Source organism: Perca flavescens, chromosome 22 (assembly GCF_004354835.1).
Source record: "Perca flavescens isolate YP-PL-M2 chromosome 22, PFLA_1.0, whole genome shotgun sequence".
Lineage (NCBI taxonomy): Eukaryota > Metazoa > Chordata > Actinopteri > Perciformes > Percidae > Perca > Perca flavescens.
In genome coordinates, this window is record NC_041352.1 from 22852975 (window position 1) to 22925063 (window position 72089).

The following is a 72089-nucleotide window of genomic DNA, read 5'->3' on the forward strand; positions in this document are numbered from 1 at the left end:
AACGCTAAACGGTGTGAAGTTTGACTGTTTCACTGTAGAGGATTCCAACACCAAGATATAACCGTTCTCTTAATACATCCATGGATATAACAGTCTGCAGCTGCCGTTGTCGGAAAAACAACACAGACGGTACATTCAATGAAGCAGGGAAACTACAGCCTCGTGTTGCATTGTAGTTGTTGTTAAATGTCCTTTTCCCATCTGGTAGTTGTTTTTGTCGTTCAACAGCAATTTACTAGTGAAATTAGTTATTGTTATAGTTATTACATTATTATGAAATCATTTAATTTTAACCATATGGCCTTAAACAAGCTGTTCTTTAATGTCGCCAACTGTCGTTTAGTTCCCTTCTTTTTTTTTTTTTTTTTTTTTTTAACTTTCTTAAAAAGTATAGCTTCAGGCACTGTTAATTATGTATGCGATTAATTTCGATTAATTAATCACAGAGTATGTAATTAATTTGATTACATTTTTTAATCGATTGACAGCCCTAAAAATATTGCGATACTATGCTGTATCGATTCCCCCCCCCCCCCCCCACACACCCCCCCCCACACACACACACACCCCCCAAAAAATATATATATATACATATACAGTATCTCACAAAAGTGAGTACACCCCTCACATTTTAGTAAATATTTCATTATATCTTTTAATGGGACAACACTGAAGAAATTACACTTAGCTACAATGTAAAGTATTAAGTGTACAGCTTGTATAACTTTAAAAACAAAAAAACACTTTAAACAAGTTTAAATGTGCTAGAGATTGGCATAGTTTCTGTCGGTTAGCCTAATAGCTGGTTTGATTTGCATTGAGAGATGATTTTATGGAAAGTACCCCATGCCAATCTCTAGGTACGGTGAAGGCTATGTGATGATGTGGGGCTATTTTAATTCCAAAGACCAAGGGAACTTTATCAGGATGCATAGTATCCTGGATCCATGAAATAACTGGCCTTTAAGAATAAAAATCTGCCTGCCTCTATGGGAATTTAACATAGGGGTGTACTCACTTTTGTTGCCAGCGTTTTAGGCATTAATGGCTGTGTGTTGAGTTATTTTGAGGGGACAGCACATCTACACTGTTATACAAGCTGTACACTTAATACTTTACATTGTAGCAAAGTGTAATTTCTTCAGTGTTGTCCCATTAAAAGATATAATGAAATATTTACTAAAATGTGAGGGGTGTACTCACTTTTGTGAGATACTGTATATATGTATGTGTGTGTGTAAAGATGTCAGGAAACTGTTAAGGACATTACCGAAATGTCCTAAGAATTTACAGACCCAGCAAATAATCCCTTAATCAAGAATATGATGGGCATATTGATCATGATAAAGATAATTGTTGCCCTAATCTTAACAATATTTTGTAAAATATATGATATTTTGATAAGTTGGCCTGAAGGGCTTTTCTCTTGTGATGGTTAGAAAGTTCCTGTATATGTCTCCCTCTCTAGTGTTTGTACATTATTGATATCTAATTAAAGAACTGCCATTCACCAGTGAGGTCACATCTAGTGATAACAACATTCTTGATAACAGGGAACACGGGCTGAAAATTTGATGAAAATGAAATGAATCATCAAAAACGGTGTGACTTCGAGGAGTATAATTTGGATCTATTTTTAATGCTTTTGACAAGCGTGAGGTATCACTCTGACACGGAAATGTCGGCTCTTTGAATAACACGTCATATCTAAAAATTTCTTTCAATGTGGTTTTAGGGGGGCAAATTATTGAACTGTTCGTAGACCAACCTTGACTAAGAATGTCTCTGGATTTTCAAACAGGACATGCTTTTGAGGTTAGATGAGTGTACACCGATGCAAAACCGTCTCTGCCACCAAGTAGTTCCTTGAAATTATTCGAATCCCACAAATTGTTGAGTTCAATTACACAGATATGGAAACAATTATTAAGCAGAGCAATTTAGGTGGTCATGGCAAGAGACATCAAAAATGAAAATGTTTCCTGTGATTAAGAACTATGTATACGCAGAGATGAAAAACGGAAACACTACACCAGACAATGCATGCCTTGGTGTATTAGAAAAGAACAGATAAAAATAGTCTTGAGGCTGTAATACATTATGATAATTTGGACTAACATATTTCCTCGATGCACTGTCTTGTTTGCAGGAGGTAGGCTCAATATGAAGAGCCCTGTTGGGGTTTGGTTTCCATTGTTCCTCTGTGTTATCTCGTATGCTGTGCATGTTCCCCGTGTCTCCAAAGGACCTTGGTTCCCTTTTCAGTGTTGCCCCAGAGACACATACGGCACTGTCTAAAGTACTGTAAGTGGGACACAGAGGCTCACAGTCCCAATAAAGGAAGATGAAAAAAAACAATACAATAACAGGCTTAAACCCTGAGATGAATATTTTATTGTATGCACATGGCTTGGTGTCCAAACAGCAGTCCAAACCAGTGAGACCATGGCACAAAAAAAGTCATCTCTCTCTCCTGAGGCTTTTTTTGGTCTCATTTCCCTTTCTTACCCTTTCTCTGTCTCACACAATGTCCATGAATACTGAGCAGTAGGTCTGTGTTCAAAAAGAATCGAATGCAGGCATCGTTTGACTGGAGAGGTTTCGATACTACTTGGAACTGGGTTGTTTCGGTCGAGTACTGATACCCAGCTCTACAGAGCAGTAAATCCAGTTGTTGCTGAATTATGAATTGTCAGTTTGAATGTATGTTTCTGCATGTGTGTCAGAATGACACTGCTGTATTAGCCCGCAATGCAGTAGGACTTTCTTTCCAAGCCAGAGTTGCCCACTTCTGAAATGCCATTATATGAATGCTCTTACAAATGTACACATGCCTCTCAACACAGCATTCAGGAGTGATTACACGTGCATGGAGGTTAAGGGCTTCTTAAAGCCAACTGTTCTTAGTGCTCACTATGTTGAGCACTGCTTAACCTTCATACGATTTCTAGCTCTCGTGAAAACTATCATGAAATGATCCTGAGAAGCTTTTAACACAGTACGTCTAACTTTGGTCCAAATTTCCCACCGCATGGGAAGGCAGCCGGGAAAAAGGAAAAGAAAAGAGAGTTGAGTGAAGTTAATTTGAAGCGATTTTGCTTTGTTGTTGCCGGACACACTGACCTGACACAAACTCCTGGCCAGTTCAGTGCTTTTTTTTTTACCTTCATAGTGTTTGAAACATAGTGTGTGATGTTTCCTGTTTACAGACTGTTGCAAACTTTAGTTATGCTTAGTTAACTTTCTAAAGCAGGTGCAATCACTTGTTTGCTAAGAGTCGGGTCGGGACTCCAACATTACACTGGAACACTGCCGTAGGTTCAAACAGGAACCTACGGCAGGATCCTGTTTGTGGACTCCAGCTCTGCCTTCAACACCATCGTCCCTGGCTCCGCTTCAGGAGAAGCTTTCCCAGCTTGGTGTGCCTGACCCCACCTGTAGGTGGATCACTGACTTCCTCTCTGACAGGAATACAACAATAACGAAAGCTTTTCACATATTGACTTTTGCAGGCCAGAGTAGCTGAAGAAATTAGCTGGAGCCTAAACATGAAAAGGAAGGCTAAAGGTGGGGATATTGCCAGCTTTTATGCTAAGAAAATTCAAAGAAGTACACAGGAGGAAGAGAATGAGGGACATGAAGAAAAAGGCAGTAAACTGTAGAGACCACGGAGGGTCAGAGCAGGAGAAGACCACAGAATGAGAAGAGGAAATAAGTGAAGGAGATGAGGAATCAGTGAGGGATGAAGAGGAGGCTCCAGATTCAGAGAGAGGGACAGAGGCAGAGAGTGATCAGGAGGAGGCAGATGAAGATGCCTGCAGTTACCCCTGGACCATATGGTATGTTTTTATTCTTCTTACATATAAATTGCCGTACAGTAGGATAATATGTAATGTCAAATATATGCATTGGCTATGTTCATGTTTAGAATAGGTATATTCATTCCCATCATAGACTCAATGATCAGTGAGGTGGACAGGCACTTTTCAAACTCTAGCAGCAAGATAATGAGAGGTATACAAGCTTTAAACCCATCAAACAATGACTTCTTAAAGGAAGAATTGGGTTTAGTTAGTGGCTGAGGAATATGGCTCTGAAAAGTATTAAAAGTATTTAAAAGTATTTTTGTTTGGTTAAAGCCATTCACGTATAGGGATTCCCACGTACCGTCTACCCATGCCACCCTACCAAGACCTCTTGCCCCCCCCCTTTGCCACCCCATATAAAATGTTCTAGATCCGCCACTGCACCCCAGCCACAAACTCTTTCAGACACTCCCTTCTGGCAGGAGGCTGAGGTCCATCAGGACCAAAACCTCACGCCACAGTTTTTTCCCCTAAGCCACTAGCCTTATTAACAAGGCCCGGAAATCCACACTATCTCTCTCCACACTCCACCCCTGACTCTTCATGCCACTGTACTCTTACTACTTTTTATTCCTATCTTTATTTTTAATTGTATTAATTAATTGTACTTCTACTTATATTGTTTATATCTATACTTATATTATTTAACATTTCATTTAGAGATTGTGTGACGTGTACCAACAACAACACCAAAACAAATCCCTTGTATGTGTTAAAAAATGTACTTGGCAATAAAACCCTTTCTGATTCTGATTCTTCTGATGAACGGTCGTACTATTTTTACCTTTATCAAATGGCCTAAAAACGACACCAGGCTGCTACAGTATAACTAGACGGATGTTGTCATACTCAGATTTTAGTCAGAATATGAGTCTGATATTGCTCCATTGCGCTGTGATTATTGGGCGTGTTTCAACCAAACCAGGAAAAACAGATGTCACAGAAGCTGCAAGTCAAAGGCAGGCTTCGACAGAGCAAAGGCAGAGGCGGCAGTTTCCGTGTCGTGCGGACTGGTGTGGCGATGTGTATACATATGTGATCGCGGTTCTCTGTTCCTCTTTTAAAATGAGCGCGCTGTTGATATCTTCTATAACAGACACAATGGCAGCCATCTTTGTTGTAAACAAATTCAACCCAAGCGCTCTTTGATGACGTGGTTGATTACGTTACTGTTGATCATCTGTCCATCATCATATAAAGCCCGCCCTGACAATTTGATTGGTCCGACCAGCTCTGGTTCGAGCATAGTTGCTCCACAACGCATCAAGTCCGGACCGAACTTCCCGACCTCAAATGTTGTGGGCGGGGCAAAGATTGACTGGCATCCAGGATAACCATATATTCGAATCTCGAAATTTTCACTATAATTAAGTAACACAGTGACAGAATGTATGGCTATTTTGGTCATGGGTTTTAAACACTGTCTTCAATAAAACATCTAAGAGCAAATATCCTACCCAGATGAGGGACCCTGGGACAAAATGTAATCAAAGGGGGATACGTGGTCTAATATGTGACAGTTTAGGGGTTCTTGGCGTGAAAAGGTTTGGTAACCACTGTGATAGGAGATATGTTATTAGCATGAATTTTAAAGAGAGACAACTTACTACCTGCTGATCATGAACTGCGAAGGAAGCGATCCTATACGCAACCTGTTTAGGCTGCGGGCATATTTATGAAATATAATTTAGTAACCATGGTAACATGGATGCGTATTGCAGTAAGTGGGAACAAATATTTATATATATTTATATTTTATAGTTATTTCAGATCAGCGTGTACAGAAATTTTAAAGGCACAATCGTATTTTACATTTGTAGAGGTGTCGCCACAAGACTGGTCGGTAGTAGTCCCATCATGGAGGACGTGGACACATTACATGACAGCTGGGACTCTAAGGCTCTAAGGCTGCTGTATGCCAAACTAGAATTGGGCGCTTCCATGTGAGAGGAGTTGTTGTTTACAGTGGAGAGTGGCTTCTCCAACACATTAGCATTAGTTTTATTCTTGAGAGTATATCTGCAATCTCAGCAATTATTCCACCCAACAGAGACTAATAGTCTTGGGTAAACTCAGTATCCTTGATTGTTTATTTCTTTATTTCATTTCCATGACAACAGTCCAATTTGAGCAAGAGGTATACAGTATTTGGATTCAGCAGGAGCTTTGACTGTGTGTCTGAATTGGCACTCAGAAACCTTGGGGAGGCACTCTTCCACGCTGTCAGACCCTGAATCTCTATCAGGATTCATTCTTATTCAAATTGCACCATGGTAGCTCATAAACATAGCATTAGATTATGGAAATGAGAGGCCTGCATCTATTCTCGTTTAATTCCTTTTGGGAGACATTTAATTTTAACAAATAAATAAATAACGGTGCAGCATCAGGTGTTTACGAAGGGTATTGTGTAAATTTAGCCAGGCAAACTGAATAATAATCACTCCATTTGACTATGCGTTCAATCACCCATCACTGAACACTTCATTAAGGCTTAATAGTCTTTTAAATATGTAGGACACTTGACTTAAGACAGATCTTGGGGGAATTTGCTGCATGTCATTCAGAGTACTGTGTATGTGGCAAAATAAACTGTCTATAACCTGCAGGTTGACTATGTCTGCTTTTAGAACAGAAAAAGAAGTAACCAGTGACCTTTACATCAAAGTCACAATAAAATTGACCGCTTGAGTTATCCAAATTATAAAAGTTTAACAATAATTTGTATATATATATGTCATTATTAGCAGCCAATATTTTTAAGACTCTTTGTCACTATCAAATCTAAGTCTTACTGTATGTCAATCCATTGAGTACTGTTCATATCAGATGTGTTGTCCTGTGAATTAATACGTTTTTGACACTCATAAACGATGCATCATGTCATATACTGTATATATATATATATATATATATATATATATATATATATATATATATATATATATATACATATATATATATATATATATTTTTTCTATATATATATATATATATATACACTACCGGTCAAAAGTTTGGGGTCACTTAGAAATTTCCATTCCAGACAGAATACCAGCAGAGATCAGTTGCATTGTTTTTTTTAATCAGGGCAGCAGTTTCCAGATTACATTATGTGCTTACATAATTGCAAAATGGTTCTCGACTGTTGTAGACAGAAGTGGCTGAAGAAACACTTGAAATTCATGCTTTTTGGTCTAAACGTCATACCCAAATTAAAAGTGGTACAGCTCCCATATACTTTGACACTTAGGGGTGTGCCTGATATCATTGGAAAGGAAACATTCTCAAGTTTTTGTTACAAGTGTCAGGGTGATTCTAGGCCTTACTGACACAGAGTTACAGAGGCTAGAATGGAGATTTTTTATTTCTGTCCAAGTTATAAATCTGTAAAATTATTAAAATACACTGCTGTAAACACATCTGACAGGTGACAGACAACACAGCATTAGCCACGTCTCAGCTTACTACAGAAAAAAATTCAGAAGCTAAAAGACTCAAAAATGGATTTTATATGAATTCTTTTCTACAAATATGTCTGTGCGTTTTTTTATGTCTATTTGAAAAGTGCAAATAAAAAAGCCAAAAAAATACAACACTTCTCAAATACACAAACAAACCCACATCAATCACCTTTCCAATGATATCAGGCACACCCCTGAGTGTCAAAGTATATGGGAGCTGTACCACTTTTAATTTGGGTATGACGTTTAGACCAAAAAGCATGAATTTCAAGCATTTCTTCAGCCACTTCTGTCTACAACAGTCGAGAACCATTTTGCAATTATGTAAGCACATAATGTAATCTGAAAACTGCTGCCCTGATTAAAAAAAACAATACAACTGATCTCAGCAGGTATTGTGTCTGGAATGGAGTGGAATGGAAATTTCTAAGTGACCCCAAACTTTTGACCGGTAGTGTATATACACATTTTATCTTGATAGCCTACAAGCCAAGCACAAACTTTAACTTTGCCTAGCTTTTGCCACAGATGTTTATCACCTTCAGCTCTATTAGCCATTACTTTCTAAGCCTTTCATTAAAAACATATGCTACTTTTAATATGTAATTATTTTTCAAATTAGTGAAGCATCCGCATCAGTGGGGTACATCTACACACTTTTTTGGAGATGTACCAAATCCTCTCTAAGGATGTATTTTTCACAAGTGTTACTGTATGCAAAGTAACCATGGTCATTAAAAGAAAATTCTATCTAAGTGCCACATTATTGAAGCACATTTCCCCAAAACATGCAATTACTTACGTTACTCTCAAATCCGTTAATTTGCTTCTTGAAGCTGATTTCATCCTATCATATAATTACGCTTACTCTGTGATGGAAAGTGATCCATTGTAAGATGAACAAATACAACATTCAGGGACATAGGATGAAGTCAGTGTCACAAAATGTACACATTTTCACTTAAGTTTACATACTCAAAGTCCAACTTTTCAGTAAATCTAAAATCGGTTGCTCTGCCTTTTCTATGTAGAAACAATTTCACACAGAATTTACATGTGTGAAGCCTGCCTTTGATGCTCATTACGTTGAGCTCATTTGGTGTGTACACCTTGGTGTCATGTGGCGCTGCATGTATGACTGTAGGCTTTCTTTGATGTGATTATGACACATCGTCTTATTTTGGTTAATTAAGTTTCTACAGTGAAAGACCATTGCAAATGGAATTTCTTTTTTGTCACATAAATATTCAAACTTGAAGTTAACAATTTAAATTGAATGTCTCTGAAAGTACATGATAGGAGAAATACAATTTTAGAAGTGTATTATTCCTGAATCCTAATGAAGAATAACACTCGTAACAATCTAATTTAAATTAACAAAAAATATGATGATGTCAATCTGTCAAAAGTTGTATTATGGCCTACAGCCATATCATTTTAAAGTTACGTTCACCTGTCTGATGCTACTGTCTCTGAAATATTTACTTTTGGGAAATTAAGTAAGAATTAAATACTTACATTTGTATCCTCCATTATAAACGAGAGACACTGTAGCGTCTTCGTCTTCTGGCTTATGTGAGTGAATAGTATTGGAGGCTGCATGGTGTGTTGGGAATAGGGAGATTTCCGTTAAGCCTAAAGACCAAAAGTAGATTTACATTTTTGTGTCTGATAGCACCTGCCATGCTGTCTCTTTACAAGACACTGTAGCTGGCTCTGAACTCTGGCTTGAAACAGGTGTAAGTGAAAAGAGAATATTATGACCTATTTTAGCATGACATTCCATCACCAAAAGTCTTATGGAGAAAGTCAGGGTGGATGGACAGTGTCTCAGCAGACAGTGGCCCTCATTTATGAAACGTGCGTACGACCTAAAACAGGCGTACGACGGGCATATGCCGATTCCTACGCAAAGCTCGGGATTTATCAATTTGGACGTGAGCGTAGGCTGCAATCAAATCTCACGTCTGGTCTGAACTCGTGTACGCAAGTTTTCGAGTCAGTGTGGACTTGCGGTGCAGCATATAATCAGTTTAACAGGAGAAGGAGAAGTCATCAGTTGATCACGTATCAGCAATGGCAGATCTGGCTCTTTTAGAAGACCTCTATGCGCCGGTCTGCTACATTGTTTTAGCCTGTGGGGTTCTGCACAACATCGCACAGGAAAACACGGTGCCATAAATGTAGCGATGGAGCCAGATGACCCGATGCCCAGAGAGCAGTGTCCAGAACAGCCCCAACTGAGGGCTATACGAAGGAGACAGGATATTATTCCTCACTTTTAAAAGGTAGCCTATAGTGTTATGTTTGGCAATGATATTCAATACAGGAAACATGACAATGCACAACCTTTTTATTCTTCAGGTTTTTGTTTCTCTTTCAAGTGAATGATTTATTTCTGCCATTGACCAAGTTATTTTGGCTTGTTTTTCCAGCCTTCTGCTGTCAGGAGACAGGGTACAGCACGGGGGCGGAGGACACGCGCTCTCCCTCAGCTGTTGCCTCGTTCCGACGAACACGAGTAAAATAAAAGACACTGCATAAACTCCGCTACCGTGTGTTTATTTAATTATAGGTACACCTACATGTAAGCCTAATAGATTGCAATAGAAGCCTGTATATTACTATTAGGACTATAGAAAATGTGTCAAGGATGTGAATTAAATAGGCTAAACTTCAACTGGAGTCCGATTTACTACGGCAACACCGTTGACCGCATCAGTGATCTCTTTTCATCCCGCATTCTTTCTACAGCATTTAATACCAGTTTTCAGGCTGCCAAATAGTACACACGTTAGTGCAAATGAACCGGAGATATCAGGGTTTCAATCTCCACCTCTGAAAAATTCCGCTTCTCAGCCGGATTACGTCTCGCCATGTCGTAAATTGTAGGGGCGAGGCCTCAAAACCCAGAATATATTGGGGCGTGATATTTAAATGACGATCGTTTCCAGCCGCCGCATTTATCAATGTACGACCATTCTTGCGCTCGGATTGGTGTGATACGAACTTTTCATGAATCCCACGTGAAGCCTGTCGTAAGATGATTTCAGCGCTCATATCTGCGCTGGTTTCTACGTTAGGTTGATAAATGAGGGCCAGTGTGTCTAAATCCAACAACTCAAGACTTAAATACACATTTGTTTTATCAACCATGCTCTACTATTATCTTTTTTTCAGACTGACAAGGGTGGGCGCGAACAATTGTTCATGATATCACTTGAGTTCTCGCTTACTGGATGTAAAGTTTTAATACACCATGAAACACAGAGCTTAAATGTAGAGCATGTTTGCCTCCCTTGAAAAACAGAAGACTTTCACCCAGGAAATGTGTGCCGTGTCTCTGGAGTATTTTAATCCATACCATCTTTTTCTATTTGAATTCCAATTTCTGCATTTCTACATAAGTTTAGGGACTATGGTGATTCTAAATCTAGGAAATAATTAAGTTGATCATAATGATAAATTCTTCCAGAAAGAATAGTACTAAACTACGTATGAGAAAAAGTAGGGGCAGATCACAGAGACTTATAAATAAAATAATATCAAACGAATGTGAAAGTGGGGGGGCACAAACTGGATTTTGAAAAGTGTGTGTGTGGGGGTGTCCCCCTTCCCCTTTTCCCCCCCCCTTTTCCCCCCTTTCCCCCTTGTCCCCAATGGAAATTACGCCCTGGCATAAACTTAAAGGTACACTATGAGTTCCTGCATGGTTTCGGCGCGATTTCATTTTTGTCTCAAATCGTAGGCATCTCTCCTTGATCACAATGCTGCTCTACCAAATTTCTTCAAAGGAATGAAATGTTGATAATAAAGAACAGTGATTTAATAGTGATAAGTGCACTAAGGGCTCTGTGCGCTATTTAGTATTCACAAAGAGGAACGGTGCGTACGGCCGCGGTGTGTGTGTGTGTGTGTATGTCAGTGTGATCGCCTGTCCTACCAAAGCAGAGAATTAGCACCACACATAGTTAATTATAGGCTAAGTCTTAAATAAAATATTTAGAATATCCATTGAAATATTCACATTTTACATGAAAAATGTTACTCTCAGATGTGTCCAGTATGGGACGTTGCATAGCATTACTGTATGTGCTGGGGTACATTTTCACATAATTTATATACAAGTGGACACCCGAGTATTACCCCCATATTGAAATACACCCAAAACATGCTTTTAGGGTTATTGTAGTCAAATATAGTGATTGTGATGTCATAATGCAGCAACAAAGTGATCTGTATTTTCTGTCTTTAAAAAACTACTAATCGATTAAAGGTAAAGGCTGGTGATAGTCTGTATTTTTTAATCAGTAAATCCCATTAAAGACACAAACCACAGCCTGATCAATCTTCTTCCTCCAAAAACACATCAATGAGCAACATCTTGTTAAAAACACATCTATGAGCAGAATGTTGTTAGGAAGTGATCAGGGGCGTCGGACTGGGGGTAAAACCGATACTGATTACCAGGGCCCAAGGGGAGAGTGGGCCCCTGAAAAGTCTGTAATATATTTTTATTTCACCTGGATATTTTCATTTCCTAATTAAATTTCATAATGCATGTCAGATGAAATGTAAAGTTAGTGTATTGGCTGAATATAACTTGGTTGATTGACTGACTACATTTTGTATACAGAAAAAGACTAAAAAAATACAGCGACCCTGAATGTACCGTCATGTACTGCAATCACACATGCTCATTCAACATCCTTTCCCCAGACAGGCTTCTACACCGCTGGGGTCAGATTAGTAACATCCACAGCACTTTGTTTACTTTGCACCCCGAGTCGAGTATAAGTGAGCCATCTGTGAACTTCTCAGAGAGTCAGTGAGGAGATCGGTGCCAAATAGGCCTCAGCTGTCTGCCACTGGCTAGTTTTCAGCTGGATTCCACCTTCTACTTCCCTCTTGGACTCTTATTAGTGTCAAAAAGGCCACCTATGTCCAGGTGTGAAGGTGTCTTGCCAGGTGGAAGATATGAAACCAATTTGTTGTCCTCATAATGTCAGTGGTCTGTACTGTTGGGAGCTTCCGTTTCAGAAGTGCAAACCAATTATTCAGTTCTTTAATTTGGTGTGATCCACCTGCCTCTTTCAAAGATGTATTTGACAAATTCACATAAGGACATGAGTTAATGCAATTGGGGATAAAGTATTATAGCATATAGTGTATGGATGCATTATTTATGACTGAAATACTCTGGCCAATTTAAAATGGAACATTCTAAAAATGAGCCTTCTCTAATGGCTTTTATGTCTTGGAAGTGTAATGATACTTTTCTGTGTTGTTCCAGTATCAAAGCAATGCAAATGGCATGCATTGATCTTTAATATGAAAGCAATTTATCCCAATATTTTGAATGGATTGCGCAAGGCAAGCTCTGCATCAAAAATGCAAAAAATGAAGTGCTCAACATGTTCAAACATGACTTGATCAATCCAAATTGCTTTGAACTTTACTTTTGCATCACAAGAAAAGATATCATCAGCGGCAGTACTTTAACATGCAAATGATGTAAGATAGACTAAACTTGTGTTATGTCATACTGAAAGACGACTTAATAATAGCTATGATGATTCCACATTCACTGGATTTAGCATTTACTTGCATCTTATTTAGGTCTGTAATGATTAAAGGCTGAAGTCAGATTACGTGTCCCGATGTGAGCTGTTATTCCTTAGCCAAAGTAAACATGGTGGCTGATTATCCAAAGTATGATTAATGTCCACTGCCAGGACACCTTGTTCGTATCAATACATGCTGTCACTGAAATTGTTTTCCCAGGTATAACATGTGACGCCGAGAGAAGAAACAGCACATGATGTATTTTAAAATAAATACGTCTCATGGAAATAAATTTGAAAATAGCTGCCAGACAAGCTGTCAGCTTCAATACATCCTTTTTGGGCTCCTGTATTACACTACCTGAGATGTTCATTGAAAGAAAAACAACCTGGCTACATGTTTGTGACTAGTTGTGAGTACTTGCTGACAGCAAAGGGCTTTAAGGGCGTATTGGTTGTTATGTGGCATGAGCATACTTTTTTACATTTCCCTGATGGCTTTTAGCCTTCAAGCACTGTTTCTCTTCACTCCCTGTCATTCTGCAGTGACATTGCTGACACATTGTCCGGCATGACAATTATTCATCCAGCAGAAAAACTAACAGGACTGTGTGTAGAAGATGTCCTAAGTCCTGGAATCAATACAACATGATGCATTTCAATTCATTCCAAAGTGATGAATGTTTAATAAGAAAGAGTTGGGTATCCGAGAGATGAGACTGGAATTGCTGCAAAACTCAAACACTGGCCTTTCTCTTGTTATGACAAGAACAGATTGGACGTGGTAATAAAATCAGAAATGTCACTTTTTCTTTTTGGCATGCCTTATGGCATGATTTACAGCCAAGCCAAACTTGTGTGCATGCCTCCCAACATGGAATCGCAACGGCAAGAAAAATGAAGAAACATTTGAATGGGTTTCATATGCAATGGGGTTGATTGATTGGGCCACTATAATCCTAGTTTAAAATGTTTTAATTGGAACAGATGTTGATTAAAGGACATGTATTGATATTTATTTGTTAAATGATAATCATTTCAGCAGTACTAAGATTCCTTGAAACAGTAATGAGCTCAAAAATGGAATTAAACTATCATAAAAAATCAAGAATACTAAAGTCCATCAGGCAAAACATAAGCACAATATAACTATATTAGTTGTATATATATATATATATATATATATATATATATATATATATATATATATATATATATATATATATATATATATATCAGAAGACACGTCTTATTTTTATACATTTCTTTAAAGACAGATGTTAGGACCTGGACACTTCTTTTTTTCTGCATTTACTGCAGTCAGAGGCATTAATTTAAATCCAGTGACATATGAGACTTCAGTCACTCTGTTTTGAGCAAACATCACTATGAAGTAGAGTGGTTGTAAATCATCCCATGTTGAATCATGACGAGAGATGAGGAGTTTTGTTTTGAAACAAAATTTTGAACTGAGCCATGTTGGTTTTTGAAAAAGCGGACTTTTCAGGATGAAATGGATCATTTTATATATATATAAGGGCTGAGCAACGATTAAAAATTTGAATCACAATTAATCGCATGATTTCCCTGATTAATCGCATTGTTATACGCAAAACCCAATAATGAAGTCAAAAGTAGCGTATAGCACAATTTTATTTTAAATGTACCTACCATATGAACGAAAGTGCCATAACAGTTGTTCTGCAAACACTTAACATCTGCATTTTGTTTATACAGAAGCAGATAACTAAAATATTTAGTGTAAACTCAACTTAAACAATGTAATCAAAGCAAATACAGAATTAAAGCTTATTGACACTGCCAGGGCATTCATGTTATCCTGTTATATATATATATATATATATATATTACTAAAAAAACAAAATCTGGAGACACAATCATAACATTAAAACTGTAACTCCGAGGTTATTATGGTTACCCAGTGATGTCCAGTGGTAGGGAGAGTAACAGCGGGTGCACGTTGTAAAGTTGACGCTTTTACAGTCCTCTCCTTTTCATACAACTCGTGTATTCTTCTTGTGATGGTGCGTCTTGAGGGAATCTCATACCTGCCGTCATTTGTTGCGACTCTCAGAATGTTTCTCGGACCGACGTCCTCCACAACACTAATCGGTCTGCAGTCTGTAGCTATCCACTATGCTATGGCATTTGTTAGCTTCTCTTGCCTTTGTTTATCTATACTTCTCCCACACGCTGCATCTAACGTAGTCTGCTGACGCGCCACTGTTTGTTTCGTTGAATGATTTGCTCGCATCAACGGTGTATATTGCACTTAGGTGATATTTCAGACTGGAAGTACTCTGGTGATAAGAAAATTGAACTTTGCAGTGGTTACAAATAACTTTGGTTCTGTCGACAAGCTGTCTGAAAGAACTTTAAAATGAAAATGGTCTTGTAAAAGTTCCGTAACCTTCTCCATGTTTGTTGGTTTGTTTATTCTTTTCTTTTCCATTTCCTGTAAGCGCGGCAGCAGTCTGCAACAGCCTTTTACAAAATAAAATCCTGTGAGCAACAGACTTTTACAATAATAAAAGAAATAATAAAAACTGTGTTAAAGGAGAACTCCGGGCAATTTTTACGTTAATCTTGATTGCTATATGTATATGAGTACTGTCGATAGCAAAAAAAACGAGCCAAATCGGTGCTAGCAACACGGAGCTGCTGCAGCTAATGCCGAGCGCTCCCACTCAGCTAAAACGGCAGTTATGGGGGCATAAGATAAAGAGTGCCTTTGTGCCTCTTAACAGACCCAAAATGCAATTAAAATGTCTGTGCAACATGAACAGGGACCTTACATGACAACAAGATGCATTTAGCAACTTAGCCATTGTTTAAATTCACCTACCCTCTTAGCTGCTAGCTGCCGTCTGGGATGAGTGAGTGTGTTCAGCCAGGCTACGGTAATAATCATCACGCAGCAGTTCCATGTGTAGCATATATATCCATTTTGTGTGCTGTCGTTGGTGAATATGAGTCTCTGCAGTGACGAATTGTGTGGTAGTTTCCTTGGCCAGGCTAGCAGCCCCGACCGGCATCCTTCTACTTCCTCCCCGCATCCCTCGCCTGCCGAGGGCGACAACAATCCTACAAGCGCCCGCTGGTCTGGTGGAGGTCTTCCAGAAGACCGTTCAAGTCTTCGCGGCGAAAAATTGTATTTTATTTCACCCTCACAAATAGGTAATTGAGCACTGTAGTGGTTAGGACCATATTAGTGACTATGTAATGGAAACGGACCAAATTATGTTTATGCCCTGTACAGTAAAATAGTGTTTTAGACTGCTAGCTGTAGTCTCCCACTGAAGTCCCGTGGGAATTCAGTTATAGCGTGAAAAAGGTAAATAGCAGTGTGCAACTAGCCACAACTGCAGAATATCATGGTCATGGAAAGGAAGACGATGAAAGTTTAGGTTCTTGTATTTTCTGTTGCCACAATTCGGCAAGGCACAAACGCGAACCATTTCTTTTCCACAGTAAATCAACCCTTGTTTTTCAAACTCTAAGCTTCTTCCCTTGTGAACACCTCCGATCATCACTTTTCAAACACTACGCTCCTCCAACCTGCCAACCCGGTCTCACGGCAGTTCGTGTAAATGTCCACGTTATTCTTAATCTATTGATACATGTTCACGGTGACGTTTTTCTCATTTTTTACGTGTAAATGTCACATTATTTTTTACGTGAAAGGACGCCGGGAGGCGGCCGAAAAGGTCGCTCCATAAGCCGGGAGGCGCTCGCGAGGCGGCCCGCTGGGGACGCCCCACGGGCTGGTGGAGGTTGGGTTTAGGAAAAAACTGACGGGGAAAGGGTGCCTTAAACGCCGGGGAAAGGGCGCCTTTAACGCCGGGTGACGCGCCACAGTAACACGCGGGACAAAACGCCACACGCAGGGACGCCATCCCCGGGAAACAAAGCGCTGCACGCGGGACGCGATCCGCGCTCGCCCGGGTGAAAGTCCTGTGTTGTTTGACCCATCCACCACCCCAACCAACCTCCCTACGCGGATTTTCGGCTTTTTATATTACTCCCCACAATTTTCGTGCTGTGGCCACAAAATACGCTTCCCATTACTTTACATTTTCGTGTTGTCCACCACGTAAAAACCGACAAAAATGTCTCTGTGAACACGTATCAATAGATTCAAATAACGTCACATTTACACGAACTTCCATGAGACCGGGCTGAACCTGCACACTGCTATTTACCTTTTTCACGCTACAGCTGAATTCCCACGGGACTTCAGCGCGAGACTACAGCTAGCAGTCTAAAACACTATTTTACTGTACAGGGCATAAACATAATTTCCATGTAGTTACATAGTCACTAATATGGTCATAACCACTACAGTGCTCAATTACCTATTTGTGAGGGTGAAATAAAATAAAAATTTTCGCTGCGAAGGCTTGAACGGTCTTCTAGAAGACCTCCACCAGACCAGCGGGCGCTTGTAGGATTGAAGTAGAAGGATGCCGGTCGGGGCTGCTAGCCTGGCTAAGGAAACTACCACACAATTCGCCACTGCAGAGACTCATATTCACCAACGACAGCACACAAAATGGATATATATGCTACAAATACACATGGAACTGCTGCGTGATGATTATTACCGTAGCCTGGCTGAACACACTCACTCATCCCAGACGGCAGCTAGCAGCTAAGAGGGTAGGTGAATTTAAACAATGGCTAAGTTGCTAAATGCATCTTGTTGTCATGTATGGTCCCTGTTCATGTTGCACAGACATTTTAATTGCATTTTGGGTCTGTTAAGAGGCACAAAGGCACTCTTTATCTTATGCCCCCATAACTGCCGTTTTAGCTGAGTGGTAGCGCTCGGCATTAGCTGCAGCAGCTCCGTGTTGCTAGCACCGATTCGGCTCGTTTTTTTTGCTATCGACAGTACTCATATACATATAGCAATCAAGATTAACGTAAAAAAAAAAAAATATATATATATATATATATATATATATATATATATATATATATATGCATATATTTATCTTTTTGTTGTTTCATGTTATGTCTTTCTGTGTGCTTCTGCACAGTGCATGCTCAGATAGGCATAAAGGTAGAAAGAAAGAATGACTGAAAATCCATGGTTTAATGCTGTCTTTTTCCTGCAACAACTGGAACTGAATTGAAGTAGAAATACAACTAGCAACACATTCTGCTCAGTCTTATCTTCACTTAAATAATGTGCTGACTCAGAGATTCCACAATTAAATTCAAATGAAATACTGTAAGGTGTATGTACTATTCATGAACAAAATGCTTTCTAGAGATACAGTACATTGATGTAATATTAAAATATGGAAGTTATGTAAAATATGGGTTTGATAATGAGAAGTATAGGTTTTATAGCAAAGAAGCTTTTGCTGGGTATTCAAATGGTTTCTGGTTATTCGCACAGTAAATTCAACTAGTGTGCGTCTGTGAGGCGTATGTGTGTCTCATATAAATTTCCATTATGTTTTGTGGACAAATTGGTTTAAGGCCAGCACGCTAAAATCATACTGGAAAAACACCGTCATAATTGGTGCTGGCTCACTCTCAAAGCCTGCTGCAAGATACCTTGTCATTACATTCCTCTATCACTATTGCTCTCTCCAGCTAAATACATAACTCTCAGTTGGATGATTACACTTCCAAGCTATTTATGTGCTCATTCATCCCTCGTTTATTCAAAGCAACAAGTTCTCACCCCTTCACAGGCGGTTGTAAAACGTCCGCTGGGAAATGAAGGAAGTCACTGATTCAAGCAGACGTAGACGAGGCAGGTGGAGGTAAAGTGGCTATGGCAAAGAAGCGAGCTGCAGCATCACATAATGATATCTCACGGTTAGAGAGTATCTTAGGGTGGATTTTTCCTTTAAGCCCACTTTGTCGCCAGAAAAGTCAAACAAAACAGAAGGTAAACCTAATTCAAACACTCATGAATCCAGGAACTTGGAATTAATTTGTCTTCCGCCAGGTAGCAACACATGCCTGCCAGCAATTTGAATTGAGGAGAAATGTAAAATGAAATGTAATCTTTCAAAATTAACTGGGATCAGCAAGAGCAGCACATTGAAGGACATTGGTTGGCCCATAAAGGTTACGAAAACAGGAATTTCAAACATAGGCTTTTTTCAGGGATGAACAGAGGAAAATATGCTTTTTTTTTAGCGACTGCTGCACATGCAGAGGTCTGTCAAAAAAAAAAAAAAAAGCCGAGCGAAGGCGCAATTTGTTTGACACTAGCCTTGTAAATACAAAACCTACTGGATAAATAATGTCCTGAAGAGAAGGAAGGCTGCGCTGTCATAGTTCTGAACTACAAGTTTTCTAAGAGTGACCTTGACAAAAGCATACACTGCATGAATGTATCAAAACATAACACAGAATCAGGATTTCTTTGGTTTAACTCCAACAGACAAGTGTCAGGAAATATAGAAATACAGTATTTTGTAGGATTAATGTTAGGACCTTGCTTCAATATTAGAGATCTGTTTGAATATAAATACCAGTTGCTTTAGAACTCAGTGAGAGCTAAACTCTCAACACTTTTGTTAAATTGTCATGTTATTTTTAATCTATTGATTTGTGTATTGATTTTGTGGTGGCCAGCACGAAATGGGAAACATCTATACGGAGGTTGGGTTTAGGAAAAGAATGGGGAAAGCAAATGTCACACCCCGGGACACGATCCGCGGTCTCTGGGGGACACACGCCAACAACAATGGGATGGCGGAGGTTGGGTTTAGGAAAAGAAGAACAGGGAAAGGACGCGTCACACGCCAGGAGATGGTTGTGCAACAATAACGCAACGTTTGTGATTAGGAAAACAACAACGGGTAAACAAAACGCCACACGCGGGCCGCGATCCCCGGTCTCCGGGGTGAAAGTCCTGTGTTGTTTGACCCATCCACCATCCACCCAACCAACCTCCTTACGCGGATTTTTGGCATTTCATACTACTCGCTACCGTAGTCGTGCTGTGATCACGACATAATGCTTCCCATTGAAATACATTAGTTTACATTTTCGTGCTGGCCACCATGAAAAAAACGAGATCAACATGCCCGTGTGCACGAATCAATAGATTATATAATGTGACTATTTCCCGAGCTGCCGTGAGACTGGGTTGTAACTCTTCATGTGTGATACTACGCTGCAACTCAGTCAGGATTAAAACCTCTGCTCTAACACAGAAAACCTTTGCTTTATCAACCAATCCCAAAATGGTATATGTCCTTTTTACTTACTTATTACTTTTTTGTATTATTTGGGACCCCAGCCAGCTTACAGAGTTCCACGCAGGCCGATGTTTGCTAACAATTGGCACCCTGTACTCTTCAGTGTGTAGAGCTAACAAGGAATATTTCTCCTCTTGGAGATTTATGAAGTTCATATTGTCATAAAAATCCTCAGGGCACCAAAATCAGTCGGTGGGCAACATCTTAATCCTTGAGAACATAATGTACATTAGAATTAGCATTTATATTCTCTGCCTCTGAAACATCATTGTGTGTCCAATAGCAGACAGACACATTGTCAATGCTTGAGCAGGCAGTACAATTTCCAGTGGGGAAGTAATAACCCAAATCCTTGTAATTAGCTGAGTCATTTAAATACTTTCTTTTTGAGTTTTTTTTTTTTTTTTTTTTACTCTCATCATCTATACTGATTAGCATATTAGCAAAATAGTCTAAATAAATCATCATAGAAATATTGACCCCAAGGTCCATTGCACTTTAAATAGGCCACCACAAATCAGACACATTTTCTTAATTTAAATCTACCTATTTCACAGCAGACGGCAAACACAACACATGTAATCAAATTCTGACCACTCAAAAGGTGGCCCGAGGCAAAAAATGAATGAGATCTTTTTAAGAGTGTTGTGCTTTGTGGAGTCCATTTTCAGTACTGAAATGAAATTTGTGCCAGGGGGAGGATGTTGCAGTCTAGCAAAAATACTGATAGACATTTGACAATTATTCTTTATTTTTTAGCCATTTGGCTTTAGTGTTATAGGCCTTGAAATTAAAGGGATATCATCAAATGTGTGATTGTATTATTTACACCGGAATACACTTTACTCCAGTATGCACTTAATCGTGTGACTTGTCCTTCCAATAGTCGTCAAAAAATGGCCTGTCAAAGTTTGACCCATAATTGGGAGCACTGCAATTAAGACTCTATAATTATTGGTGCAATGATTTCTTTGCAAGCATGTGATGTGTTTTAGTTTCATATAATGTAACATTTTCTACAAACGGCAACCCAGTGCAAAGAAAAATGTTTTTTTGCCAAGTACTGTCAAATGCTCATGATTGACATACAGCCACTGCTTAATGCATAGTGCTCCAATTCATTGCATGGGGGTGAAACAAATGGTCATGGTTGTCATGGTGACGAATGCAACTGATGTAGTCAGTATTTGAGAAAATGCCAAGACAGCTCTCTGCCACAGCTAGAATTCACAGCATCAAGACACGAATCAGCGATGCCATGCTGATATACACTCTTGGCTAGCAGCACAAACTTTTTTCAGCCAGTAAATACACCCTGATCCCCAGAAAATCTGTCATCCTGGATGCTGTCACAGTCCCCTTTTCTATCTTTCCCCCATTCGGTTTCAACAAATAGATGTATTATACAGCTTTACACTAGCGTGACATACTGTATCTGATCTATACATGAGGCATACCGTTCTCTTTCGTGTATAGATAATGGACAGAGCAGTAAAAATGTTAAGTTAAACACATTTTAAAGCTTAAATACAGTTGAATCAGTATAAAGCCAGTAATTGACCCATTTGTTAAAACATTTGTAAATCTGAAGTGCAAATCTTTCTGCACTGAACTGTCTGTAAAAATATGTCAATAGCAGAATTACCACATTCAATACCAACAGCTCTAGTCACCATATTTCTTTTAGATAGATGTAAACTGTATGCTGTCATGTAGAGCTGAATCAAGTAGTTGGTTAATGGATTGGTGGATTGACAGACACTTAATCAAATCTGTAATTTTTCAAGCAATAACTACATTCATGCTGTGGTTCCAGCATTGGTGTTGCTTGCAACAAACAAGACATTTATGAATGTCACTTTGGACTGTGGGAAATTAAAACCTTAAAGTAACATTTTATAATATTCTGCCATTTTATATACAAACTGAAAACATTCAGCAGGTGAATCCATAATTAAAAATAACCGTTAGTTCCAGAGATTTGTTATATAGTATAGTTGTCACTTTGGATGAATCGGAGATTTCGCAGCAGCTTTTCCTACCGTAGAATAGAATACTAAGTAATCATATACTGCATTGCTAAACAAGATCAACCACAGTAAAGCAAGCCCCACTCGGATTGTAGTGAACGATTAACAGCCATGCTTAAACATGTCGTCATCCTCTTCTGCTTAAACATTTGCAGAAATGTTTCAAGATCATAATCACCTCCAGCCAAAAAAATATCAGTCCTTTTTCTATGTATTCCTTACACAGGCAAACTAGACGAGAATGTAGTTTATGTGAGTGTGCAAGCTGTGTGTCCGTCTAGCCCTTGAAAAAAACTGATTGTAGCAATCAGGAGTCAAGACTCGACCACGAGGCAGGAGTCAGGTTTTGCGGAATTGGCTTTGCGGAAACACACACACACACACACACACACACACACACACACACACAGATTGACATACACAAACACACAAGTGCAACGTGCTTATGAGCTGTTCACGTGGAGTTGCACAGGGGGCACTGCTGTTGAATCAAGCACTTTAATGAAGTGAATGCCTGTGTTCATAAACCTGCCCCCCTGCAGCTCTTACCTCTGGCTGATTCCAAACATAAGAAAGTGTTGTTGGTCAATTCAACCAGATGAATCAGGGTTAAAGTCCTTGTATCACCCAACACGTTCAATACCCTGCCTACTGCACACACACTCCAGGTGCCTTTTGATTGCTAACTTGCTGATTAGGCCTCAGATGTCCATTTCTGACCTTAGCTGGAACCATGGAAACTCTTTAGGAAGTCATGTACTTCCCCTGAATTTTCATGGCAGGAACCTATTTCCAATATTTCTTCCTGGATGTTAAATGGACTGCATTTCTATAGCGCTTTTCTAGTCTTAATGACAAATGCTTTACATACTCCAGGCAACATTTACACACACATTCATACACTGGTGGCCATACAAGGTGCCACCTGCTCATCAGATAAACACTCACGCACTGATGGCGCAGCATCAGGAGTAATTCGGGGTTCAGTGTCTTGCCAAAGGACCCTTTGATATGTGGACTGCAGGGGCCATGGATTGACCCACCGATTGATGGACGACCGCTCTACCACTTGAGCCAAAGCCGCCTAGAAATGGTAGTTCCTGGCCCCCGAAAAAAGTCCCTAGTCCTGAAGTAGGCTATAACTTTCTGTTGACCCAGGAACCAAATGAGTTCAGCCCTGATCTGTTCCCTAGTGGATGTACTTTTGTCACCCTTCAAGTATACAAAATATATATAGGTAATGATGTGACCAATGCCACATGCATCGCAGCTGCTGGTCTGCATGAACACGTTTAATAGTTGGGTAACACTTTACTTGAAGGTATCTACATAAGAGTGACACATGAACCCTAACCTTAACCATAACTTGTCATGTGCCTAAGCGGCTGCTGAACTCTTTCAGTGTGTGTGCTGGGAGGGGGAAGAAAGAGAGCGTGAGTGGGCTGATGGCGCCCCTGTTTTTTCTAAACTGTTTGTTCTTAATTACTATGCACATCATGTCATTTATATATAGTTTTGTGATATTTCTATTTAAAATTGTAAATTGTTTTTTAAATTTGTCATACCTGCCCAGGGACTACAGGTGGAAATTAGCAATTGTTGCTATAACCTGGCCCAAGACATATTCTCTTGTTTAACAAGTTTAATGTTTATTTGTGCATTGACCCTGTTTCAAATAAATCAATTTCCATTCCATTTCCATTCCATTCCATGACAAAACCGAATGACACTTACTAAAAGAAGCATGTTTATAATGTTTATGACACGTTCATGACAGTGTCATGTCACTCTTATGTAGATACCTTCGAGTGAAGTGTAACCAAAAGTTACAGTCATGTAAGATAGTATCAGTTACAATCCACACTTGAAACATTAACTGAAAACTACCTCTTGAACCTAAGCTTTTAATAAAAAAAATGCAAAAAAAACATTGATGTGAGATAAAAGTAGGAAACCTTTGCAAGGGCTTGAGATTGAGACTGATCCTTCCAGGCTGAATGGGTACTGACTATGACAATGACTGCTGTGCTAAGCCTAGACACAGATTTAATGTTGATAACAAAATGAAGTTACTCTATTTCTGGGATAACCATCCTTACAGTAGTTCTACAGATGCAAGGTTAGGCATAATTGATTGAAAGCTTCTTTAGGTGCCCTCTTGATCCCCATTGTATTGGTGAGGACATGACTGAAAGACTGCTGACGGCTTACTCTCCAATCGTTTCTGTCTGCTGGGTAGTTCTGTCAACAGATCATCCCATCCCACTGAGAATGAAATCAAACCCGAGGTGGCTCTTCTCTATCTACTGTCATTTCTCATTAAAGAGATATGAATCATTCCTGACACCGTATAATTGGTAAATGGTAATTTCTGAGGAAATTCTGGGAGTGTGAGGAGAAATCACACTTTGGATTTGAGATCGGAAGGATTATGACATGAAGCAAAGACTGGAGCTTAACTTCCTCTTCCTACTGTCTTTTTTTTTATTGGAACTGATAGGCAAGGATTCCACTTACTCAGGAATCAGGAACATTCAGTTATCTAGGTACCCTCAAATAATGACACCACTGGGTTTTAATATCAGTTGCTATACATCATCTCTGTCTTTTAAACTCTGATTTCACAAAGAATACATTTTTCATTGATTTACCCTAAAAGGAAGGCTCCGTTGTCCTTAATCCTCACAGAAAATTCACTTGAGAAAAGAGAAGGCTTGTATAATTGTATGCAAAAAAAATGTTTTTATTTAAATTCAAATAAATTTTCTTGTGATCACCAAGGATTGGGAGAGCATCCCATGATATCAAACCCTGATTAAAGTCACTCATTTATCAACTGCACTTCCTGCAAATTAACATTAACATTGCAATATAGAGATAAAAAGAGAGATAAAAAGACTGGGGCCCTTACAATTAGGAACTTATTGCTGCAGAAAGACCCCCAGAGGGAAGACAGCCATACTAGTGAGAAGCTTAATTGGTTCCAGGTTGGTATTCCATTCATTAGAGTACCAATGTTCCAAATATATGCCAATCTGATGCATTTTTTTTAAATGTAATCTGGAGTTAATCAGCTATGTGACGCTTTCTTGAAAGCATGCATTCCCATTACCTGTGCATATTTTGAACATATTTCACCTCCTTCTATCACTCTTCCTGGTTGCTCCGTGGCTACCCAGGCAGGAAAGTATGCTCTGTTTAATATATAAATGTAGTATGAGGCAGTTTCAACCATGCAATGTGATTGGTCTGATTTATTTCAATATCGCTAAGTGGAAGCTTGCATCTGCGTCCCAAATCTCTTAGCAACAGCGGTGGGTGCTACTATGGAGGTCCTTGTGAGAATTGTGTGTGTAAATCAAGCCCCCAGGAATGGTGCTATGCTTTGAAGGCAACTTAATCTAGTGGCCAAAATGTGTAATTACAACTTCTGGGTGTGTCACTTGATGCCATTGGTCCCAAAACAACTTTTCTCCTATAGACATACATTGTGACAGAGACGTATGTAAATCAGCAGATCTTTTTTTTGCGGTACAAAAAAAATCCCATTATCGAAACACACACAAACAAATGGATCAGGGGCACATGATTTTATAAAGTCTATTCAGTGCAGTTAGCCAGAACGCCATCCATCACTGACATGACAGCTATGTCTGGCTTACAGATGAGGACCTCCAATGGCGACACTCCAAAGGCTTTCAGTGTGTCACCTTATGTGTTGCTGGCATTTAGACTTTTTTAAGCATGATTTGACATTTAACATTACCATTTGAATGGAAGTGCTACCACAAGCAATTCTCTTTTGGTCCGCTCATTTCTGAATGACAGCAAGGCAGTCACAAAACGGTAAAAAAAAGTAGAACTATATGCAATTGTTCACAATCCTTGTCAGCTGTTAGCAGTTGAGGATATTCAATGTACCTGCTTTAAACTCCCCTGGGGACACACATGGCTGCAGAATTGAGCAGCAGTTTGATAGCAGAACAATAATTAAGTTTCTAATCATTTGTAAATTGAAGTACTGTTTAGACAAAAAACCTTCAATGAGTTTGAGACATGCAGCATTTGAGCTTCTTCGTGGGGGCATTTTGAAGCAAGAGTGAGCTGCATGTGGGAGCAGTAAAGACATTTGTGTTACAATTGGCTCAATTTCTCAATGTTCCTGTCAACCCGAATGACATTCATTAAGCAAGATTTCAAAAGCTGAACTAAAGGCACTCGTTCTTTTGGGGGGGATGTGAAGAATTCAAAGGACACATTATTCTCAAGGTAATCTGTAAAATAGCCACCCCAAAAAGGGTTTTCTGTAGATATTGTCTGATGTTGGCAAGATCTTCCAATCAATAACCAATCAATGGAGAATGCATGTGATTTTTCAGGGAGCAAGAGTTATTGAACGAAACATTAACTGCATAAACACTGATGACGAGAAAAGCATTGACTGGCGAGGAACAAAAGACATTGTCCTTGCTGTTTCACTTTTTTCTGGACAGCACCTCCCAGATGCTGATGTGACTTTAACAATCCATTCAAAAGTATTTAAAATGTTCTGCAAGGACACACGGATAAATTTGATTTAAATAATCATGTCACAGTCAGTTATAGGATCCCCTGACAATGTGCATCTAATACAGAGCTGTCACATTGTGCAGTGGCCAATCCCTTCAAACTGAGCTTTTGTTAGACTAAAGTTCCTAATGCGATGCTGAAGTAAAAAAAATAATAATAATGAGCCCATCCAATCTAACCCCCAGCACAATGGTTCATTGACATGATTAGAAGTAAATAAAGTAATTACCCATCCTGCAGTTTGACAAAGCTCCTGCATATAAATAGGCATCATTATAGGGTACAGTGGATTAGTTTGCAGAGCATTTCTACCTTTGGTGGAAAGTGATTTTGATCTAAATTGATTGCTATGGGATTATCCAGGATTTATTAAATATTAAGGCATTGACTTTCACTAATATAGATAATTAGGGTTTATTCAAAGTCAAAATGAAATTGACATAAAATGTGCATGGAAAGTGATTCATTACCGAGCTACTAGTCAATTCATCAATTATGATTTTCATTACATATCATAATTAAGAATGCTCAAGCTGAATTGATGCAGTTTAAAACTCTCATTACCCTGTTATTTGGATTAACAAATACATTCTAAATGTGTTGAAACACCCTGTACAGAGAATAATGTAAGATAAGTCACAGCAGCTTGGGCTCATCAATTATTGGAATTTACACATGTTGTGATCATAGAAGTTGAGATTTATCACATGCCCACTGCACAGAGGATGCAGTGTCGGGTGAAAGGGAGATCACATTATACACTTCCAGACAGTGGAGACTGACTGATGAAGGTTTTTTGACACAGATACCAATATTGATGTTTGACATTTAACAAAAATCCAATGTCATTGCATTGGCAGGCTAACATAAACACATGACATGCATGCAATATCATGCTTAGTATTGTAACGGCATAACCACATCCCTGGAAAAACTGATATTATTATTATTATTATTATTATTAGTGTCTAGGGCTTCAAAACAACAGAAACTAAATGCTAGCCTGCCAGGCCATATTTCAAAATTAACTTGTTAGTGCAGCACTGTTCTAAGTCTAAATGTTTGGTTGATTGTGCTGACATTTCCTGCTACTTATTTAGGCCAACACAATATATCTTGAATAAGCTGATAAAGTGCAACAAGGTTTATTGTTCTAGCTTTAGACTATTCATTTCATCATGTTTTGAATACAATGTTTCTCCCAGACACAGTGTTGGAAAGTAATGAACTATATTTACTCAAGTACTGTACTTAAGTATAATTTTGAGGTACTTCTACGTGGAATACTTCATTTTCTGCTTCCTTATACGTCTACAACTACATTTCAGAGGGAACTGTTGTTCTGTTTACTGCTCTACATTTATGTGGTAACTTTAGTTACTAGTTACCAGTGTTGCCACAGTTACTTTGAAAAAGTAACTTAGTTACTTTACAGATTACTTGATTTTAAAAGTAGTTTAGTTACTTTACAGATTACTTGATTTTAAAAGTAACAAAGTTAGATTACAAGTTACTTTATTAGTTACATAAAAATGACTTGAAATGGTTTACTGTGAGGCAGCTCAGCGTTGCCAGTAGTAGGATCTGGTTTATTATGGCACGAAAGAGAGCGAGTCAACCGTGTTTAAGGGCAGCATTTCCGCTACAACATAGGTCTACTGCCCGACCAACTTCTTCAACTCTCCCCCACTTACTATTTTTGCACCGAAGTCCAGCTTTTGTTGTTTGGGTGGTGGGGGGCCTCCTTCTCTCTGCTTCGCTCCACCTGCTGGGACTTGCTCTGTAAGTTTGACTGCAGCGCTGCGACTCCAAAGGGTTCTTCAAATTTGACGTAGTCGCCACCAGCACAGAGTGTACAACCAACCTTAATATTGCCGTCTTTAGCTGACACAAACTCTAAATAGTTTGTGTCGCTGTGTGGTACACGTGAACTGTCTACATGCTGAAAACGTGACTTGTCGCATAAGTGACTTCACTCCCCGAGACGCAAGAAGAAAGCAAAAATATATAGTTTTACTAAGGAAAATGACAAATAGTAACGCACAGTGACTTGGATAAGTAACTTTAATCTGATTACTGGTTTGGAAATAGTAACGCGTTAGATTACTCGTTACTGAAAAAAGTGCTCAGATTAGAGTAACGCGTTACTAGTAACGCGTTACGTGGCATCACTGCTAGTTACTTTGCAGATTAAGAATACAAAATATAATCAACAAATACATAATGTTGTATTATTATAGAGTAGGATACAATTGTATAGAACCACAAGCTTCCCAGCAGTATATAAAGTAATCACTCAAATAGAAATACCCTGTGCTATAGCTAACATTCCCCTAGCTCTCAGAATAAATCATATTCTGAAGATAAAGTGAACATCCCATGTCCAAGTCATAGACCTGTGGTTTGTATGATAGAGCTCCATGGCAACTGACACAAAAACTCATTTGAGAACCTCCTTATGAAGTGTTGAGTGCAGCTTTAACAGAAAGAGAACACATTCTCTGAAGAAGCTGGCGGCACATCACTCACATTATAGAGCTGGCAAAGACTTGAGTGTCTTGCTCCTAGTTGTGATTGGTGATTAGGAAGTGTTTTGTCCCCGCCACAGATCTGGTTAATGGGAATGTAGACTCCCCCGCTGGTACTTGGGAGTTAATCACACAACAATGGGGTGCCGATGAGGGGAAGGAAAGGTAAGGATGAAAAGGGGTGAGGTTGGATGGAGACTTCTCAAGACAAGGCCCCAAGTTTAATTGCCTTTGGATAATCTTATTGTCTGCTGGTCTGAACGGGTGACTCTCCCCCCATGCTGCACTCTCTTCAGAGGCGGCCTTTTGAAGTCAAGTTACTTAGAGAGGCTGCTGGTTTCAAAGGTACTCGTGGAAAGCCAAGTTAAATCTTTTGCATTAATGTCCGGGAGTTACTGAGAATTCTGACAACAAAGTCACACATATGAATACTAGATTTGGAAGTTTCTGTGGATAAATGCAATTGGGTTTAGATTTTTTAATTAATTACATTATTTTTTTTATTTTTTTTTTTTAAATATATAGATTTAGATCTAGTCAATAATGATTGATAATACCTCAATACTCCCACACAATATAAAATATTTTTTTGAGAAACATTTACAAGAGAAAGCGTGTAGAAATGTAGTGTAACAGCAGTGATATCACTTATTGGTATCAATTGTAGTGTTGTAGTTTAAATATCAGCACCGTCAGAATGAATGGAATAAGTCTAAGAAGAAGTAGCACTTTTATGTTATAAATCTGATTTGCAAAAGCCTAATCTGACTCCCAGTTAGACCCTGACCCAAGATAAAGATGATTTATTTAATGATGTTTGCAGGGAACAGCAAACAGATCACAACATTATTGGGGCTGCATAGTGTACACATTTTATACTGGTGTTATCTTGGGATGGAAATGATATGGTTCTGTAAATAATACTATGTACTGTAGATGGAGCATATTTTGCACTGGTCCTTAAAGTCAGGACACACCAGCCAGACGGCCGACCGTCGACAGAAAAGCCAGTTGAAATGATCAGTCCTGTGTTGGTCCAAAAAGTGCCACAGAACAGACCAAAGAGACAAGACGTAATACGCCTCCATAACGGCAGGCGGCGCTAATCTGTATTGTTGCCCAAAAAATGAAAACCAGCAGCTCGTTCAGAGTACGATCTCATATTGTACTAAAATAGTTCACTAAAACATGTTTCTGAAAACATGTTTCTGAAAACATTTTAAGCGAGAAATAGGCCATGCAGTTGCTGAATCTGTCTTCATTTCAGCTCAACAAAGGTCAGTTTAAAAGATTTTCGTCAGATTTTGAGAGACTCTAGTCACCTCATTCCGCTCCCCATTTCTGGGTGAGTCCCGACTGCCCTGCCGCCGACTGAACATGTCAGGTCGGCCAAAATGAACGTCGACAGCCCCCCAGACTGATGACGGCACGGGACACACCGAACAGATTCACTGACCTCGCCAGACTGTCGGACGGACGATTATCGGCCCTCTGTGTCCCAGGCTTTACAAAAACTAAAATGTGAAACATCATCTTTTAATTATTTTGGGGGGCATTTTTAAGCCTTTATTTTTATAGGACAGCTGACGAAATGGGAGGATAGAGAGAGGGGGAATGACAGGCAGCAAAGGGTCGGAGTCAAACCCGCAGCGTCGAGGAGTAAACCTCTATATATGGGCGCCTGCTCTACCAGGTGAGCTACCCAGGCGCCCATCATCTTTTAATTTTGATCCTATTAACTACTTGGCTGTAATGAAATAGATGCATAATGCACAAGTGGGGGTTTCTCCTACTGTACAGGGCTATAAAACCATGACTAGAGTACATATCGGGTAATAATAATCATTGTTGCTCCATTTTACGATTAAACGATTAACATTTCATTCCTTCTGTCAGCTGTATTATTTGCATTGCTTCTTTTGCTTCTCAGTTGCTCCCGTGTAACCAATAAGATTTCCACAGACTTGAATGGATTGAAGTGTGCAAAAAAAGAGCCAGTGTCTGTAAAAAAAAAAAAAAATCTTGTTGTACTGGCTCACACTGTGTTTACATGACCCAACAACCCTAAAATAATAAGCAAATAACACAGATGCTGTTTTGTGTTAATACCCTGTATGTGACCTCCATTAAAAAACACGCTAAGATGCTTCTTTGATCCATGTTTTTCTCACATTATTGGCATTCACTTTTGTGTTGTTAACATACAGTATGGGTTAACATGTAAACATCAACGGTTCAGCTTCATTATTCAATTTATCTCCATTCATTGTGTATTGGCATACATTTATTACAACAACGGCTCATTTCTGCCAGGATCTGGATTTCCAGTGAACATACTTGGATTCTTGTACCGTGAGGAGTTGTGGCCTTCATGCTGCAGTCCATCCAGTAATAAGAAAACATGCCAGCTGGTTGATCATAATTACAACCTCTGTGTGTTTCCTGATCCAGCTTGGACAAATCAGGGGGAAAATATGGATGCTGGCGGTGGTTTCTTTCTTTTTCTCAACATCAAAACCTCACTGACTGCCAAATCCAATAAGGGATCCGTCAGTCACTCAGTTGTTGTGTCCTTTCAGAAGCATTCCTGCCTTGGAAAATGAACTTTTTTAAGATGTAAAAACCTCAAATATATATTTACATTTTTAAATAATGTGTGGTTTTGACAGTGTGCAATCAAATAAGGCGCGCAGGTGTTTCTCCAACCTGCTGTTTATCACCGGCTGTTGCGCCATTTGGACCTGGTTCATTGTTTATGCATTGGACTGGTCATCCCATTTGTTGTCTATGGCACAATGTGATGATTCTCTGTTGGCAAGTCAACATCTGGGATGTTTATCCATGTCAATCAGCAGCTTAAGCTAGTAAATGTGTATGTTTGCCATTGTGTTTGTGTTTATTGTGGGGACTCTGAAGATGATCAAATGAAAGCTGCATTTATTTTAGCTTTTACAATGGGTGCCACCTTGTTGATGTGATATTTGGACATTTCATCTGAGTCGAAATGTTTGATCTTTACTAAGTAATCTAGAGGAAACCTCGGTCTGCTGTTCCGGTGATCTAACAGCCTATTTTCAACTGCTGTCAATAACTGTTTACAATAAAAGGGAAATTTATTAGTTACCTATAGATTAAATGGGGCTGCAGGTGACAGTAAAGAAGTTATTATTGCAGTGGTTGTCTGACATTGCCAGACCTTCCTCCAAAGGACTGCGGAGGAGGGTTTGGTTAGTCCACACAGCATTCCGGGATGGGAGAAAAACGTGCTCTGGTTTATTGGCATTTCTTTAAACCAATCCCAATCATCTTGGGCCGCGCTAAGCTCCGCACGGATCTATGGTGCCGCAGCACAATAGCCTCTGGAAGGAACTTGTTTTGGTGGAACATGTACGTTCAAAGGTTGTTTAAGTCATGCAACAGAAAACTCAGACTGGACAGATAGTCTAGCTGTCTGGATTTACCCTGCAGAGATCTGACGAGTAGTTAACCATAGTCCTCATAAATCCACCGGAGTTAAAAATTCCAAAAAAGCAGAAGGTAACGGCCGTCCGGCCGAAAAGAACGAAATCCAGCGGAATTTCCAACGCCGCAAGAACAATCCCGGAAGTGGAACGTCGTGGATATAGACTGTTACAGTGGTGACATCTTGCTCTTTAACCTGTTCAGTATCACAACAATGTAAAGAAGTTTGTTTTTTAATCACTTTTACCAAGAAATATGTCCAGGAGACCCTGTAGAACCTGTTACAAAGGTTCAAATCTAAAACGTTTAAGCTTTCAAAAGAAATTCAGTTTAGTTTGAATCGGCACCTAGTCCTGATCTCTTCTCTCTCTCTTAGAGTTCAAAGTGTTTCACATTTTTGATTTAATGACGTTTTTAAATTGCAATGCAAGGCATTATTGTTTGCCGGTTTGTTGATTTGAGCGAGTAGGTAAGGGCCTGCTGGGTTTAATTACTACACTTCACATCCAGAATGTGGAGGTCAGACAAAAGCGATACCTTAATGTTTTTGTACTTTTTCCCAAAGAAAGGAAAAAAAACAAAGCCTGTGTCACAACCAATTTCACAGTGGGTATTTAAGACTCAATAACACACACTTGGGAATCCAAAAATCTCGGGTGTACCACCACAATTATGACGGCATCACTAGAGAGTACAGCACACAAATCAGCCGGCGAATAACAATCCAACTTGTCATAAAGAATAGACATGCAATGACAGAATTGACAGAAATTATTATATCAATTGTATGTGATATTAAGTACAAACTATGTGTAGTACCCAGAGGTGTCAAAAGTATTCACATTCATTACTCAAGTAGAAGTATAGATACTAGGGTTTGAAAAGACTTTTGTAGAAGTTGAAGTATCAACTCAAGCTTTTTACTTAAGTAAAAGTGTAAAAGTACTGGTTTCAAAACTACTTAAAGTATAAAAGTAAAAGTAATGTAAGGCAGAGATCTTCAACAAGGGGTCCTCAAAGTCATTGCAGGGGCCCTCCAAATTATTGTAAATTTGTGAGTCTTTTTATTATCTTTGAGTCTTTTAAAATTAAAATGCCTTAACATAATTCCAACATATTATTAGCAAACATAAATTCCCACTGATGATAAGCTTACTGGCCTATAGGTAAGGTAGTCCCTAAGATATCAGCCCACAGATACAGTTAATCCTAGATTTACTGTGCCACATACAGTATGTCACATACAGTATGTAACATTAAAATATTAGCACCGGGTCTGTGCAGGTTTGATGGATCGCGTACAAACCAATAGGGTGTCGGAATGACTATGTTTATACTTCTCATCCAACCACAATCAAATTCACTCTATCCGGATGGAGCGATCTGGATAGGGTTTTTTGTGTGTGTTTTTTTTTAACGATGACGAGCCGGAATGAAAACAAGCCAAACTGAAATATGAGTAACAAGGCTATTTTTAAAATGTAAGGAGTAGAACAGATAATTCCGTGAAAATGTAAGGAGTAGAAGTAAAAAGTATGCTGTAAAATAATTACTCCAGTAAAGTATAGATACCCAAAATTTCTACTTAAGTAAGGTAACAAAGTATTTGTACTTCGTTACTTGACACCTCTGGTAGTACCTAAATTGGGTGGTAAGACCATAACTAGTTATTATCATTGGGCCATCTAAGAGGAAAGTGTTAAGGCAGACTCTATATTTCCAAATATATAACACCTCAGGAAGTCTCCAGATGGCAGGTCCCTCTTTTATTCCAAGGTGCTATTCTTTATAAAAGCCCAGCTAAGAGCTTCTGCAAAAAGCCTTAAATGGGAGCTGAATGAACACTCTTATGGCCCCAAAAGCTGGTTATGTGGTCAGGTTCAGTGCCTGCTGGTGCTGTTGAGCCAGGATGGCTAAAGTCTACACCAAATGAGCAAGTTTCTTGGTGTGCCTTTTTCCTACAAAAACAAATGTCACTGTTCCTTTCCTAGCACTGCTTTGTCATAAAGAATTCAAGCTCTTGGTAAGAGGGAGCTGCCACCTGCAGATTTTTTTGGAGATGTTATATTTGGTGATGTAAAAATGTGTTAACGTCACATCCAGCCAGGACCAAGTTGTACATCTCAACAGAATGTCTCGGGGAAAGTATCTGCTACAATCTGTCAAACGGTGCTGCCGTGGTCTACCAATTACAGCTGTGCGAAGCGAGTAGCTGTCTCGGCTCTACAGACGTCTGTGCCACCATGTCTCATCCTGCATTACATACGCATTCCAATATAAAAATGTGATGTGGTACAGAAAGACACTGATAAAATACAGGATAAAGATTGAAGAATGGCTAGACAGAGAGAGGATTTCACGTCCAGTGATGAGAGAGATTCATTATAGCTGCTATTAAAATGATCCCTGGGATACTCTGTCGGAGCCTGGGACTGTGCAGTGACAGTATGGTGACTCTGTGCTGAGAACAGTTCAAGGAAGCGGGTGTCCAAGCCCCTGCTTCTCAGTAAGAAAGAGAAGAAAAAACTGAGAGTGGTGGAAAATAGAGGGTTATTGGATTCCAAACGTATATGTTCCATCAAAGAAAGGGAGCTTCTTAAATCATCGCAGGTTTTCCACTGCATGTTTGCGGCTATGTGTTTGAGTTTCTTTAAAGTCTATGACGAAGGTTTGCAGTACTGTGAGTTTTCTTTTTTTTTCCCATTTACCAAGCCATACACAACTTCAATCATGACTCATACAGAACTTCAATCAGGTGGGAAACCATGAATTCAGGGCACATACACCACCCAAATACTCCAGTCCTCCATGCAGCAACAGTTTCATCAAATTGAAAGATTGGCACCTCCATCCGAATGACTCTGCAGTGTGCCTCAAGTTGCAATTTGACAGGATTTTTGTTGCAGGAAATAGGTAAATGATTATTTGTAGTTTGTGTGAAGTGTTGAAAATTGGAACAGATGCTGCTAGAAAGGACACAATACTTCCATGTTTGGCAAATCAACACAAAACGTAATATTTTCTTTTTAAGAATTATGTCTTTAAAGTCCTCTTCCGTTGTGATTAGTTTCACTTGAGGAAGAGGGTAAATTGATCATTACCAAAGCATGTCATTTTGGTCTTTTTTTAATCCAGGCATTTTTCTGTAGCAAACAGTTGACTTGTAAAATTCAGAGCCCTGGCAATATACTGTAGTGTAAACAGGCTGATAGTGGGCACACAGACTGCAAGTCTTTGACACCAGAGCCTTGCACTATTGTAAACTTAGAGAAAGATTTCAGACAGGGTTCAAGTCCTTATTTATTATTTAACCAATATCTTTTCCTAACCCTAACCTGTGAGTTAAGCATTATGTGGTTGCTATGAACAGATAAAGTATTTTATTGCAAGATATTAGAAATGAAATGCATTGTCAGCAAACATTTAGCAAATATGTTCAGTATCAACATTTTGCTACTTGGCAAATATGTTCAATAACATCGTTTCCTCATTATGTTGTTAAAATACATCATCCATACAACATTAGGTTTCCTTCCAAACATGTAGTAGTTTAGGTGAGAGGTTTGCTTCAGTTAGGATTAGTTTTAGAGGGAGATGGTGGTCGTGCAGTTATTACCAACTATTTAGTACTCAACTTTTGGTAATTTTATAGGGGATCCGCATGCCTGCAGCAGACTGATTTGGGTAAAACTAATCCCATGGAAGGAGCATGGATGGACATCTTGAACATTTTTATGTAAAAATTTTCTAACAGACATTCCCTTTTTTCTTTTTATTTGAAGACGTATTACAGATGTGTACGTTAATGGTCAATATGTTTACATATGTCCTAAACAGAAAATAGGTCCTGCCTGTTGAAGGATTAGGACATTAGCTGTATGAGTTTAACCATTTAGCATTGAACATTTTTGCAGTAAATCAGAATACAATCTGTGCAAAAATTTTAACCTATTCATAATGTTCATAATATCTGACATGTTCACTTGCAGTAGTTTTATTTTAGCTTATCACCTATTAGATAAGTAATTGAGCTTTAATAATGTTTTACACCAAATATTATCAGTTGTGTGTGTTTGTGTCTGTGCATAGTTTGCAGATGAGATGATATTACCATGTTGTTTGCTCATATAGTGCAATCTGCCCCTGCGTGCAAGTGTAATTGGCATGATCAAGCGAACTTACTGGATCATTCATGTTGCTACTGTCCATGATTACCAGCAAATCAACCTGCTGTGGTTAGCTTGACTCAATGATGAATCTTAATTAGTCTCCTAATTGCCCTCCACTTGCCTTCCAAGACAGAATCTATAGAAAGCAAATTGTTGCTTGTGCAAGCCATATAGCAGCACTACTGACTTCAGTTCTGTCTGAAGAACCGAATATTAGTTTGCCATCGCAGAATGTCTCAATCACTTTGTGATTACATTTTCATTTCAGTGGAACAAGACTCAAATTTGCTCTGGAAATGCTCATGTACAGTCGCTTACTATATTGAAAGTGCAGTTGATCCAAGAGCGCACCGGGTTACTGATAGTGATGGGACATGCTCTGTTTAGTTTGTATTTCAGTAAAATCATATAAGTCCAACATGATCGATCTGAGCGTCACAGCCATGCTGAATGAGAAATTGAAATTGATTTCTGAAGGATGTTATTAAGATCCAGGCTATGACTTCTGCTACCCTGGTTTTAAAAATGTAATTATAGGAATGTTATACAGACAAAGACTGGGGCAAATGCTACAAAATAGAAATTGCCGATTTACATGGGAAACATTTGTACATGTAGGGATTTATTCAGATCACAGGCAATAAGAAACACAATTGCAACTGCTTTTCAGCAATATAACTACACTAACTTCTCACTCTGTGCCACACTATATGTTTTATGTCTTAATGAACTGATTAAAAAAAACATTAGTCATCATATACAGCCATCAAATTAATAGTTGTCCAGCTTGGTGCTTGCTTACTTATTTGCCAGTGTTTTCATAGTGGTTGTGGTTGCCCTATGGAAACTGCTAATGTTTTGATCCCTCTTGTCAAAAAAGAACCGGTTTCTTCAGTACTGGGTTAAATAAGTAAAATTCCTAAAATCCATAACTAAAGTGAATGTTCAAATCGGTTGCAAATGCCCTAACCCCAATTCCTCCATTGTAGCAAGCTAACGCACATTTCTGATTTCAAGTATTTATTGCCGTGCGGTTCACACTTTGTTTCAAGATTTAACCTCTAACACACTTGTTAAAATTATCTGTTTTGCTGAGTGTCAGAAATGCAATGATTCCATGAATTATGAATCAGTCAGTTTAGCCATCCAAGAATGGTGTTAGGTTAACACATGCATCATACATAGGTTTTTAGGTAGCCCAGTGCTTCTGCTGTTGTCAAAGCAAAATTACAGAGATAGTGTTGATGAGGTTGTAAATGTGAGAAGGCACCAAGGAAAATACCTTACTTCCTGTTGTAGGTTGTTTACTGGACAAATGCTACGGAAACATTAAAAACGCATACGTTGCTAAGCCCAAGCCTCCTTTATCTAATGGTGATCACAACACTATCCATTTGATTCCAATCTATAAAACTCTTTTAAAAGGAACTAAGCCACACACAAAGACAATCTCGGTCTGGTCGGAGGATAGCATACAGACTTTAAAAGGCTGCTTTGATTCCACGGATTGGAATATCTTTTACGAAATGGATATTGAGACAGCTACAGAAACTATATACATTTTTGTGTGGACTCTATTGTGGAGAAGAAAACTGTAACAGTATTTCCAAATAACAAAAGTTTTATAACAAAGGAAGCTAAGGAATGTTTGAATAGGAAGAAGTTGGCATTCATAAATAATGATAAAATCAAATTAAAATTAGTCCAAAGAGAATTGAATATATTATTGAGGGGGGCAAGGAAAAAATATAGAGATACAATAGAAGATAATTATGCCACAGGGAATTCAAAAAACCTATGGGACTCAATGAAACTTGTGACAAATATGACATCCCGTCATAGAAATTTTATAACTAATGATGACGAACATAGGGCAAACGATTTAAATGATTTTTTTCTTAGATTTGAGTCGCCAGATGTTTATACGGATGTTCTGGATAATGTAACATGTGAACCAGGTCAGAGGATAGTGGTGGACCCACAGGTGGTTGGCACTTTATTTAGAGATGTATGCTCTAAAAAATCTATGGGTCCAGATAGGATTTCAGCCTTTTTGTTGAAAACCTGTGCAATAGAGCTTTCCAGGGCATTCTGCCCAATTTTTCAAAAATCTTTAGATTTACATACTATTCCATCCTTATGGAAAAAATCTATTGTTATACCAGTCCCTAAGAAACAGAACTCAATGGAGAATCGTGATTTCAGACCTGTGGCCCTAACATCACATGTTATGAAGTGTTTTGAACGATATGTTTTAATGGGTTTGAAGGATCATGTTAAACATTTACTCGACCGTTTCAATTTGCTTATAAGGAGAGGCGAGGTACTGAGGACGCCATTAACTGCATCTCTCACTTAGTGACTAGTCATTTAGAAGACACTCAAGCATATGCCCGTTTACTTTTTATTGATTTTAGTTCAGCGTTCAATACCCTGAATCCTAGATTGCTGACCACAAAGTTAAAAGAACTTAATGTAAATCCATACTGTATCAAATGGCTCTATTCCTTTCTGAACAATCGCACACAACAAGTGAGAGTCAACAACTCGTACTCTGAGGTTAAAATTACAAATACGGGAGCCCAGGGATGCGCGTCTGTTCACCAATTTTATTTACATTATATACCAATGACTGCGTAGCAAGTCAAGAGAGCACTTTTTTTATTAAGTTTTCTGATGACACAGCAATTTTAAGCTTATTTAAAAGGAAAGATAATGTTTCACACTATTTCTCTGAGGTAGACAGATTTGTTGGCTGGTGCGATAATAACTTTTTAATACTGAATGGAGCCAAGACTGTAGAGATCATTTTTGATCCTAGAAGTGTAAGAGACCATAGTCCGGTAATGATATATGGTAATACCATTGCACAGGTACCTTCACATAAGTACTTGGGAGTTTATATAGATAATGCACTATGTTGGTCTTCTCATGTCAACAATCTTTGTTCCAGGTTACAGCAGAGGCTATATTTTTTACGAAGGTTAAAAGCGCTCGAGTAAATCAGAGAATTATGTATTTGTTCTACCAGTCTATTTTTGAGAGTTTGATTAGATATGGTATTACGGCATGGTATGGTAATTTGACTGTCCAATTAAAATCAAGGTTGGGACGATTGGTGCACATGGCTTTTAAAATTATAGGGGGTGTGGGGGAACGATCACCCCAAGAGCTATTTGATGCTTCAATGCTAAATCATGCCAAGAAAATTGTGAGAGACGATACACATATCTTGAATGACAATTTTAAATTATTACCTTCGGGAAGGAGGTACAGGGTCTTGATGTGCAGGTCTAATCGACTAAAAAACTCCTTTGTTCCTAATGCAATCAAGGCGCTAAATAGAAATGAAATACTGTGAACTGCCTTCTTGTGCTGTTTTTTTTTTTTTAATGGATGTTGTATTGTGTGAATGATCTATTATTATTGTGTTTTTATGTATTTGATCATGTGTTTTTATGTACTTTGATCATGTTGCTTTGCATGACTAGACTATGCACGGTGTCCAAGACAAATTTCCCAGTGATGGGACTAATAAAGTATAAAGTATAAGTACTGTAGTTAGACGTGCAGAATGGGGTATTCACCAGTCCAAAATAATCAACAGTAAAACTGTGCTCTTTCAATACCTACCAGGTATAATTTTGCAGAATTTGGTTTGTCCAGGTCAACTTTTTGCCCAGGGCAACGCACCGTCTTGGCATACAAATAATGATGATTTTAGTGTAGTTATTTGTGTGGTACACATGTGGATGATGGTGGGGTTTTACATGAGGAATCGGTCTCATGCATGTAAGGTAATTACAATAGTTTCTGTATGTCACCAGTAGGTTTATCTCCCTTACAGTACATGCAGCTTTAATGGAAACCCAACAAGTATTAGTAGGTGGAGGTCATACGATACGATATGATACAACATATATCAGTCTACACTGAAATAAATTTTGCATTCCCGAGTAGCTCCGCTAAAAAAAAGAAAGGTACACACAAAGTTAGAAAACTATTAACACAATGTAAAAAAGATGAAAACACATTGTCATCTTTGAAAACCTTAGCCAAATTGGAAATTAATTTGAGGAATTTATATTTATTCTCAGATATAAGCCATATCTGCCATACTAACAAAAACTAAAAGTAATGTCCAAACCCTTGCAGAGAGCAATGAAATAAGTACTCAGTGTTGTACATCCACTTTTCCTACATTTCCCAACACTTTTAAAGACATTTTTCCTCAGGATATGACCGTACTCAAGCACCTTCCCAAATCATTGAAATTTAAATGATGCTTATTTCTATGCAGCATTTGTTATGTATGCGTACTTTGGCTCAGGCAAGTTTCAATCGATGCATGGTGAAGTTACACTTACCGTAGGCATCTTGTTATTCCACTAGACCGTCCTCACCCAGAAAACAGTCGTATAGGTACAAGCAATTTATAACAACCCATATTTATGTGTAGTAAATGTTTGTTGTCAGGCGCTGACCTCTAGTTGATATAGTAACTATCACAGAAGCAAACAAAGAAGTAAAGTGACAAAGTATCACAGCTTCGGTCACTTTCTTAAATTAAACAACTTTGTACCAAAATTTTTTGTTGCCTAAACCTAAGTATTTTTGTTGCATAAACTTAACTAGTTCCGTTTTACAATGCTAACTACATGTTTAAAACTGCGACCGGTACATTGATGGTCACATGATTAAAACTGTCACTGTGGTCATCTGTTCTATTTAACGTGAAAACGGCCACTGAGCGGCCGTTTCACAACTTAAATAGAACAATCATATATGCGTTTTGGGAGTGTGGTGTTTAGGTATGACCATGTGTTGCTTTCAATACATGGTACTTCTTTGCCACTCACAGTGGATACAAAATATCATATACTATATGTGCCACCTGTGAGAGGAAAAAAACAAGATGGGAACCAATTCCCAAGAAATTTGTTCTCCTTTGTCCCCAAGTTATCTGTTACGTTAGCAAGGTTTCTACTGTATATGGCAGCAGACCATCAGTCGCTGCCACAATTCGCCCCTGCTTCATCCACCACTCATCTGCATAAAGAACCAGCCATATTGCACATGATCTAAAGGGTAAAAAATGGGCTGAGAAAACAGAGGGAAAGGGTCATTAAGCACCAGGTTGGGAGACAGAGAGAGACAGCTAGGGAGACATAGAGTCCCAACTTCATCAAGATTAATCACTGACATCTGGTGCCTTGGAGGACCTAGTTAGTAACCCTCTGTTTTCCCCCTGGTTGGGTGTGAATCATCGATGGCAGGCAGAGACGCAGGAAGCACGGCCCCGGATGCTTGTTGTATCTTTTGTCACACTGGGTGACAAAAGTATTTAATGAATGACAGTGAGGGGGAGAAGTGTATACAAAAACACTTGTATTCAGATGGTAGTGCTGCCATAACAACTGACTTTAGATGGATGGATAGAAAAACTTTATTTTCTTTATAAGCCTTTATTTATATAAAGGTGTGACATCATTTCTTTAACAATGAAAATTATTTAGCAAAAATGTTAACCCTAAAAACCTGATTCAAGAAACCATGATTGAGATAGTATTAAGGGGAAAGGTCATTGAAATTTACATACGTGGCAAAATACTTCAAGGACAATCATAAATCCTGGTTTTACATCATATGTGTGTGTATTCATGCCTCAGTTTAATTAGATCTATGGTTTGGTTTTCATTCATCCAGCACAGGTTTATGTAATCGATTATGATAACCACTGTTAAAGCTCATAATGTGGGGAGAGTCAAATCCATATCAGGTTGCCAGTTGGCAAAGGGACACTGAATGTAAAAAAATATATATATATATATATATATTTATATATATATAAGGTGGGGATCCTTGACATCTATTGGTTGATTTAACAGAGTCCTGCTTGCAGATTGCAGGGAGGAAGATGAATTGATGGCGAGGAGAGGATAGACAGAGAAGGTCGTGGAAGAGTGGGATCTTGAGGGGGGAAGTGGGGATGAGGGGGCGGGGAGTCAGATTCCTCTCTATTAACTATGGGCCTGAAGGAGGCTCTTCTTACTAGCGCCCGATTCTGGCAACGCTATGTTATTATGTTCGGTTTAGGGCCCTGGGCTCTGGCTTATAAAGAAACAGTCTGACCCACATCTACACAAGCTTCTTCAGACACCATTATATTTGTTATTATCTCAATAGGCAGGGCTGAGCCAATGTTGACGCGTGCGGGGGTGGACAAGTCGATGCTACAATAAACTGGATGATTAGGTAAGAGTGGGATATTAAGACACGTTGCAAAGGGAGACTGAAAACAGCAGTCTGGTACTGCAGAGGAAATCTGACTATATATTATGTTTTTTTTGAAATTGTAAAATTGAGATCATCATGTGACTTTTTTCAATGATGGTTATCTTGCTTTCGGTGAGCGTCTTCGCTAGAAAAACGATACCATTGATCGACCATATCAAGCATTCTTGTCTTTGAGTTTACGGTTTGTGCTCTGTCTTTAACAACTGTCAACGGTATTTTCTTAGCCCTGATTTTGGACTTTGTAATACTTATCGTAGCCCTGCATGGATATCTCCTGGAACTTGGATAACTTAGTCAAATATCAGCTCAGGACATTTCTTATAGGACGGATGTTGAAAATATGTTGTTTTTTAGGAACTCTAGCAACCTATAAGGTGAGCAAAAAAGCCTGCAGAGTAACAAAAACATGATTTACTCCGGATAAAGAGAAGTCTCCCACATTAGAGTTCATACAAACCTTGTAAAATCAAAGATGGGACCTGCCTAGCTCACCGACTGAAGTTTTCAGTGTTCGGCAGTAGAATGCTCCACCGATGGCACCATTGAGCATTTTGGTAAATGAGCAAGGAAGGAGTCCTGCAACATTTTTGATTTCAGTTTGTATTAACTTTAATTGAAGACATATTTCTCTATTGGAATAAATAATGTTTATTTTTTTTTACTCAGCCCTCTTATGCTGTTTTTTTCCTCAGCTCAAAGTTGGTTTTTAAAGATGACTATATTAATGCCCATAAAGGTTACATGCTTTTTGGAGTTGCTCTGATAAACAATGACGCTGGATCAGAAAACGCAAACATAATTCATCTTTGAATTGAACTTGTTGCTCATTGGACCTTTTTTTTGTTTTGCTTTCTGAACAATACGTTTTAATAACAAAAACTTTTTTGGCACTTGGCTGTAACTTAGAAAGACTTACTTACATCTGAGCATCCATTTGATAAAGTGAGGGTTAAAAAAACAACACAGCTAGTTAATCTGGCTCAGACAGGCTCCGTTCTTTGTGGTCTCAACAAATATAATATCCCATTTGAGTCATCTATCCTGCATTTCCAAGGGCGTCATCTCATTATTGATTTGAGGAAAGTGAAGAGATATGGATATTACTAGGCTGAAGGCCACAGAGGTACTGAAGGTGATTCATGGGCGGGTCTTCCTCATAATTCAGACCCTGGACAAATAGTTCATTTCCAACAGTGTTGGCATTTGAAGTAATCAAATCCTTGAGTTGAATTTAAAGCAGGGCCCAGAGGCGGATCTGTACCTTGTGCATACATGGAAGACTCCTGTGAGGTCTCGCAGTTATCTTTCAATTACCACCACAATATACTTCTCCTCCACACACAAACACCCACCATACCTAATCCACTGTAAGCTGTGGCCTTGAACAGTGCCTACTGTTTCTGTCGCATAACTATTAAATGGATTTTTTGCTATTTTTATTTCTTCTTTTTTAGCAATCACTGCAGTATATTTTATTGTAATGGTTGCCATTGTTGCACAAAATCACTAGAAGATTATCGTTGTGCAGATGGGGATGAAAGAGTAGTTCTCGCAGTGCAATTTTTTTTTTTTTTTTTACTGCAGAGACTAACCATTATCATTTTCCTGACCATGCCCTTTCTGGTAATTCTTCACCATGTCGCCTCAACCTTTCTTATGGCTGTCAGTTGTAGAGAACCAATTAACATATTGTGTCCGAGGGAGTCATTCATCCCAACGCTCCTTAGCTTCCCCTCCCTCTGTTTTGTCACACTGCAAGCTAGTGGGCAGAGTCACACAAATTAGTGGTGTGGGCTGGAAGGCTCAATTACCTTTTAAGGACTTTAGAGGTAGTCTGTGTCCGTGTCAGCCTGTCTCAGGGCTTCCTCCAACCTGCCTCAATAAGGGCATAAAACGGGAAGGGGAGCGGGGAGAAAGGAAGCAGAAAAAGAAGAGCAATTGGTGTGCAAGGGCTGGGTTGAATTTCCAAATGATCTAATTCCTGTGTCTGCAGAGCGTCTCACTGCTGGCATCCCTGTTTCCCTTAGAGACAATGGCAACTCTCTTCTTCTCATCAGCCCACCTCAGTCTCACCTCAGCACTTCCCCTCCCTCCTTCCTCCCACATCTCTCCCTATCTTCTATTGTGTGCCACTGCGAGCGAGGGGACAGCCAGCAGAAAGTCCATTTGAATAAGATGGCAGGGGTGTATTCTCAGAGGAGCTGCACCACTCTGTGAGCTGTGCCAGGCCTGGCCATGTTATCCATCTGTGACCATGTAATGGAGATGGATACTGTACCGCTGGCAGGCTAAATTGGAAGAGATACATGGGCCAGTAGATATCAAGCATCTCAAAGTGTGAAAAAGCTGCAAGCATTGAATATGTAAAGCAAGAGGCAAGTGTGGTAGCGCTGTGATCTGTGAGATATCAGTTTTGCTGATACTTGGGAGTACTCCTATGGTTCCCTCAATATAGTGACTTAAAGAGTCTGTGTTATGACGAAGTGAGTCGCAATTTTGAAGCTGCTGCAATTGTTTCTACTGGTTATGATACAATGAAGTCAGTTGCTGAGAACTAGGAATATAGCAATATTGGTACAACAAAGTCCAACGCCTCAAGAAACACAAGCCCAAGATGATCATGGTGATAGGGTTGTAATCTGGCAATTTGGCTAGGGGAAGTCATTCTGTAAACTGTGGTGGATATTTACAACAGTGTTGGTAATTGCCTTCACTTTCTTTTCCACACAAGTTTGGCTAACCTGGGAGCCTATTCGAGACCTTTCATCTTAACCAGGCTTTGACATGTTTAACCATGTAAATGTCTCCTAGTATGTATATATTACTACTTTGCAACAGCAATCATGTTTCGATGGAGTTGCTATGCAGTTCAGATTACGTTTTTATCAACCTATTGAGGAGAAATTAAGTAACGTATCAGTCCAGTCACAAAATGTTGATACAAAACATTGACTGAGTGTTTAATTTGTTTCTCGTCAGTATTTGCTCTTGTAACAATATCTGCTTGCAGCAACAAAACCATGAATAACATTAACATTTTACATGGTTTAGGGACTCTCAAACCACACGGTTAAACCTGCTTTAACTGTTGTTGTTTGTTTGGCCACTTGGGGGAAGTGGAAACAAGTTGGTTACACAACATTGACATATCATCACCTTTTAAGTTGGTGTGGTGAATTAGTTACACAGCAACACAATTATTAATTTGGAGTTTCTGGCCATGTCCAATATTCACTCTCTTTTATCTCTGTTTTTGGTCACTACCAATTGCTGAGGGAAATGTCAGCCTCTTTAGCTGCAAACGTAGCATTTTTTTTGTCATTTGAAAAAAAATGTTTTTGCCACTGAACATAATCCAAGAAAGAAATAAGTTTACCTTGAAAATGTATTTGGCAAAACCAGTTATATATCTATGAGTCTTGTGTCGCGGTTCTGTATTGCGTGTCGCGATCTCATTAATGCAGCGTTATGTCCTTCACATACGCATGGCTGCACGGACATATTCCGGATGCCAACGCGACCATCAGACAGAGACCTCAGGAGGAGCAGTAACAAGAAAGGAATGGTGTTTGTGGTGCTTGTGAACAACAGGTTCTGTAACCCCAGGCACATTACCATTGAAGAAAGCATCTGTAACCCGGGTATTGAACTGTTGGCCGTGAGTCTTGCATCCATATTATCTGCCAAGGGAGTTTACATGCCAGACTGGTCCTCTTAATTTAGTCAGTAAAAAAAAATAATCTACTGTGCTTAGTGTTCTGAAATGTTCTTGTAGTTGATTTAATAAATTCCAGACATGTTTTTCTTCCTATATATATATATATATATATATATATTTATTTTGGTGGTATGTTTAATGCCAAGTCAGAACTGGGTGAGTACAGTTCAATTGTATTTATGTTGTGCACCATCCCAGCAGAGGTTATCTTGACACTTTTCATACAGAGCAGGTCTACACTATACTTTCATTCACAAGGACCCAACATTGCCCCATGAGCAAGCACTGGTGACAGTGGCAAGAAACAACTCCCCTATAACTGGAAGAAAACTCAAACAGAACCGGGCTGTAGGTGGACAGCCATCTGCCTTTGACCAGTTGGTAGAGAGAGAGAGAGAGACTGGAAGAGAATTGTTAGTAAGACTGTCCAAAAGTATAAAAATAAGATTCAAGTTGCAATAAGCCAGAATTATCATTTTGACGAATAGTGAAATGCTCAGTCAGACAAGTAATCCTCTGGAGGTATTGCATAGAAGCGAGATGGAATATTTTGATGAACACATCTTTAAAAAGATGCATATTTTATAAAAGCTGCATCAAATGAAATGCAAAACTACAGCATTGTCTTAGCATTACAAACAATAAAATCATCAGAGTAAATTTTACTCAAATTGAATAAAATTTGGTAAATTTTACTCTTAAGGCAGAGTTAAATTTTCAGTCTCTATTCAGTGTTTATATTTAACTCAACATTATGAGAATTTACTCTATGTAAAATAAAATGAGAAACAACTCTACTGCCATTTCACTCAATATAAGATTGTTTTTTACTCATCATTTAATTGGTTTTTACTCAACACAGAGTTGTATTTTACTCAACATAGAATTGTTTTTACTCAATATAGAGTTGTATTTACTCAACATATGATTGTTTTTTACTCAACATAGGATTTCACTCAAAGTCCAATTAGTATTTAACAAAGTACACTTTCTTCTTTTTCTTTTAGATGCATGGATGTGCAGTACTTGGTGTTTAACAATTTTCATAACATCAAATAAAAAGTTGACCTCTGTTCACCCTTAATACATGTAAATAAAAAATAAAGGCAATATATTGCTATGCACATACAGATTAGTTTAGTAGGACAATATTTCAGTGAAGCATTGGCTCCTGCCCTGGGTGCATTCCAATAAGATGTATTTTTTCTATACCCAAGTTGACCAAGAAGTCACAGTCAGCAGTTAAATTCACACATTACAGAGGATGGCGGGTCATATTTTATTTATTGATATTGTTTGATATATTTATAAGTCCAACCTCATGTATTATACATGTGGTCTTAAGGTCCGTATAAATCTTTGCACAACAGGGAGAACAATGTGATGAAAAGAAATACAGGCCCAAGAATTGGTAGGCGCACCATGATCAGTGGGATCTCATTAATAGAAGCCATAAATCAAAATATGAAGGCCAGAATATAATATTTAGCATATTTATTTGCGTCTGTTTAGGTTGTGTTCATTGTTGAAACGAATACAGTCAGACTAAATATTAAGCTCGGAAATGTCTTAATTAGTGTGTTCCTCACTGTGCATAGAACACATTTGTTGATTTTATTTTGGACAAAATATAGATATTGTAGTAGTGTCATAGTGTGTTTGATTAATTATAAGTCTTGCTTGCTCTAATCAATGAATGTCAGCTCGGCAGTACTGTTGTTGAATATGCGTGTGTGTGTGTATATATATATATATATAAGAAGCACACTTTTCTGACTCAGGAATCTGAACGATAAATCTTTCATTACCTATTCTTGCCAGAAACACTTCTTTATCTGTTCCTACTGTATCTGGTGCACAACTGAAGGGTAACAGTGCTTTGGTGTATGGGAAATGGTATGGTAGGTGCAAAAAAGGGACACATGGCTTTCACACTCAATACTACATGGGATAACAGCTTTTGCACACATTTGAAAAGGTATGTTTCAAAATCAGATACATTTCCTTTCTTCCAGCTTTACCATATAGCCTGTTTAACTGCCTGCATGCCAAAAAGAGGCTTTTGTTGTCTGCTCAATATCTACTTTTACTTGAAAATTGTTGAAATGATCTTTTCAATGCAAAGTAAGAGATTATTTCTGATATAGCATGTGAAAGGTAACTTTGGGGATGTATTATTGTCATTAGCTTTTATCAGAAGGGATATTGAGGGGGTGACTGAAGAACTCTTTGTTGTTAGGGAACTTTGATCCTCCACCAGGGGTCACTGTTGTGCAGGGGGATTGATCTCAACTAACCCCCTCCTGAGAAGATCAATGAGTCCAATTCTCTATGGTAACCCCCCTTCCCCAAACTCCCTTCTGTCTATCTCGTTTTTTCACTGTGTGTCTGTGTCTTGTATATGTGTGAAAGAAAGAGAGTGAGAGGGAAAAAAGAGGACGAGAGAGTGTTGTATGTGCATTCACAGTTGTCATTTCAATGCGCTGTCATTATTCTAGTTGAGAATATGTAGCGCTAAGTAGTCACAGGCGAAGCAAACTACTGAATGTGAAAGTGGTCCTTGTGCAGGTGCCAGTCTGGACTTGGGTACTGGTCTTGAATGTGAAATGCGTTCTGCACAATTTACACATGGTACTCTGGCAGCAAGGTGAGCCAGTAACCCCACAAAAGTCAGAAAGTGTTAGCCATACGACTGCTCACATGGAAACTTCTCTTGGTCTGCTCCTGTATGTATATATATATATATATATATATATATATATATATATATATATATATATATATATATATATATATATTTGTGTGTGTGTGTATATCTACTAGGGGTGTAACCATACATTAATCTATGTATCAATTCAATGATCTACGATCCAATATGGAAATCCAAAGTGAAAAAGATCGATACATATCATCGCCATGTAGTGGAGTTTAGCCAGAAAAAGTGAGCGACATGCGGCAATGACAGTTAAGTTTAGGCACCAAAATGAATGGTTAAGTTTAGGGGAAGGTCGTTGTTAAAAACACTCCAGAGGAACGAACAAGCGTTTTCTGGGTGACAATATTTAGTTATCGCCGCAAAGTGAACTCAACTCTATGGCTTGAAAGCGCTGTGTTTTATGTTGACACCACGTTGTGCTGTTTCATTTTGACATTATTTTTTATTTTATTGGCCGAGTGGCACTATATCCATAGCATTGAAAGGAGGATTTAATTATTGCATGTTTTGTTTTGTTGTGCATTTTCAAAAATCGCACTGAAAATGTAAACCACTGACTCACCTATTTACAACAGTACACCTATAGCTAGTCATAGAGCAGGTCTTTGCTGCACATTTAGCCCCTCCAGTTTTCATAGAGACAATGTCTTTGGTAGAAACCAGTTCCAACTGGTTGTCAAGAATACAGTGGGCACTCTTTTCTCGAAAGTGAAATACATATTTAAAACAAGCACTAGTTAGGAAATTTAGCTAACTTTCATCGGATTGTTTTTTTTTATTATTATTTAGGTGAACTGACCCTTTAAAATAATCGAAATAATGTACTGTTTTAGTGTTTTTTTGTTTATCGTGCCCTCAGCTCATGCCCACAGCCATTGTAAAATGCTTCAGAAAATCCCAAACATCATTGAAGCCATAAGTATTTACAAACGGTGTCATTTACCCATACAGTGCTTTAATTTCCATAAAAAGAACATTTGTTTAAAAAGATGCTTATGAGAAAATCCCCCAGTTTCTGTAGGGAGCTCCTACAAAAATAAAATCCAAACGCACACAAAATGCTGAGCTAAGTTTTAATAATACAAATGTCTGTAGTTTCCTTAAATGGGCAAACCATCTGTTCCAGGCAGCCTGAAGCCTCCCTGTTCTAATTGTCCCGTCTGTGGTGTTTGATATGCATAATTAGACTTTTAATAATCTTTGCTATCCAGGTGATGTTTGCCATGAGTTCACAGAAATTTATATTTCCCCATTGGTTGTAATGGGTATTATGAATCTCCCATTGCCTGTGTCCTACTCCGTTGAGTAATAATTCTATAACACTACAAGCAACCTCTTTCATATTACACATTCATTTGAAGCACTGGTAATGCAATAATCAATATTTTTATATTAGCAATGGTTCAAATGTCTAATATGAAAGGGGTCCCTCGTAATGATCCTGCCCAGCACCACACGGTAGACACACAAAGGTATATTGGAGCCTTCTCTTCTTTAGTTGGTGAAAAGTTAAACAGAGCTAAAAGGACAGTGAATATTGGACTTGGTTGGCACAAACACACCTCTGAATGAATGCTAATTTTACCACATGTCTTCTCGGTGTGTAAATAAGCTAACACTTTTTCCATATCTATTTTATAAGGAGAGAGCAAAGGACAAAGGTCTTCATAACTTATTGCCCCCAAGTGGCAAAAACAAATCATCGTAATGATTGAAAATTAGCACATTCTATTACACAGTGATTTTCAACAGGGGGTCCAGGACCCCTAGGGGGTCATCAGAGTTAGCGCAGGGGGGCCGCCAAATTATTGCCTATTTGTGAAAAATAATAATTTACACATTGAAGATAAGCTTACTATAGATAAGCTAGTCTATATATCCACAACGTTCCACTTCCGGGATTGCTCTCGTTCTGCCAGAAATTCCGCCGGATATCATTCTTTTCGGATGTCTGTTTTTGGATGTCTGTTACCTTCCGGTTTCTTTATGTTGTCATTTTAAACTGGATTTGTGAAGACTATGATTAACTGCTTCTCAGATCTCTGCAGGGTAAATCCAGACAGCTAGCTAAACTATCTGTCCAATCAGAGTTTTCTGTTGCACGACTATTTTTTTTTCTTTGAATGTACACATGTTCCACCAAAACAAGTTCCTTCCTGAGCCTGTTTTGCAGAGGCACCGTGTGTCTGCTCAGCGCTTAGCACCGCCCAAGACGATTGTGATTGGTTTAAAGAAACGAGACTATAGATAAGGTAACCACTAAAGTAGCCATACAGTTAAGCTTAAGGAGTCACTGTGCCTTCCACATGTATGTTTAACGTTAAAACATGATGTGTAAATAATATCCATTTATTTTCATCCATTTTGCCTAGTTTAATATGTAACTCAATTGTATACAATGTATGCAGTAGGGGGTGCCTACTCATACTCTATTTCAGCCTAGGGTCCCTGGCCTAAAATGGCATTGAAGACCACTGCCTAGAACAATAACATGAAAGCAGTTTTCCTTTGCAATTTAAGAGGCAAGTGAGTTACACACAATAGTTTAAAGTTGAACCAAAAAGCATGTGTTCACAGTGTGACATACACATAATAGTAAAAAAATCCCATTTATCTAAAATGAAAAGTGTGGAACTTCCTGTATTTAAGAAGCATGTTGATGTCCTAGTTGCCAAGGATTACTACAATATCTGTCCCAACTTTCACGTTGGGGCTGTATTTACAGGTACAAGGGTTTTCAGGGATGATGTAGGCAGTCAGACATCAACATCTGATCCTTGTGAATATGTTGACGAGTATTGAAAGCCACAGTGTGTCCTTTGGGGGAGCTGTCTATGAAAAGTGCAAGTGCGAGGAACAGACTGGAAACACATTACATGTACCAAATGTGCATTTCAAAACTGATGTCGGACAAGGCGGTATTCTGCACATGTCCAACATTATTTAAGATGATTTAAGCACAGCGAGGCATTAAAGGAATGCAGTTTGATCGCTTGGCTTCATGTTTTTGTACTCTCTCATTGAGTTTTATCAGGCGGGAGGCTCTGTGCACAATGGTAGTGTTGTGGCATTGCTGCTGATGCCCCCTGAATGCCCACAGTGGCAACGGAGGTTTAAAGAGTGCACTCAAAGGACCCCTCTGATCAAAGGAGCATTTCATCTGTGAATTCTGCTGCTGCGTCCAATGCTAGAGACATGTTATGATGGAGATCTGATGCTAAGAGACTGACAGCAAAGTCTCTGATGACCCCTCTGTACAACGCAAGAGAGAATAAATAGGGAAATAACAAATACAGGACAGAATACAGTGCATCCATAAAAAGGAAAATATGAATTATACTGCGGTTAAACACTAGACACTAGGTGGTTAGGTGTACCATGTGTGTACTAATATTGTGTTTTTCCACTTTAATTTAAAGTGAAAAAAACCTTTATATGTTATTAAATGTGTAGTATTTGTCTGCACTTGCTTTGATATGTCGGCCTGTGGGAGTTGAATGGTTGAACACTTTCAAAGCGTTTGCTTGACCCACCTACAGTGCAGGTATTAAAAGAAATAATCTTTTATATCGTTGTGTTTAAGCTCTTTAACTGATGTCTTTTTGTTTTCACACTTCACTGGGTGCTTCGGCTAATTAATTTTCACATGCATACAATTGGAGGCCTTGTCACAGACACATTCAAATAATTTCCCTGTTTGGTAAATGCCCATATCTTTCTATGAAATGCAGGCTGTACTTTAATACATTTCAATCTCAGGACCAAGATAACCCTGATGACATCACCAGTTATTTTTAAGTAGAGTTAAGTTTCTAAAAGCTATCTCCAGAGATACAGACGACATTTATGCAACTGTTTTCAAAAGGCTCCCCATGACCAATAAACTGATCTTCCCCTTTAAACATAAGCCAATAATCTAAAATAACATCATTTTTAATGTTTGATACAGATCGGATCATGGTGACACATTTTACTGTACTTGATGATCATAACCCATATACGATCTGCAGAAAAAACATTGCTTTTGGAGAAAACGTCTTGTATTCCTTGTATAACCTAAAATGTAGATTTAAATATAAAAATACAAACCACATGTTTTCAGAACAGGCAACAGTGCAACAGAAAAGCAAGATAATAAAGTAACTCTAAAGATTTCTGGACACATGAGCAACAAGTCATCCATCATTGACCCCAAGCTGAAGAGGTGATAGTTCAGCCACAGTTAACCTTATTGGCTTCAATTGTTCCCAGGTGCAATCAAGCACAGTCAGATTCCCCCGAGGGCAACGACACACATCGCCGGGGGTCACTCTACACCTACTTCACTTCCTGCCCCAGTGCATTATGGAGGAGATCTTGTCACCGCCGACACGTGAAGTCGATTGTGGAGTTAGAGTCAGGTTGAAATTTCTCTCAATCAGTATTTGTCCTCATCAGTTATGTAAACACATTTGGTTTGGGGGGAAATTTCACACCATCCGTCAGAATCTTTTTATAAGCACATGTGATACCAACATCAACACAGAACTGAATCTTTACTTATAATTTAGTTCAACAACCAAATTTGGTCTAAGCTCTGTTTGTTTTGTTCTTTGGATAATAATAATAAAAAAAAAAAAAAAATTATTTCTAAAGACAAATTGTGCGGTAATTTGACAAAGAGTAGATTAGATTATTATGTCAGAATATAGGTGCTTTAATTAAAAGAAAAATAACTTGTAAAAACACAATAATACATTGTGGTTTGATTGATTCAATTTTGAAGTTTGCTTTCATTTATTTATGGTTCTTGTGTCTTGTGTTTCCATCACTCTAAATGTATCCGTCAGTCACTGTTGCTTCCACCCCTCATGGCGAGCCCGGGATGGATAATGTATAATGAATGAAGTTTTCAAGCTTTCATGAATGTATTTCTGATTTTGTCAGCTCCATGACAAACTTCCTTAATCAACAAGCAGGTTAATAAATCAACAGCAGCATTCTAACTGTATCTTTGCTGCACATGCCCAAAACCGGAACTTTACTATTCCAAAACCATGACATATGTGTGTACAGACTGTGGGTACTGGAGTGTAGAGTGTGATGGTACTTGAGTGTTTTTTTCAGCTTAACTGCCCATGAAACAGCATTGTTAATCTTTGCTGCTTTGGTGGTTGTGTCCTTCCCTCCAGATCTGTGGACACTGGAAAACAAATTATCCCAACGCACTACATTTATTTAGTTCAACCAAAGTCCAACTTCATAAACAGGCAACATGCTTATGCTCTCCTCTAAATCTGCACCTACGTTTTATCACCTAAACCTAAGTATTGGCTTAAGGTAGGGCTTAGGAATATATAGCAATATTATATCGATATTGTGATATGAGACTAGATATTGTCATAGATTTGGGATATTGTAATATGACTTAAGTGTTGTCTTTTCCTGGTTTTAAAGGCTGCATTACAGTAAAGTGATGTTAATAACCCTAACCCTAACTTACCAGACTGTTCTATCTGTTTTATTTGCCTTTAACCATTTACGTCATTATATCCACATATTGATGATTATTTATCTAAAATCTAATTGTGAAAATATTTTGTTAAAGCACCAATTGTCAACCCGACAATATTGTCGCAATATCGACATTAAGGTATTTGGTCAAGAATATCGTGATACTTGATTTTCTCCATATCGCCCAGCCATAGTTTAAGGGTCAAAATCTGCTGGAAGATGCCTTTAAAATGGGACAAAGTAAAACCTACAGCAGTCTAGATATGATCTTTTCCATGTATAAAGTCAGACTAGTGCTGCATGGCAGGCGCCAGCACAGCAGGATGCATTGGGTTGTTCTGTGCTGAAATACCCATTTGTTAACTTTAAAGTGCTCATATTATGCTTTTTGGCTTTTCCCCTTTCTTTTATTGTGTTATATATCTTTTTGTGCACGTTACAGTTTTACAAAGTGAAAAAGCCCAAAGTCCACCCCAAAAGGACCTACCATCTCCAACAGAAAACACTGTTCACAAACTGCTCCTAACAGCTCTATTGTAGTCCAGCCTTTACTTCCGTGATGAACGTGCGTCACTTTGTAACACATGTTATAATGCTCGCCTAGCTGCTAGCGTGGCACTCCCTCATACTCTGCAACTGACTAGAAGTACTAACAGTACTAGCAGTACTTACTGCGCATGTGTGACTTCCAACAAAGATGGTACAGAAGTGAGATGCCTCACTCTGTAGCTAAAACAGAGAGCTCAACACACAGGGTGAAAAGAGGAGCTGCAGCAATGTGCAGTACTATACAATATATGGTGTTTTCTGAAAATTAAACCACATAAAACTATTCTGGCACAACCTCTAAATACAATTATGAACCTGAAAATGAGCATAATATGAGCACTTTAAACAGTTAAATGCCATCAATCAATCAAAAAATCAATCTGTGATGTTCAGTGCATTACACGATAAAATGTTGTAATTTACCTTTATGTTGTATCTATCTTCTCTCAGTCTGCCTTGTCTACTTCTGCATCAGTAAGTGACTTCCACTGCCACAGAAGAGGTGATCTGTGCTGTGTACGTGTGGGAAGAGAGAGTTGGAATGCGGTAAAAGAGGAGAAAAGAGTCGAGAGAAATTGGTGCTATGGTGTCTGCAGTATTGTAAATGATGAGAAAAATGCTTTTGAAGACGATACTCCATTTCACATGTGAACAATGCCCATCCAAAATGGTGTTTGCTGGATTATATGCTTTTATCTGATCCACAGGAACACGAAACATTTTTAAATACACTGCACCAAGGACGGCACATATTGTTATCATATGAATGCTTATTGTCTATTGACAGGGACATCATGGTTATTATTTCTAAGGACAGAACACATAAGCAGTTGACTGAGTTTCCACATGACCGCCATCAATAGTTCTTATTCCAGCTCAGAAACATTTCCAAACTGAATTTGGTTCTGCCAACAAATGCTCTTGAGCAAAGTGTTGCAAAGCTTAATATGTGTGCCTTGGCGACTCACCATGGAGCACACATTGCTCCCATACTCCACTGCATTGACTCGCAATTAAATAGGGAATCACATTTAAGATTCTTCTCATTACATTCGTAGTAGGTAGTCCAGATCCCTGCAGAAATCCAAAAATACAATAAAATAATAAATCCCTTTCCAGGGAGATAAAAAAAAAAAGATTCTTAGACCTGCACAGTAGTTTGATTGCGATGAATTGAAAATCAAGATGGATTTGCTACTGTTTAAGTTACAAGCATGATACCCCTGGATGACTGATATATACAAGCATGCACGGTCCTCTATTATTTATCAAAGTAACCAATTACTACACAATGAAATGATTAAGGATACAATTCAACTGCACACAAATTGGCCTATATTTAACTTAACAGGCATCAGTGTAGGTGTCAGAACAACCCTTGCAGGGTGGGATCACTTGTGGAAAAAAAATCTGTCATGATGACGGATACCAGCTTAGTCTCCACACAGATGTGATAAATGTGCTTGCAGTGCCAAAATAAGGACCTGTTCAGGACTCCACTGCAAAACACTAACATGCCTGGCTCCAAGCTGCATCACTGACTTATTGATGAAATATCTAGCGACAAGACCCATGTCCTCTTACTAAGGTCCTTTTCCTTGCTGTAAATGAATAACTGAGGCCAGCTTCACACTGGCTGCGTCGTGTGAGCGTGTCAGCTGTGTGGCGTGTCCGTTTTTTCCCATGGTAACAGGTTAGACTTTGCACACCGCCTGCGTGACACGCACGTCTCAGACGCGGCTCGTTGTTTGAAAGTCTCTAGGTTTTGACATAAATGCAGATATAAATGTAATTTAAAAAGATAATAAATAATTATCGATTTTCAAATATTGCACCTGTCACTACAGAACAAAATATTCTGTAGTGTATTTTGCCGTCAATACTGCCGACGTTGTCTTTGCTGTAATCAAATCAGTATGTATTTATGTTTAACATAAAGTATACTACTGCTTGAGTGCAGTTTATCAATGGGAAACATACATGTGTACAGACGAGGCTAGCAGCAGCAGCGCCGCGTGAGACACGTTTCTGGTGTGCACAGACATAGAAAAATCCACGCAGCCGCCACGCAACTGAAACATCACACTCACACCACGCAGCCAGTGTGAGAGAATGTGTTGCAACGGCTACTGTTTTTGACATGCCTGGCAGTGTGGTTCTATGAATGGCAAAGTCGGTGTGGCTCTCTGATGGTCGGTCCACTGCTTTGGCGCAGCCTGAAATATTTGGACAGCTATCGCATGGATTTTCTCAAAATTCTGTACAGACATTCATGTTACACAGAGGATAAAGCCTGCTGATTTTAGTGATCCCCTGACTTTAAGAGTGAGCATGAGGTTGTTTTTAATAAAATATCTTGATAACTATTGAATGGATTGTCATGGAATTTGGTACAGATACCCATGATGCCCTGACGATGAATCCTAATGACTTTGGTGATTTCCAGAGTTCTCGTATAAGGTCACCTGCGGGTCCACATTTTCATTAATTCATTAAAATATCGTATCCCCTTCTTGATGGATTGGCACTAAATTCATGGTCATCAGAGGATGAACCCTATGTTAATATCTTGATTTGAGGTTGACAGTTGAGGCTTGGAGGGACATATTTTAACAGCTATTGGATGGAATATCATGAAAGTTGCTACAACCATCAGGATCATAATCCTTTTAGGATGGACTGTAATAACTTGTTCCATGTTTCATCTATCACCATCACTTGATCAACATTTGAATTAGTACAATGCTTTGGACATTGCCATCAGTTGTGGCTGGCCTAGCTCAGTTGGTAGAGCAGGTGCACATATATGGAGGTTTACTCCTCGATGCAGTGGCCACGGGTTTGACTCTGACCTGCCAACCCGGTCTCACGACAGTTTGTGTAAATGTCATTCCCCCTCTCTCTCCCATTCATCTGTCCTGTAGAAATAAAGGTCTAAAATGCCCCCAAAAAATAAGACATTGCCATCAGTATCAGTTGTACACTGTATTTGGTGCTAATTAGCAATTGCATTGTGAGCATGCTGGCATGTTGTGTGCATTACGCTCAGTGCACCACTGCATGGCTGAAACGTCTTAAAGTTTTCATGTGTAACATGTTTAACTATTTTATCATTACAAGCTTGCATTTTTACTTGAATAAGTAGTCATATTTGCCTTATCGCAATTAATAAACTGGATATTTTTCCTTGGATGGATCTCGAAAAGGCCAGCAGTTTGTGTCAATATAGGCTGGAAAATGGTTGAAATAGTCTATTTATTCAGTTGTCACGAAACTCTATTTCCTTGGGGTTTTTATATCTGCAGTGTCCAAAATGGATCCTCAAACATTCAGTGACTGTCAGTTCATTCCATTATGATGTGTCTACATATGTAGAGCCAAAGCTCTTTGGTCGGACTGCTTACTGAATGATTAATATTCCTCTGGATGACAAGGGTAAACAGAATGAACTTGTCTGTGATGGCAGTTCCCAGCCTTAGGACAGTCAGACATGGATAGCTGTGCTGACAAAATACCCTTAATCCTCATCCCTTTAGATTAGGGAAACAATGTTTACAACAGGAAAGGGCAAAAAAAAAAATTATGACAGCTGACCTGACAGAGAGCCAACGTGAAAATTGCTTTCGCAGTTAAAGTATCCATTCACATAAAGTATTGACCTTAGATGAAAGGTCGTCTTAAATGTTCTTGTTTAATCCTACACTGGCAAAAAAAATAAGGGTCACATTAATGTAAATGTGCATTTTGTATATTCATCTGACATTTTCACCTAGTCGCACTTCCAGTTAGAGTAGAGGTATTACGTCCAGTTTGTTGCTCAAGGGCACAGTTACAAAGAACTCTGTCTGTTTCACAATAGAGCAAGGCCATTAAGCTCTGTTGGAAATAATTTCTTTTTTTGGAGCACCCATAATGACAAAAGGTTTTTCAGGAGACAAAAAGTAGCAGTGAGCCATAGCTCTTTATACGGTATAAATGAAATTAAATCTTAGTTTGAGGAAATAAGCCACTTTCTACTTGTATAAAGGGCAAAAATCAAAGTTAACCCGCCTTACAAACTTGTTTTAAGTCTTTAATATTAATCTTTACTCCATCCCTGTCATCCAACCCTACTCTTTCATTTAAAAAACATTGAACTTGTTTATATTCATGGCCGCATAACCACATAAATCTGCATGTTTGTAAGTAAGTCAAGATAAGTGGTCTCTTTTCATATATATCATGTTTTTTACTTTACTTTTTCTGCATTTCAGTGTCTTTTATAGGCGAGTGCATAACAGAATGATAAACAGCATATTAGCGTTGTGTTGTGGGAAAAAGGACAGGGCCTCATAGAGAGTAAGGGCACAAAAAAGAACATTGGCACCCAAGAGCGTAGTTCATTGTAATGCTAAGTAGGAAGCAGGAGCGATTCTGCCTGTGTTTATCTGCTGGGCAAAAGTTATCACACCCGGTTACTTCAGCTTAGAGCCATTCATAGCATGCATTTTCAAGTGCGACTGATCTAGCCCCACGCCAAAGGTTACACAGTTCAGCAAAACCTACTTGTAAAATGCAAATGCTGAAAGAAGAAATTCAAAACAAGACTGTAGCGGATAGATAAGGCGCCACTCGTCAGATTCTGCACATCGGACTGAAATTCTTGTCAGGAATTTGTATTGGAACATGATGGCTTTTGTGTGTAATGCTGGGGTTTGAAGGACTCTTCTGTGAATGCACAAACCTCCCACCACAATAAGCAATTTGATACACTTGTTCCAGAGGATTTCACCTACAGTAGGAACAACAACATGCTGGTCTGCTTGGTCAAGGACAGGCAACACTTTTATACTTTTTAAACAATTGGTTGTTTTTAGCATACCAACAACAACAAAAAAAGCCACAGACATACAATGCAGGGTGAACAAGACGAGGCCCAGGGACATGGAGGATTATTTAGGGTAGCAAAGATGTAATTGAAAATTGGAAGATCATGTTTCCGCCCAGATCTGTTTCAGGAAAATCTGGACTAAATGTCTCTAAATAATGTATTTCTAATCTTCCTAACCAAAAAATGCTATTAGGGTTATTTTTTTTCTATTGCATGAGGTCAAGAGTTTGCTCATGTGTATTTGTGTATGCAAAGATGTGTGCGTGAGTTGGAGAGCGATTATAGTGCTTGTGTGTGTGTCACTTCTGCTGTCATTTTTTTCATCTTTTAATCCTAAATCAAATCAATTCATCCCAATAGATATTTGGTGAGATCAACCATAATGTCTCTATCCCTTTACATGTTGCCTAGCAAGAAAAGAAAATACAGGGCACAGGAAAAAAAGGAAAAAAAAAACTCACAATAATATATGATGCTATTTGGGCCAGTGTCCAGTCCAACCACAGGGGTTTGTGTCCTGGTATTTCAACAACAAAGTGCAGCGCGTGCACATGCTGCTAGACTGTCACCAATCCTGATTTGACCTCTGTATCTCTGTTTTTTTCCCGCTCACACACAAAAACACACCTACCACTGCACTGCAGGTTAACTTCATAATTTCTGGAAGAATAAAAAACAAAATGCAGACATGACACATCAAAGTTTCAGGGTATACAAACAAGTTTTGCGGAGGCTGAAGAGGGAAACAAAGGACTTTGAGGTGTTCATAGACTTGCTTCTTGGAGGTTGATTGAATGCTTAGAAGATAAGCTCGGCGACATTAGATATCCCAGTGGGTAGAGGATGGGAGGTTAATCTCATTCTCCACGATGATGTATCCGAAGTGACTCTTTTTTTGCCAGTGGTATCGTTTCTGAACACTCCTTGGGGTTCCAAGGGCAAGGAAAGTGTCCATCGGAGCTGGTGCATTGATTGCTTCAAGATTTGATTAAACTCTCAGCTGTACTCCGAATGTAAGACAATAGCGTTGAGATTATCCCACCTTCTCTCCTCAGGTCAGACGTAATGCGGTTTAACAATATGGCTGTGCACTCTTCCAACGCCCTACCTCCTCTAGGACATTTCTAGTTAGCTGTAGGCTTTGCTGAAATGCTGGTTTTTACACCAAAAACAAAAAAACACATCACGAATGCTTGTGTGTCTCATCTTTACTTTTAATCACTTACGAAAGTGGCAAGCCAAAGGTGTTGCTGGATAAATTAACATCCGAAATAGCAACTTTGATTATTAAGATCTAATATTTAGAAAGGGATGTTAAGGTAAACACTCTAACAACCCCCGCCGTGTTAGATGGGTCATCTCTTCCCAAAGGGCAGCTCCTGTGACTCTTAAATAGAACACCAGTCCATCCACTGAAGCCCATGGCTAACGTCTGTATTAAGCCTCATTAGCAGCCTTCCTATACAAATTTATTCACTGCAGATTACAAAACCAGGCTCTGGGGTGGGAAACCACAGCCCGGCAAATCATTAATTGATGATCCTGCAATTCTACTCCTGTTCCAGTATCTCTCCAAGCCGTATGAGAGCAAACTCAATCTGACAACCTCACACAATTTTTGCCTGAGACATTCTCCACACCATAATATCTTTTTTTTCTTCTAATAGTGGACTGCAGAAAGGCCCGATAATGTAAAAATGACCTTGTCTCGGTCCATTCCTCCCTAAAGCTGAAGGTGTTTATTTTGCTATGTAGTCTCAAAGTCAGAAATTACAACTAAAGAAAGATGGAATACAGTATATTAAGGGTCTTTGTCTCACGGGGCTGAACAGAGGGCATGTGGATTAGGCTGTCATGAACTGTGTATACTAAGTATGGTAGGGGGTCTAAAATACACTGAAATAATACTTCCTCCTCTCAATAGGAAAGTAATTTCCTTGACAGGATGGGTTCTCCAAAAATGCGTGGGTTTTCTATTTCTGGGAAAGAGATCTTATTCAGACACAGTTAAATCAGAGATCCTGCTGAGGTGAGATGGCTGTTCTTCTGCTGAATCTTTTTTTTTTTTTTTTTTTTCTACAGATTTAGAGTTTTCCAGTCCATTCTGTCTGCTCACTTCATTAATTTCTCTGATGCTCTGCTGAGTCCTCCTGTAATGATGACAGTTAACCTGGAATCGCAGTCATATTAAAGACTGGAATCAGTGCACATGAGCCAGCTACGAATGCTAATTGGCTTGATTGTTATTAATTTTGACATTACGTTCCAATTAAAGATAGCAAAACATTGATTTCATTTTCTTTTCATTTTATGGTTGGAGATTAAGAAACATTGATCACACCTGAATGACTCGGTATGTGCGTAGCTAATTAAAGACTGAGATTGCAATTAAGATAATGAGTCTATGTAAGTTTTCAGATGGAGCACACAAACAGGTTTTTAACCCTGTCAGTCAGGGACATGTGACTGTAACCACTTAGTGTAGTGTGTAATATCATCTACATTTTTAGGACATACTGTGGGATGAGGATGGTATGCTAAATATTCCACATTGTGCATGCACTGTAAAGGCTGCAGCATATTTCTTGGGCTGTACATGTGTTTACACCTATTGTTGGAGAATCATAGTTCCGGTTGTCACTGTGTTGGCAAGGAAGCTTTTTGCATAACAATAAAAGGTAACAAACCAGATCATTTAAGTCATAGTCGACATTTGATGTCAGCAGAGATCTTACTGAAATACTTCACGCAAGCGAGTCAGCCTTTTTTGTCCAGTGTTAACAATCAGCAAATGGGTAACTGTCCTCTAAAGAACAATTAAGTGTACATTGACATTGACCTTGTTTATAGAGGGCTGTAAATATTGGACAAAGTCTGGTCGTAGGGCAATTTCACAAGACTTGTGTTTGAAGTTGTTTAAATTCTGGAGCATTTACTCTTTGCTCTTGTAAATTTGGGTATGCAGGAACAAGTGTTTGGGGGACACTAAATATCCACACTGGGACACGTGGAACACCTGGAAATGTAAACATTGGTAGCTCTGCAAGAAACAACCCAACACAAGGGTTTGCAACCAGGTGTTGACAATTCTGGAAAACCCTGGATTATGTTCGATAACCAGGTTTTTTTTTATGCCGAAAGCCAAAGTAAAAGAAAAAAAGGGGCTTTCTACAATATGTGCATATGGCTAAAGTACATTTGAGAATAGGAGAAGATTGTGGTTATGACAAATAAACTATGATTAAAGAATGACCATGGTTGTGCAGCGCTAAACCATTGCTTAAAGGAACATGCCGATTTATTGGGACTTTAGCTTATTCACCGTAACCCCCAGAGTTAGACCAGTCGATACATACCCTTCTCATCTCCGTGCGTGCTGTAACGCTGTCTGTCGCCGCCGGCAACATCAGGCCAGCACAGAACCTGCAGGTAACTGGTTCCAGTAATCCTACTGCTCCGAATTGTGACAAAAGTGACAAAATAATGCCAACATGTTCCTATTTAAATGTTGTGATTTGTATAGTCACAGCATGTACAAAATACAACGTAACATGAGACACAGCCATCTTCTAACAGTAAACAAACCAGGAACTGTATTCTTAGACAGGTTGGTGCAAAGCAAATCATTCTGCCCAAGTACTATATTCTTCCGCCTGAGAATATAGTTTGCGGTTTATTTACAGTTAGAAGATGGCTGTGTCTCATGTTACATTATTTTTTGTACATGCTGTGACTCTACAAATCACAACATGTAAATAGGAACATGTTGGCGTTATTTTGTCACTTATTGGGAGCAGTAGGCTAGTTGGAACCAGTTACCTGCATGTTCTGTGCTGGCCTGATGCCGCTGGCGGCGCCAGACAGCGTTATAGTACGCACTGAGATGAGAAGGGTATGTATGGACTTATCTAACTCTGGGGGTTACAGTGAATAAGCTAAATTCCCAATAAGTCGGCATGTTCCTTTAAAGCAAACGTTAATTGCAGGTCTGAAATTTGACTTGAACTCTAGTCTCCTGCATGTAAATTGGACCCTCTGCATGCCCATCCAGCAACCTTGACCGACACCGGCATTGGTTGTTAATGGTGGGGTACAGAATTTCCCAAAATGGGCATAATTAATGGGCTCAATTTGGTTCCTCATAATGCCTGGTAAATGCATTAGCGACTTAAGAAAAAGAACTGAGTAGTAAACAAAGGTTTGGTCTAATGCTCGTATTTAGCCCTTCTCCATGTTTTCTTATGAGATACTGAATTACAATAAGCAGAGTAGACATTTCTATCATGATTATCTTAAGTAACAGGATTGAATAAGATTGTGTCTTCTTGCTCCCGAGCTGCCTAATTCACTGACTTCATGTAATGGCAAGTTGCCAAGATGGAATCCAATAAACAAGATCTCTGTGACTCTGTGCCATTTTTCAGTCACCTGGTTGCTTGTAATGAGGCAACGTGAACCTAAATCAACCAGAAACACGAACTGCAAGAAAGAAAATGTTTTCACTCTCATAAAAGAGGAAATCATTGGTGTGATGGCACCATTATAGTCTCGCCAGATAGGATGCATCAACAACTGTTTTGATGCAGTGCAAAGAGTGCCATTTCAGACTCCAGATTCCACCTCATGCAGACGCTGAGAATAATTCTGTAGGCCAGAGCTGCAATCTCCAGAAAAATCTAGGGCCCTATTTTAACGATCTAAGCACACGGCGTGTCCAAATCCACTTTTGCTCGTTTGACGGCGGAAAAAAGGTCTGTGCCCCGGGCACATGGTTCTAAAAGGTTGTACTTAGTGTCTTCATTACTTCATAGGTGTGTTTTGGGCGTAACATGCAGTAAACCAATCAGAGTGTCATCTCCCGTTCCCTTTTAAAAGCCAGGATCGTTAGTACCATGGCACATTGTTATTATGATGGCGGATTTGCACTGTTTTTATTTGTAATCTTTTGCATATTTGTGTGCTGCTGCGCTTCCCTGTGTGTGCGTGTGGGGTGGTGATGGCGCAGTGGATATGACACATGCCTTTGGCGTGGGAGTCCTGGGTTTGATTCCCACTGCAATGCATCGACCGATGTGTCCCTGAGCAAGACACTTAACCCCTAGTTGCTCCAGAGGCGTGTGCCCTCTGACATATGTAGAAATTGTATGTCACTTTGGATAAAAGTGTCAGCTGAGTGACATGTAATGTAATGTGTGTAACAAGCATAGTGTGTGTGCGCTGTGCATAAGCCTAGGCGCATTTTACTAATTTGCTTTTGACTTTGGACCAGGTTTTTGTTGGTCAATGGCGCGATCACTTCCCGCTGCCTCAATATAGCAATACACCAAGAACTCACACACCTCCCTGTAAGACCAGTAAGCTCATGGGCGCAAAGATGGGCGCAGGTACATTTGCTATTTAAACGACGCAGGAAACTGGACGGGAAATTGACAACTGTGTCGGTCTTAAACTAGCAAAGACAACTGCGTTGGGCTTTGCGCTGCACCGGGTGCAAGATAGGGCCCCTAGACTTTCAAGTTGGACTCCTTCTCTCTGTTGTTAGGTTTCTACAATATTTATGCATAACCAGACTTTGTTAAGTTCCGTGTTGGGCTCAGCTAACCTGGTCATGTTGATAGTTCACCTATTTCTTTCTGGGACATGCAACAATGGCACCTGTCCATTAATGTCATATTGTTTCATGCATGGCCCACAACAATAATTTGACACCAGTGACCCCCAACTATTCTTCCTCCATTTCCTGTACATACTGTAACTGTGGAAGTATGCATGTGCTTTGAGGTGAGAATTGTTCTAAGTCTTCTGGTCTTGAAATAGCTCATTAAAAACAATGCTGGTTTGCATGTTTGTAATTACATATTTTGCCACGGATTTCCCTCAGATGTAAAGGCTGACCTGATTTTCTTAATGACTAAAACCTCGACTCCATGCTGGTCCCAGAGACGTTTCTGCACAGTGACGTTGCGGCGGAGTTGAAAAGGATCTGGCCTAATTAAATGAAATATCCTGATGCAATGGGGCATCCTAAGGAGTGTGCAGTGGGACGTTCGTTTGATTAGAGTAGCAGTCAATTTATTATTGGATAGAGCTAGTTCTACCTTCGTAAGTGTGGCTACTGTTTCTCTCCCTAATGCAGTTATTATGATGTGTCATTAATTATTCATTGATTTTACTTTTACATTACTTTCTTTGGACTTGCTAACTAGAAGCATGTGCTGATTATAAAGATCTGGAATGTTTTAGTGAGTTACCTTCGGTCTGTTTTAATTAAATATAATATTTTAGTTGATGTCCACCTAGTTAACTAGCTTTAACAAGTAAGCAAGAAAGATATTAGCATCATTAAATATGGAAGACAGAGGTTTGTAATGTTTTACTGTAGACGGAATAATGCCATTAGGGAAGGTTCATGCTTCAACTCTTACATATAGCACATGAGCTGTAAAGATTTTTTTGTTTCATGCTTTGCCTCGTTCATGCACTTTTTCTTATTTATTTTTTATTCGTTATGAGCAACAACAAAAAATGTACTTGGTTCTGTTTCTACCCCTGGGCTTATATTCGTGAAGATGCACACCTGTATGTGAACCACTTTGGTGTAATTTATGACCCATTCCACAGCATTAAGTTCACAGTGATAAGGCTGAAAACTAAAACTCCTTTGGATAGAAATGAGTGGGAACAAAAAACAGTGAAATGGCAGTAAAAAATGTCTCTGCCATTGGTTTATGTTAATAATTGATTTGTTTCTACTTTTCATATATTAGCCTGTGGCCATATCCAAAAATTTGAAGAATTGGTTGCATTTTGTAGTCTGTACTTTCATGTGACTAATTAGAAGAAAAAAAGTGAACAGCATTTGCCGTCATCCCCTTCGGTTAAATCGAATTGATCAGCCACTGTCAGAGGTGTAAAGAGTAATTAAGGTGATTTAACGGCTAGGAGATTCTGGTTGCAAACTGATTACACTTTTACTATTACTGGAATTATTAAAAATGCATTCTCCCACTCATTAAGAATGTAGGCTGTCCAAAATCATGTCCTTATACTTGTGGTTTTTGTGTGGTTTCTAGCTCTACAAGAAAACGTTGTCGGCAGATATAATACTCCGAAATGAAAATAATAATAAAAAGAACCCAATGGAGAATACTGTATGTGCTCTTAATTGTATGAACATAATTCCTCATAGGCATCACATTTCCTTATATCTGGTAAAAAAAAAAAGGCCCCCATGGTATTTTCTTTTTTCTTTTCTTTATATTTTATCATGTTCCTTTTTTCACAAGCTTACAAAATGCCTCTTCCAAAAAAAAAAGAGTGAAAATAATTATCACAGCTCTGGAGTAAAGAAAAAAAGAATATGTAATTAGCACCATGGAATTAATCAGAGATAGGAAAATTGCAATTATACTTGTTCTTATTAAGTTATATTATTTTCTGGACCACCATGAAATTCTTTTATTTTTTCTGGTATTCCAATCCTGCGTTAGACGAATTTATAACAATGGTTTATTCTTCTAAACTTTAAAAATGGTGGGTTACATTTCAACGTAATCCTTTCATTACAAGGCAAAACCAAGACTAAACCTGGGCTGCATTTGTGCAAAAATATGGAAGCTTTAACTTTAACAAGGAGCAGTATTAAGAAACTTTAGACACTGGACAATTCAGACCCAGGTGTATTCATCAAAAGTCACATCCTTGAAAAAATAAAGGAAGCTGCTTCAGGCTATGAAGGACATAACTGAAAACTGTGTTCATCCACAATTTCCTGGAATACATGTACAGTACACAGTCAGTCATTTTGGCCAGAGATAAGGAGAAGTGTGGGCATTCTTTTGCCATCTGGTCTTTCCATATTCATGGTTTTGTAAGATAGGAATTAAAGGAAAGGTCCTTTGTCGTCTTAACCTGTGCAGAACGTTTAGAATTTGCCCATGACAAATATACACTATAGTATATTTTGAAATATAGTTAAACATTTGATTTAAGTTTATGGTCCCATTCACTAGTTTCAAGTCTTCTTTAATACAGCTTAATGTTCTTATAATCCCATTTAGAGTAAAATAAGCGATAAAGTAGGGGATGATTAAGGGTCTGGCTACCTTGTGATTAGTCTCGCTTTACCAGACCTTCCCCCACAGCGCTGCGGAGAAGAGTCCGGCTAGTCCACACAGCATTCCGGGATTGGAGAATTTTTTTCTACATGTACATGTGTACGTTCAAAGGTTGTTTTAGCCGTGCAACAGAAAACTGAGATTGGACAGATAGTCTAGCTAGCTGTCTGGATTTACCCTTAAGAGCTCTGAGGAGCTGTTAACCATAGTACTCATAAATCCACCGGAGTTTAGAATGGCAACACAAAGAAAGCCCAAGGCAATAGATATCCGGCATAAATAAGTGAAATCTGGCAGAATTTCCATTGGCAACGGAGCAATCCCAGAAGTGGAACGTTGTGGATATAGACTCCCTTGTGATTGACATGTCGCTACCACGGCAACATGCTTAGTGTCCTCGGGTTGTCCGTCAGATCCACCCCTCACTCCTCCCTAAAATGGTCACTTCCAGCTCCAAAAAAAACAAGATGGCGACGGCCAAAATGGCAAGATATATAGTCATGTACTCATTTACTAGACTATACGAGTCATTTGCTAACAGCAAGCTATTTTGGACCAGGCTATTTCTGGGAACAAAAGCGTTAATTTCGAAAGTCACATTGCTGATACTACGGTAATGTTTGAGTTTTCTACAATGTAATATCTCCGGTCTCTCCAGTCTTTCTTTCATCATCTGTTCTTGAATTAACTGTAGCAATTGACAGAGACGGGCTGTACCCAGCATGCTGTTCATGGGGGTTCCCTCTCAATACACTACTTTACATAAAGCACTTCTAATATATATGTCCTGTAGATCTCAAGAGCTCGTACTTAACACTGCACTTCCTTGGGTTCTACACAATCCACCCGCCAAATGTGAAGTCGATCGGATGAACGGTTGTGGAGAAAGGCAACCCAGTCTCAAGGCAGTTCGTAAAATGGTCACATTATTTAATCTATTGATTCGTGTACACGGACACGTTTATCTAGTTTTTTTTGTGGTGGCCAGCATTTTATTTAAACTAATGTATTTCAACGGGAAGCAGCTTTCGTGATCACAGCACGATTACAGTAGCGAGTAGTATGAAATGGCGAATGGGAAAATCTGCGTAGGGAGGTTGGTTGGGGTGGTGGATGGGTCAAACAACACAGGACTTTCACCCCGGAGACCGGGGATTGTGTCCCGCGTTTGACGTTTCCTTTCCCCGTTGTTCTTTCCCTAAACCCAACCGTCCCGTTGTTGTCCCGCGCCCCCCAGAGACCGCAGCTTGTGTCCCTCGTGTGACCATTCCTTTCCCCGTTCTTCTTTTGCTGAACCCAACCTCCGTATAGATGCTTCCAATTACGTGCTGACCACCACAAATCAATAGATTAAAAATTACGTGACCATTTCACAGAAAGGAGACAAACAGACAGACAGACACAGACAGACCCCTTCCATTTTAATTAGATAACTTCTTCTAATTGTGTTATATTTGTTCCTGTTAGAGAACCTACAGTATGCCCATGTATCACTTGTCTAGCCCAAGGAAACATTAACTACTTCAATCGTCAATTGTCTGTGTTTAATGCTTAAAGTTGCAAATCTAGTTACAACGTTGAACCATGAACTGTGATGACCTATTCCTGATATGTGTATCAGTTATGTACACATTGCTCAGCATGGGGCCAACCAAACTACGGATCTCCCACTCAGCTCTTATGTCTATAATTAGTTTCATAGTGAGAGGAAATTCATTTTCACATGCCTAACAGCCTCCAACTGTCAGGCACTGCCAATGGATATGGATGGACCTTATTCAACTAATTACCCGAAAGCAAATTTGCTTATTTTTTTCAGCTTTCGCAATACTAAAGTTGTACCTTCAACAAAGATGCAGTGAATTCCCTGTTTATTAATCTGTGTGCCCATATGGAATATGTAAAAGATAAATAAAGTTCATCAGGCCCTTAAGTGAGGTTAGAATGATGGTGATTTAATAGTGAGAAGCCAATTAAACATCTCTCAGTAGAAGTGATTTAGCCAGTTCTTCAGAAATCCTTTGAGCAATTTGGGAGTGCTGGTCATGTTGTGTATATTAATTTAGTGTTATCAAGCTGTGCCGACCACATGCTACTTTAGGTCATTGCCTGTGTCTCCTTCTAAAAGCTGCATTTTGCATTTGAGTTCAGCTATAAAACGCCAGTCATTTGGACTTGATGTTGTATGAATTGAATTGTGATTGATCAAGTGTTTCATCCCAGAAGACTACATATCCATTTTGAAAATGAACATAAGAGTGCATGACAAATCGTCCATTGTCGACTTTTTTCGAGAGATGATTAAACATCCTAATAGCAATTTGTTTACAGTTAAAGTAACACTGTTACACAATATTAATGAAGGCCACATTCATTGAATACTTCTGTAGTATAATCGTAATGCATAGACTATTGGGAAATGTCTTGTGTCCTTGATCACATTGTGCTCGCCAGTCTATCACAGTGCTAAGACAAATACTGCATATAAACAGACAGACATTTACACTTACAGTACATTCAAACCTATGAATGCAATTTAGATTCTCCACAACAACATGCTCACTGCACATAGAAAGGCCTCAGTAAATAACCATTTCCTATCACATTGTCACATGTAACTATGTAGCATGTTTTTTTCCCATTAAATTCCTTCAATTAATAAGTCAAAAGTTGCAATTTCTACAACTGCAGCACATTACCGACTGTCACAGTTGTACAACATAACATTAAAGCTTATTCCTGTTCAAATCAAAATCATTTTAACTCATGCTAGTATAAAAATACCATGCCATTGCGATCTATTCATGTGTTTTATTAATGACATATCTGTAAACACAACCTCTAATTATCTTTATATACACACTTTGTTTTTTGTGAAGTCCTTACAGATACACAGTTGGGATTTAGGGCTATACTATATACATACATGTAAGGTTGTCTTTGATCTATAATGCAGTGTAATTTCTTACAGGGCCTGCTGATGAGATCTGGAAATTATTTTTTTTGTCTAGGGGGAAAAAAGGCACATAGCTAATAAAGCCTTGGAGTAAGTCATCAGTGAAGGTCTCTCTAGTGCATGATAATGCAATGTAGCCACTAAAGTGTCATTGAGAGATGTTGCTGAAAGTGGAAATATGCATTAAACTGCAGGGATATGGGACATTCCAATGTATGGTTATATTCCTGCTAGAGAGCCATTAAAAAAATGACATGTAGATATTCCTGTTGTTATTTGGTTGTTAGTTGGTTGTCTTAGTTGGAGTCCATCAGTGACAAAGTAACCTAGGGGTAGGGTTAGTCTTTATTTACAACATGGTGATGCTGAAAACCCTCTTGATAATAAATGTCTTTAAGTTGTGGACTCATTTCAGTAACAATACAATCTGAAACAACCCACACTGACTTGCATTCAAATGAACCAGAG